Source organism: Pleurodeles waltl, chromosome 4_1 (genome assembly GCF_031143425.1).
Source record: "Pleurodeles waltl isolate 20211129_DDA chromosome 4_1, aPleWal1.hap1.20221129, whole genome shotgun sequence".
NCBI classification, from domain to species: domain Eukaryota; kingdom Metazoa; phylum Chordata; class Amphibia; order Caudata; family Salamandridae; genus Pleurodeles; species Pleurodeles waltl.
Genome location: NC_090442.1, coordinates 221328778 through 221400866, shown reverse-complemented (window position 1 = coordinate 221400866; position 72089 = coordinate 221328778). Strand labels below are relative to the sequence as shown.

The following is a 72089-nucleotide window of genomic DNA, read 5'->3' as shown; positions in this document are numbered from 1 at the left end:
GCTGCGGTGTTGCGGGCCAGCTACGGTGTTGGGAAGACCCGCAAACAGTACCTTGGATTTGCAGGGCGTCGTGATCCCCGCGGTGAGCTCTGGAGAGCGGTGTCACTGACACCGCTGTGTCGGTTCCGGAATCGGTGCAGGAGTTGTCTGGCTCTTGAGGTCACACGCGTTGCAGATCGAACTCCAGGCTGATGAAGTCAGGTGCGCCGGTGTGGATGGCGTCTGGGCTGCGATGCGAAGCGGGAAGATGCAACGTGAGGTGTCCACAGGTCACGGTGCAGGCAGCGGCTCGGTGACTGCGTCCAGCGGCGTCGGTGAGACTAGGGCTGCGGTGTGAAGTGGGGCGGTGCGGCGTGCGGTGTCCACAGGTCACGTTGCAGGCAGCGGTGTCGTTGTTGTTGAAGTGCTGTCATCGGTAGGCCCAAGCCAGTGGTGCGGGATGGGACGGTGCTTCGTGACCCTCACGAGCGGTGACCACAGGCCACGGTGCAGGATGCCTGGTGACGACACAGGAGTCAATGGTGCTGGTATCGGTGGACCGGGGCTGCGGTGCGGGACGGTGCTTTGTGTACCTCACGAGCGGTGTCCACAGGCCACGGTGCAGGCAGTGGCGCCGGTGTCAGCAGGAGTGGCGTCGACGGGGATGCCCAGGCTGCAGTGTAAGCAGGCAATGCTGGAGTGCGGGGCCCACAGGTCGCGGTGCGAGCAGCGGCTCAGTGAAGTCGCCCGAAGACGGCATCGGTGAGACCAGGGTCACTGTATGAAGCAGGGCAATGCGACTCCGTGTGGCGTTGGCAGGTCACGGTGCAGGCCAGCGGCGTCGTTGGCGGTGTCGCGGTGGGTTCTCCTCTTGAACAGCACAAAACACACAGTTCCCAGTGATGCAGATCGAGGAAACTGAAGTCTTTGGTGTCCCTGAGACTTCCAACAGGAGGCAAGCTCTACTCCAAGCCCTTGGAGAATTTTGTCAAGTATGATACACAGCAAAGTTCACCCTTTGCACTCTTTTCAGGCAGAAGCAGCAACTGTAGGCCGGTCCAGCAAAGCAACACAGCAAAGGGACAGTACTCCTCCTTCAGCTCTTCATCTCTTCTCCTGGGCAGAGGTTCCTCTTGATTCCAGAAAGATTCTAAAAGTCTGGGGTTTTGGGTCTTTTTCTGATACCCAGTTCTGCCTTTGAAGTTGGCAAACTTCAAAGCAAAGTCTTAAGTGTTTGCAAGACCCTTCCATGTCCAGGCCAGGCCCCAGACGCTCACCAGGGGGTCGGAGACGGCATTGTGTGAGGGCAGGCACAGTCCTTTCAGGTGTGAGTGACCACTCCTGCCCTCTCCTCCAGCACAGATGGCTAATCAAGATATGCAGGATACACCCCATCCCCCTTTGTGTCACTGTCTAGAGGAGAGGTGTGAACAGCCCAACTATCAAACTGAACCAGACAGACAATCCATAAACAGTCAGAGTCACCGAATGATATAAGCACAAAAATGCCCACTTTCTAAAAATTGCATTTTCAAACACACAATCTTAAAATCAACTTTACTAAAATATGTGTTTCTAAATTGTGAGCTCAGAGGCCCAAACTCCACGTCCATCCTGTCCCAAAGGGAATTTACACTTTAATCAGATTTAAAGGTAGCCCCCATGTTAACCAATGAGAGGGACAGGCCTTGCAACAGTGAAAAACTAATTTAGCAATATTTCACTGTTAGGACATATAAAACACATTACTATATGTCCTACCTTAACCACACACTGTACCCTGCCCTTGGAGCTACCTAGGGCCAACCTTAGGGGTGTCTGATATGTAAGAGAAGGGAAGGTTTAGGCCTGGTAAGTGGGTACATTTGCCAAGTCGAATTTACAGTTAAAACTGCACACACAGACACCACAGTGGCAGGTCTGAGATATGATTACAGAACTACTTATGTGGGTGGCACAACCAGTGCTGCAGGCCCTCTAGTAGCATTTGATTTACAGGCCCTGGCACCTCTAGTGCACTTTACTAGGGACTTACCAGTAAATCAAATATGCCAATCATGGATAAGCCAATTATATACACATTTTGTAAAGGAGCACTTCCACTTTAGCACTGGCTAGCAGTGGTAAAGTGCCCAGAGTAACAAAAACAGTAAAATTAGAGTCCAGCACATATCAACAACCTAGGGAACATAGGCAAAACATTAAGGGATACCACGCCAAGGATGAAAAGTCTAACACGTGTTCCCCCCAGCTGAAAGTAGGGAGCAACTACCCAACCTCATGGGAGTTCTCATCACGAAGGCGGAAGAACCTGGACAGACCGTCAGCATTGGCGTGCTCGGTACAGGACGGTGTTCCACCGTAAAGTCCATCCCCTGTATGGAAATGGACCACCTCAACAGTTTTGGATTCTCACCCCTCATCTGCATTAACCATCTGAGGGGCCTGTGGTCGGTCTGAACTTGGAAGTGAGTCCCAAACAAGTAGGGTCTCCGCTTCTTCAGTGACCAGACCACAGCAAACGCTTCACGTTCTATGGCACTCCACCTATGTTCCCTGTGTAGTAACCTCCTGCTAATGAAGGATACGGGTTGATCTAGGCCCTCTTAATTAAGCTGTGAGAGTACTGCTCCAATACTATGCTCTGAGGCATCTGTTTGCACAACAAACTCCTTGGAGGAGTCAGGTGCCTTTAGCACAGGTGCTGTGCACATGGCAGCCTTCATGGCATCAAAAATTTTCTGGCAAGCCTCTCCTCCAGATCACTTTCCTGGGTTGCTTCTTAGAAGTCAACTCAGTTAAGGGGTAACAATGGTACCATATCCCTGAACAAACCTCCTGTAATATCCTCTGAGACCTAAAAAGGCTCTCACTTCAGTCTGGGTCTTGGGGGGCTCAATTTTTGGCTGGAGGGGTGCCACCTGGCCACTCCCCACCTGGTGTCCTAAGTACACCACAGAACCTTGCCCAATTTGAACTTGCTTGCCTTAATAGTGAGGCCTGCCTTCTGCAGGACCTCTAACACTCTCCAGAGGTGTTGCAGGTGTTCCTCCCATGTGGAACTGAAAATAGCAATGTCATCCAGGTAGGCGGCACTGAACTCATCCAGCCCAGCCACCACCAGGTTGACTAACCTCTGAAAGGTGGCAAGGGCATTCTTCATCCCAAATGGCATCTCTTTTAATTGAAAGTGTCCATCTGGATAGAGAATGCTGACCTCTCCTTGGCCCCCTCAGTTAAGGCAATCTGCCAGTATCCAGATGTTAAATCAAACGTACTGAGGTACATGGCAGCGCCAAACCGGTCAATGAGCTCATCAGCTCGGGGGATGGGGTGTGCGTCAGTCTTGCTGACCGCATTGAGTCCCCAGTAGTCCACACAGAACCTGAGTTCTGGGGTGGCACCAGGTGCAGCAGCCTTTGGGACCAATACCACTGGGCTAGTCCAAGGACTGCTGGAGTGCTCAATAACCTCTAGGGTAAGCATTTTGGCTACCTCTTCCTTAATGCATACCCTGATCCTGTCAGTCACCCAGTAAACCTTCTGTTTAATAGGTGAACTGTCCCCAGTGCCACATCATGTGTGCACAAGAGTGTGACTCCTGGGATCAGGGAAAACAGTGAGAAAAACTGTCCCAACATGTGGTGACAGTCAACTTGCTGCTCCTCAGCCAGGGAGGGGGAGAGGATCACTCCCTCCACTGACCCATCTTTTTCTCCTGCAGACCGGAGGTCAGGAAGAGGCTCGCTCTCCTCCTCTACCCCATCATCTGTTGCAAGGAGCATTGTCAGCTCAGTCCGCTCAAAGTGTGGCTTGAGGCGGTTGACATGCAGGACACTTAAAACGTTCCTTGGAGACTGCAAGTCCACCAGGTAGGTGACTTCACTCATGCGCACCACCACCTCAAATGGCCCAGTCCACTTATCCTGAAGTGCCCTAGGCTCCACTGGCGCCATCACCCACACTTTCTGACCAGGTTGAAACTCGACCAGAGTGGCATTCCGGTCGTACCACTTTTTCATATCCTCCTGGCTTGGTTCCAGGTTCTCCGGAGTGGGACTCCAGAAGCGGGCAGTCTGGTTTCTTAAAGCCAGCATGTAGCTAAATACATCCTGGGGTGGTTTACTAGGAGCTTTCTCCAAAGCTTCCTTCACCAGACTCAAAGGTCCCCTCACAGGGTGACCATAGATGAGCTCAAAGGGGCTAAAGCCAAGTCACTTTTGAGGCTCCTGCCTGTAAGCGAATAGAAGGCATGGCAAGAGGATGTCCCACTTCCGCCTCAAGGCCTCTGGCAGGCCCTGGATCATGCCTTTCAAGGTGCGGTTGAATCTCTCAACCAGACCATTACCTTGGGGGTGGTAAGGGGTGGTGAACTTGTAGGTTACCCCACACACCTTCCACAGAGACTTCATATACGTAGATATGAAATTGGTACCCCTAACAGACACCACTTTCTTGGGGAACCCCATGCGGGTAAAAACTCCCATCAAGGCACGGCCCACCACAGGGGCAGTGACGGTCCTTAGAGGAATGGCTTCTGGGTACCGGGTGGCGTGGTCCACCAAGACCAGGATGAACATGCTGCCCATGGCTGTCTTGGGATCCAGAGGCCCCACAATGTCAATACCAACCCTTTCAAAGGGGGTACTAACTACAGGAAAAGGTTGGAGGGGCGCCTTACATTTCCCACCACTCTTGCCACTTGCCTGACAAGATTGGCAAGACCTACAGTAGGCATCAGAGTGCTTAAGCATTTGGGGCCAATGAAAGGGGGTGACAAGTCTGTCAAAGGTCTTGCCCTGCCACAAATGTCCAGCTAAAGGCACATCATGAGCCAGACCCAGTTGAAAGGCCCTAAAGCACTGGGGTGCCACCAGCACACGGGAAGACCCAGTCTCAGGAACCTTAGGCTCGCTATACAGGAGGCCATCCTCCCAGTAGATTAGGTGTGATCCCGGCTCCTCGCCAGCTGCTGCAGCCCCTCTAGAGTAGGGCATACCTTCTGTGTCTCACAGAATGCCTCTCTGGTGGGCCCCTCTTCCTGCTGCCACTGCGACAGCTCAGGGACCTCCCCCAGTTCAGCCACCTGTTCCTCTGTAGGCTCCGGGGTGTCACCCTCAGGCTCTGCCTCATCCCAGACTGTGGGAACTTCGGGGCCAGTTTCCCACGTCCCCTGCCCTTCCTCTTCTTGGTGTTCCCCTGGCCACTGTTTCAGGCTCCAGGGGCTCTTGACCACCCTGACGTGCTGCCATTGATCGGGTGGATACGCATACCCACCCAGGCAGACCCAACATCTCCAAGTGAGACCTATGTTCCACCTCCTTCCAAGTGGAATCGTCCAGGTCATTGCCTAGCAAACAATCAACAGGCATGGTTGGACTCACAGCTACCTTCAAGGAACCTGAGACCACCCCCATTCAAAGGGAACCTGTGCCACTCTGCACAGGTGCTCTGAGTTCTCCATTGCAACTACTTGGTGAAGTACCTGGCGATCAATCTGCTCTTCAGAAACCAGCTGACTCCTCACTGTAGTCATGCTGGCTCCTGTGTCTCTCAGGGCCTCCACCTTCTGTCCATTAATGGTCACCCACTGCCTGTACTTCTTAGTGTTTTCAGGCACTAGGGTTCTCTGGACCATCTCACTGTCCCCTAGTGAGACAAGGGTCACCTCAGCTGGTTCCCACCCACCTGAAACCAACTCCTCCCCAAGCGCAACACTGGCCAAACCCTGGGACGGCGCACCAGTGGGTGCCGGTGTACTTTTGGGGCAAGCTCTACTCCAAGCCCTTGGAGAATTTTCTCAAGCAGGACACACAGCAAAGTTCACCCTTTGCACTCTTTTCAGGCAGAAGCAGCAACTGCAGGCCAGTCCAGCAAAGCAACACAGCAAAGGGACAGTAGTCCTCCTTCAGCTCTTCTCCTGGGCAGAGGCTCCTCTTGATTCCAGAAAGATTCTAAAAGCCTGGGGTTTTGGGTCTTCTTCTTCTACCCAGTTCTGCCTTTGAAGTTGTCAAACTTCAAAGCAAAGTCTCAAGTGTTTGCAAGATCCTTCCTTGTCCAGGCCAGGCCCCAGACGCTCACCAGGGGGTCGGAGACGGCATTGTGTGAGAGCAAGCACAGTCCTTCAGGTGTGAGTGACCACTCCTCCCCTCCCCTCCAGCACAGATGGCTAATCAAGATATACAGGCTACACCCCAGCCCCTTTTGTGTCACTGTCTAGAGGAGAGGTGTGAACAGCCCAACTGTCAAACTGACCCAGACAGACAATCCACAAACAGCCAGAGTCACAGAATGGTATAAGCAAGAAAATGCCCACTTTCTAAAAGTGGCATTTTCAAACAGACAATTTAAAAAACAACTTCACTAAAAGATGTATTTTTAAATTGTGAGTTCAGAGACCATAAACTCCACATTTTGTATCTGCCTTCAAAGGGAATCTGCGCTTTAAGGATATTTAAAGGCAGCCCCCATGTTAACCTATGAGAGAGATAGGCCTTGCACAGTGAAAACCGAATTTGGCAGTATTTCACTGTTAGGACATATACAACACACTAGAATATGTCCTACCTTAAAAATACACTGCGCCATGCCCATGGGACTACCTAGGGCCTAACTTAGGGGTGCCTTACATGTAGTAAAAGGAAAGTTTGAGGCCTGGCAAGTGGGCACACTTGCCAGGTCGAATTGGCAGTTTAAAACTGCACACACAGACACTGCAGTGGCAGGTCTGAGCCATGTTTACAGGGCTACTAATGTGGGTGGCATAACCAGTGCTGCAAGCCCACTAGTAGCATTTGATGTACAGGCCTTGGGCACCTCTAGTGCACTTTACTAGTAAATCAAATATGCCAATCATGGATAAACCAATCAACAGTAAAAAGTCTATAGGGAGCACTTGCACTTTAGCACTGATTAGCTGTGGTAATGTGTGCAGAGACAATAAGCCAGCAAAAACAGACCTCAAACAATAGGAGGAAGAAGGCAAAAAGTTTGGGGATAACCCTGAAAAAAGGGCAATTTCCAACACTGGATAACAGCAATACAGCTAGTGTTGTACTGCATTGTAGTCAAAAGGCACTAATTGAGAATATCTTAAATTTTGCCACTTGTTTCAAAAGAATGTTGTGTATTTTACATGACGTGTTAGACCTGACACCCCTAATGTGGTATTCTCCCAAACTTTTTGCCTTCACTCCTCCTGTTTTGCTGAATTAGTTTTTGTTGGCATTAGGATTCTGTGCACTTTACCGCTGTTAAAGTGCTTGTGTTTTTACCTTCAAACAAGGTAAAATTGTCTTACACTTTCATTTAATATACTTGTAAGTCCTTAGTAAATGGCATTAAATGTACCCAGGGCCTGTAAGTTAAATCTTACTAGTGGGCCCACAGCACTCATTTGCCACAATCTAAAGTAGCCATGTTGTAGGCCTGTCCCTGCAGCCTGGAATGCAGTTTTAAACTCCCATCTCAACTTGGCAAACAAAGCTTTTGCCAGGCCTAAACCGAAACCTTCCACTTTATTAAGGCCCTAAAGGCTAATAGAGAGGGTGCACTGTATTGAAAAAGTAGGACATGTATATATATACTGGCCGCAAAAAACTCCTAAGTCGCTTTTCATTGTTGGAATGCCTATCTCTCCCATTGACTAACAATGGGTTACCTTTTTACAGTTAATAAGTGATAACTTTGGATTGGGAGCAAATAGGAATATACTGTTTACACTCAAATGAATTGCACTTTAAAATCCTCTTTAATGTTAAAGTTGGTTTTAAATTCCACAGTTCTGAAAATTACACTTTTAGAAAGTCAACATTTTCTTGTCCTAACCATGTGACTTTTTGGCAGTATCCTGGGTCACATGACTGTGAATGGCTTTGCTGTTGGTGTTTGTTTATTGCTTTCACACAATACCACAATGGGTCCTTAGGTGTGGACAGGATGGGCCATCCTGGCCGGATGACTTGGGTGGGGGGTGCTGTACTCAGCCCCACTTCCACTTCAAAGGGTTTTGTCTCCAGCACACACAAAGAAATCTGACACTCGGCCTGACCAGTCTTTTGTCATCCCAGGCAGTTTGGAGTCTTGACAGGGGAAGGGGGAGAACTTTCCAGAGCCAAATGTGAGGGTAGTAGAGGGAGTTTCCCCACCTCCCACATAAACGCTAGCACCATGTGTAAATATTGGACCTGCAGAACCACTCTTCAGAACACTCCTGGGCCTGTGGACATTACAAAAGAAGAACTGTCCTGCTGCCAGAGGACTGTCCTGCTGTCTGAGATGGAAGACGGGTCCTGTTTTCTTTTCCAAAACTAACCAAAGTGATTCTAAGGGTCACTTGGCTCACCTTCTGTGTGAACTACAGGGACATACCAAGATCCAGAGGCCTCCCTACAACTGCCCAGCTGACTACCTGCACTGTGCCTGCCTGAACCTGCAACTGGAACAGCTTGTGCACTGCTGGCCTACGTTGGAGTGGGTTCCTGATCCCCAAGAGGTGCCCCCAAGGTTCTGGACCTTTGACTGGCATCTGTTTGAGGTCCTCCAAAGAAGAGAAGGTGAAATCCTGAAGTTTGGGCTCTTCACAACCAAAAATAGGCCCCTTTGGGCAGAAGCTCTTTGGCCCGTGGTGACCACACATGTAAAGCTCTGGTGAGACCTGCTCTTTGTGCTACAGTGACCACCAGCAACAACTGGAAATGCGAGAGCTGCACTCTGTGTTACGACAGCCTGCAGCGACAAATTACATGAAACTCCTACAACCACCATCTGCAATGCCCAACCTGCTCTTTGAGCTACAGCAGTGACAGCCTTACACTAAAAGCTTTAAAAGTCAATATCTCCTGTTTTACTGACTGGATTTTGTTAGAAATGGGGTCTTTGGTTGGCAATCAGGTTACCCCCTGTTCAAGCAAGGACCCTCACTCTAGTCAGGGTAAAAGAAGATCACCCTCAGCTAACCCCTGCTTACCCCCTTGGTAGCTTGGCAGAGCAGTAGGCTTAACCTCAGAGTGCTAGGTGTAAAGTATGTGTACCAACACACACAGTAACTTAATGAAAACACTACAAAATGACACAACACCAGTTTAGAACAATAGGAAATATTTATCTAAACAAAACAGGACCAAAATGTTAAAATTCCACAATGCACAAGTCAAGTTATTAATAAAAGTGCAAAAAGTTAGCGTGAAAAAGTACCTTGGGTGCGTCAAAACAAACCCCGCACGGGCGAGTGTGCATCAAAAAGGGCTTGCGATGCGTCGATTCCACTCACGAGCAGGACCTTGTGTCGTTTCTCCTTTCGTCGGGCGCATCGTTTCTTCTCCACAGGAGAGCGATGCGTCTATCTGGTCAGCACTCTCGGGTCCGGGCAGGCCTTGCGTTGTTTTTTTTACACGCCCAGCGGTACTTGCGTCGGCAGTCCATCCGCTGATGATCTGAAAACCATGCAGCGCAGGTTGCGATCTCCCAGCCTCCGTCAGTGATGCTGTGCGTCGTTTCTCCTGCTCCGTGCGTCGATTCTTCGGTCGCGCTTCCGGCGAGCGTCGATTTTCAGCTGCTGACCCAGAGGCGCGTTGTTTCTTCAGCTGCAGATCAGAGTCACAGTGATCTTCTCCCCGCACGGCACTCTGTGCGTGGATTTCCTTTTCTTTAGGCTGCCAGCTTCTCCTTTCAGGGTCCCAGGAACTGAATGGGCACCACAGGGCAGAGTAGGAGTCTCTCCAGAGACTCCAGGCGCTGGCAGAGAGACATCTTTGCTGTCCCTGAGACTTCAAAAAACAGGAACCAAGCTCTAAATCATGCCCTTGGAGAGTTCTTCTCAAGATGGAAGGCACACAAAGTCCAGTCTTTGCCCTCTTACTCTGGCAGAAGCAGAAACTGCAGGATAGCTCCACAAAGCACCGTCACAGGCAGGGCAGCTCTTCTTCCTCAGCTCTTCAGCTCTCCTCCAGGCAGAGGTTCCTCTTGTTTCCAGAAGTGTTTCTAAAGTCTGTGTGTTTGGGTGCCCTTCTTATACCCAATTTCTCCTTTGAAGTGGGCCTACTTCAAAGTAAAGTCTCTTTTGAATGTGAAATCCTGCCTTGCCCAGGCCAGGACCCAGGCACTCACCAGGGGGTTGGAGACTGCATTGTGTGAGGGCAGGCACAGCCCTTTCAGGTGTGAGTGACCACTCCTCCCCTCCCTCCTAGCACAGATGGCTCATCAGGATATGCAGGCTACACCCCAGCTCCCTTTGTGTCACTGTCTAGTGTGAGGTGCAACCAGCCCAACTGTTAAACTGACCCAGACAGGGAATCCACAAACAGGCAGAATCACAGAAATGGAATAAGCAAGAAAATACCCACTTTCTAAAAGTGGCATTTTCAAACACACAATCTTAAAATCAACTTTACTAATAGATGTATTTCTAAATTGTGAGCTCAGAGACCCCAAACTCCACATGTCCATCCGCTCCCAAAGGGAATCTACACTTTAATCAGATTTAAAGGTAGCCCTCGTGTTAACCAATGAGAGGGACAGGCCTTGCAACAGTGAAAACAAATTTAGCAATATTTCAGTGTTAGGACATATAAAACACATTACTATATGTCCTACCTTAGCCATACACTGCACCCTGCCCTTGGGGCTACCTAGGGCCTACCTTAGGGGTGTCTGACATGTAAGAAAAAGGAAGGTTTAGGCCTGGCAAGTGGGTACACTTGCCAGGTCGAATTGGCAGTTTAAAACTGCACACACAGACACTGCAGGGGCAGGTCTGAGACATGTTTACTGGGCTACTAATGTGGGTGCATAACCAGTGCTGCAGGCCCACTAGTAGCATTTGATTTACAGGACCTGCACTTTACTAGGGACTTACTAGTGAATCAAATGTGCCAATCACGGATAAGCCAATTACATACACATTTTGTAAACGAGCACTTGCAGTTTAGCACTGGTTAGCAGTGGTAAAGTGCCCAGAGCAACACAAACAGTAAAGTCAGAGTCCAGCACACATCAACAACCTGGGGAACAGAGGCAAAAAGTTAGGGGAGACCACACCAAGGATGAAAAGTCTAACAGATTTGTGTTGTTCTGGTGTCATTTTACTGAATAAAATTTCTAAATTAGTTTGGGATTTTTCCTGCCTTTTGTTTTCACTTTATTATATTTCACACATGGCCTCTAAGTTTAGCCTGACTACTTTGTGCCAAGCTACCAGATGGTTAAGCACAGGTTTCTTTAGATACTTTTGTGGTTCACCCTGACAAGGGTTGTGGTTAGTGTCTGAATGTGGCTTCCACTCCCCTCAACTAATACCCCAATTTTCTAAAATGTGTGATGTGTTTAATTTAAAGTTTCGAAATCTGTTTATACAGTTTGGGGAAACATTTTAAGCAATTAATAAAATAAAATAAAAATAGAATAAACAATCTCATTCATGTGCACACTCATGCTTGCACAAATGCACAGATGCATGCACTGAAATACCATTGGCTTCCATTGAATGTGAATTTACTTTCTGCAGCTTGACCGCTTTTCTCACTCTATGTTTGTGAAAACTTTGCGAACTTGACCAGATTTTCTAGTTTTAAATAAAACTTTACAGAGTCATTTGCAGGACAAACATTTGCCTAATATTTACGTTTCTAGTCTGCAACTCCACTATAATTGCCATGTATGTTATATAATGAACCAAAGGAAAGGCCTCTGCACTTGAAAATTTGTGAGAGGCGCACTTTTAAGCACTTAAAATAATGTTAAAAAATTATGATGGCTGGTTCTCGTAGGAAAACTGTCCTCACAGTGCACCTGTCTTCACTTACAAAGGGCCCATTTCAAGCCATTCACGACCGGGAGCTTTCGGTTATACTTGAAAATGATCCATTTACACATGTCAGGAATCCACAAAAGGTTTCCCATCACAATATCATGTCAAAAATCCCATGCAGCAAAACTATGAGAGCAAAAATATATCATGAAAGTGTACATGCTTAGGTATTTCTAGATTTACTATACTTAACACCACATCTGTGAACCAACAAAATGTAAATGACTTCAATGTAGGACGATAGATGAAGAGTAAATTATACTCTTACAGCGAATAATTACCCAATTGGAAACCCTAAGCAAGCGGTGGGAAGTGGTCAGATGATGGCGTGGTGTGAATAGGGAGTTTCTAAACGCCAAAAACCCTGTGAGTTTTTTAACATTTACAAACTCTTGTCAGACCTTTTCCCATCCTAGAAAGGCTCAAAGATCTACTAAAGCAAATTATTAGAGTAGCCCCCTTTTCATGCTATGAAGGGGAACAGAACAACCCCTAAACTAAGATGCAGCGGAAGTGACTTCTCCACAGTGGAAAACGATTTCCCTGTGGAGAAATAAAACTGATTATTATTATTTTTTTAAACGTGCAGGGCGCTGAATTTCCCCAGTGCAGTTACACCCTACACAGCTTTGCTTTGATGAAAAAGAGATGTCACAAAACATTCCCCGTGGTAGGTCTGGAAAGCTGGCCCGGGTTTTGTGCAGTATTACTGCAGATGTGTGTGAGTTCCCGAAAGTCATGCATTTACATCTGTGCATAGGGGTATCTGTACAGGTGAATATGTGTAACTTTTTTTCTGCATAGTACCCATACTGTCTTCCAGATTCAGACATAAATCCAGTACTACCTGGACATAAACAGTCTGTATTGTGGTCTAAAAACACACACTCGTACACAACACACACATACAACTTTTCAACTCCCTCATGCTTGAGTAAAGCCAGGTCTGTTTTTTTGCTTTTTATGTTGAAAGAAAAAAAAAAGCGTGTGTTTTCAGTGTGTCTAGCAAACCGCATGCCCACTCCACTTCTTGGCAATTAAGTGATCTTATTGAAAACATAGTTTGGTTTTCAGAGAGACCTCCTTCCCATCACCCTGGTCTGTCAACACCCTCAGCTAAGGGCAGCGGATTTATATCTTTCGCGGTGCCTGGAAAGTGAGTTGTTGCAAGTCAAAACAGTGACTGGCAACTTTAGAATTATTCACAATTATATTTTCTGACATGTAACAAATAACAGAAACACTCAATAATTCCTTTGGTGGGTTTCTGTGACACTTCTCTTCTCCCACACTTTCTAGTTAACCAGTTGCTAATGGTTTGTAGAGGAACCAGCTACAGCCTATGAGTTTTTGCCCAATGGATTTTATGTGTCCTAAAGAAAAACACGACATTTCTACTAGTTCAAAAATATCAACTGAAACTGACAAATATGATAAGCACCAGTAACCCGTCCCAAGGCACAAACAGAATCTATAGGAGTTTTTCTTTTCAGTTTCACAGCATGCCTAAACAAACCCCTGATGCTTCCAGTTGGACCAAATAAAAAAAACATTTTCAGAAGGACAACTGGAATAGCCGACAATGTTAACAGCCTTCACTAAATCCACAGCTTTTCTAATTTTGTTTTATATTTTTTAACCAACCATAGCTTTAAGGTAGTATTTTGGAGGCAAAAAATCATCATTCTGTTTAAGCAGCAAAGGTGGGGGGCGATGCGGGGGGGCGGGGGGGGGTTGGGGGTGGGGGTGGTTTGTAGACATAGTAAGGGTGGACGTGATTTATTTTGTCACGAAGCCAGCAGAAAATGATATTCAGTATTCTCCAGTTAGGAAGCATCCGCACCAAGGGCTCACAGATGGGTTTTTGAAAAGTAGTTATTATACACGCAACAGGGCTTTCCCCATGCTCTTGAACTTCATTTTTGTTTCTTCTCAAAGTAACCTCAGTGGATTTCGCTCACCTGGTAACAGAAATTATATTTGCAATTTATTTTCAAAGGTTCAGAAAAAACAAACTCCATGAAACTCGCAGGGTTTCCGGTATAAATGCGCGGTAAACTCCTCGGTTGTCAGCCTGCTGTTGTGTACACTCGGCCACTTCCGGTTTGTGAAGGATATGCTGCTGAGAGCCATGGACGTCATTTAGGGGTCGCAACTGTGACCCAGTCTTGCCCCTTGCGACCCCTGGCACCGCATGTTCGACCCCTTGCCTCAGAGGTGGCAAAATCATTGCCAAAAACAGAGAAGCAGCCGGCCGGGGCTGCAATTTCCTTGATTTTAGTCACGTTTTATCACTAATGTGTAATAAAAATGGAGTACAGTTAGCTGGAACATGACACGCCCTAAGAGCGAGTTAAGTAAAAAATGCTTTTAAATGTATGTTGTGTTCATGATTGCAGGGGAGGGTGTGTTTATGTGAGAGAGTGTAAGTGTGATTGTGTCTGTATGTGTAAGCATGAGTGTGTGAGTGAATGTAAAGGTGAAATGGTGAGTGATGTCACTTTCGCTACCCCTGGCCTTTTGGTGAATTGGTTCATGCTGTGAGCCTCAGATGAGTGCAGGAGGTAGGTTGAGAAAGCCAGCCTGATAAGAGCATTCCCACCTCCTGCACACTTTCCTGCCTTCCACCCCTCATACATCAACAGGAGTGATCTTGCTAAAGTGGCTTTATCGCTTTGAACAGACAGGGTGTGTGTCTGGTGCTACAGGAAGAACCTTCCTAGGTATAAAGATGGGGTAAGGTGTGGTCATGGGCCTCCAGATGTGATGGGACTCATGAAAATCAACACCCAGAATATTGTTACAAGAATATTGAGGACAGAATATTGAAAGGGGAATGCAGACAGGGAAGTGTCTTCTTCCTAACTCTACATCCACATACCATGAAGGTATACGTATACCGTGTAAGTACATATATGTGAAGTTAGGTATGGAAAGTCTAGACTTACCTGTGGTTATTGGTTTTGATTATTTTCCTTGATATTGAGTCGCATCGATACTTTGGGCTCATTATTCAGGTTGCTCACCTTCTGCTGTCACTTGCAGTTGGGCAGAGGCAGTGCCCTGTAATGTACTCGTCTGAATGGATGCAAAGTAGTGTGGAATCGGAGGAGCTGTGCACAGCAGCGCTCATCTTAAAATATAATCAAATGTCCATTTCCTGATCACACTACCGGCTTTTATTATTGCAAGAGCGAGCAAATTAAGATTATAAAGTTCATTCAAAGACAGTACTGAAGTGATGGATAGGAGAACCTAAGTGACTGCCTTATAATTACTAGGAACTAAACTAGTTGGTACACTGCTCACCTCGAAAAATGTCACTGGTCCACAGTCGGACAGCGAAACACGTGCCATGCTGTTCACAATACTCGGGTTGAATCAGGATTAAATATAATACACAGTCTTTATACAGGTCATATAAGCTACATGTATTTTAGCGTTATGGCCAGAACTGCCCACTTTCGACCTGGGGACCAGCTTTGAGTCTCTGTGTGGCTCAGCATCCAGTGATTCTGGGCAAATGCCCCTAAAACAATCTGATCTTGTGTCATGTAAGTGGTGCCCATGTGAGAGCTCCATTGCCCTGGTGTTTTATATAAAACTGCAAACACTGAAGAAAAAAAACAACCCAGTCACCAATTGAAACTCTAACTATTATCTCATGTGAAGAGCACCGTTGTGCACATCACCTCTCATGCTACAAATACAACGTGTTTTCAGGATACTTGTGGACTAGCAGCAGTGAAGTTAATCACCAAGCGCTGTCTCTAGCTGCTTCTGAACACTAAAGACTCAAGGTAACTCCCATCTGTGTACAAACATAACTAGCCCCATCACCGGGATGCAAAGTAGGGTTGCTGTGTACAGTAGCCCTATGTGACAGGGGGTCACCCCAGACGTCTGTTCCTTTGAGCAGACCGAAAGCAGGGTAAGGTAACACATGCATCCTGAGCAAGCCCAAAAAAATTCTCAGCAGATAATTTCTGAAGAATCTAAGTAAACTACCCCTTAGAAAAGTGTGATTCTGGAATGAAAGCTTGAAGCATGTCTTAACTAATATCTTGAAATTATTCAAATTAAGTATTCTGTTCGCAAAGATGTGCAAGGGGGATATACCACTAGAGTTGGGCAGACTTACAAAGACTTATGATTCGTGGCTTCGTGACTGTTCTTTACCTGGTTTGTAAAAAGAGTTCCTATAGCAACCCTTTGTGGTGACAAGTACCTCACTACTCTATTCCTAGTTCCGCCTGTTCTCTCATTCTTTTCTGCACCAACCACTGATAGTACAGACCTTCCAGGTCACACGGCGGCCGTGTGTCACACGGCATAGACTTCCCTCATGTGGAGAGCAGATGTCAAGCAGTGTAAGAGACATTGGTTCAGCCAGGACTTCTTCATGAGAATTGAATATACTAAACCACAAAACTACTACTAGAACAATCAAATGTTGAAACACAGAAAAAATATTAAAACACAGAAAAGTGTCTCGCTGGCCTCTCTATGCACAAACGATGCTTTGCTTCTGTTTAGTTGCACAAAACGTAACAAGTAGTATTGAAAACACAGTGGCAAATGGAGGAAGAAAATGCTTTGTGGCTCCCGATATATTAATTATACCCAACAAAGAGAAATTATTACCACGAAGTGAGGTGTTTATGTACAAAAAGACACGAGGCTCGGAAAGCACAATTGTTTCAATTATCAGCGGTGCCTAAATATGCTTCGAGACCAACTTTGCCTGTCAAAAGTCATGATTTGATCTCTATGCAGACCTCAGTGATCCCATCAGGGCTAGACAAATAAGGGGCACGTGCTTTCATGGAAATGTTGCGAGCATACAGCATCTCAGTGTGAAACTGAGGGAATCATGTTGTGACATGACAACTTAGTATGTGCTGTTCTGAGTCCACTGTAAACGAACGACTGTTACATCTTACAGCCGCGATACAGACAGAGTCTGGGAAGGACATCATAAAAGCCAGCGTCATGTACCCTCACGCAAATATCCCATGCTGGCAGGAAAGACCTGAACACTCTTGCACATAGTATATTTCCAGCTCATCTTTGAAGGATCTAATAGAGATACAGGCCACATGTTCGCACATCTATGTAGAAGCCAAAGTAAGGGGGCATACTGATGAACAAATGCAATAACTGCCCATTACCCAGGGGCAGCTCCTTCGCAATGGCGACAGAGCATCGCCCCACCCACTGGCTGAGCCAGCAGCTGAAAAACAAAACAATATTATAATATTGTGTTATTTTTCAGCTGCTGGCTCAGTCAGCAGTTGCAGGGAGGGGTAGGGCTGGTCCATGTTAGAGGGGATGGGGGAGTGGAGTGAGTGCACTAAGTGCGCATGTCAGTTTGGCCTGCCATCTTAGGATGGCCAAACTGATGTGCACTTAGGTTTCTCCAACCTGGCTGTGTTGCGCAGCCAGGTTGGAGAAACTGCACAGATCCCAGTGCACTCTCTGAGCAACAGATCAGACCAGTGCTCAGTGACCAGTGCTCAGACCAATCCTGATGCAGCTCTCATGCTAGGTACAGCATGAGAGCAGCACCAAGATTGCACGGGGAGCCTGTGCTGGTGTCCCTGGGTATGCTTAGACAACACATGGAGGAAAGAGGACTGGGGCCGGCTGGGCAGCAGCAGAACAAACAGGTAAGTTTATTTTTTTATTTTAATTATTAATTTATCTCCCCCTTGCCCCCCCCCCTTACTCCCACCCCTCCCTTAAGATTTGTGGCGGCTGCTGCCATTACTTGGTGCTCACATGGTAAAGTCACTCTGCCACCAAGGGTAAAATACCTGTCCTGGAACAACTTCTGCAGAGCGGAAAACTTGTAAATAATAATACCAAAGCACAAATATAAGTAAATGCTGAATAAGATGCAAGTCCAAAGATAAGTTCTGGTACACTGAAGTGAACTTAGACTTTTTTCCTCGCAGAGCAATATGAGGAAGGGCACAACACGCCAGACTTATCATGGCCTCAGCAACAATTCGTACATACCGCATATCCCTGACAGCTGTGGGATTCCACTTGCGTCCAGCCATTAGCATTGGAAGGGCAACTTGGATTATTAGTTTGACGTAGTTACGCCATCCAATTCCTCTTAAGACTCACATCATGGTACGGACATGTTAGTTTATTTTCATAGACATTGGGCCAGATCTCATTGAAGTACATTCATTTCCATTGATATATCACAAAATATCAGCCTTGAAAAAGTCTAAGCGATGAAACACGTGTCGGCTGCCTTTTGCACCTAGAAGACATCCTTTCATCTGTATTATAAAGAATCGATGAACATCGGAAGACATTTGAAAAATAAAACAAATTTTAATCACTTCATTTTACAGGAACTTATCTTTGGACCTTCCTCTTATTCAGACTTTACTTACTTGTACTTCGGTATTATGAGTTACAATTTTGAAGGCTCTAAGTTGCTATATCCATTATGGGGAGTGGAAACCCCCCAGGATACCGGTGGTAGGCTCAGTGAGCGATGAGCTGCTGCTTCTTTTTTTGGAGAGGGAGTGGTTAGCAGGTGAGGGGCGGGGGGCAGCAGTACCTTTCAGCCACTTCTCAGCATGGAGCCTCGTCCCGCCAAAGCCCCGCCCCTTCCTCATATGGTGCCTTTTTTGATTTGGCAGTTCTGTTAATGCCTCTGGTGCACAGAGGTCTGTCGCTTGGCAGCTAGGTTCATGCGCACAACTTTCAGTCCGTAGGTGCTGTGTAGGTGGCAACAGTCAGACAGGAAAAAGGGTGCCTGACCTCTATTACATGGAGAAATAGGGAGCTGGGATGCTAATAAAAGGTCAAATGTGGCCTTGAAACCCAGGCTAGATCGGCTGGTCCGATGGCCCCAAGGAAGAGAAGCAAGTGAGAAGGACCCTCCTTAGAAGAGCTCCCTTCTCTCTTCCAAAGCATCTCACGATTCATCCTCTCACCCTTCCGCCTACCATTTCACCTTTACATTCTGTCATCCATTCATTCTTTCACCCACCATTCAGTCTTTCACCGTTCCATTTGCCGCCTATTAGCCATTCCATCCACTCTTTAACACATCCATTATCTATGCACGCATCCATTTATACATCTATCCATGTTTTGACTCACCCATCCATCAGTACATCTATCCACTCATCTACCTACCCACACTCAGATTTCCCTTGACTGCCATCCTTTCACCCGTCCATCCACTCATCCATCCCCCACTCATCCACCTACTATCTCCCTTCTTGCCTTTCATTGACCCCTGCTTCCACCCCTCCCTCCTTTCAGTCTTTCATTCTTCTCTCCCTTTTCTATGAACCCATGGTTCAGTCAGTCAATTAATCAATCATTTGTTAAGAGCCCTACTCACCCCATAGGGTCTCAAGGCGCTACTGCTCTAATAGCCAGATCTTGAAAGGCTTCCTGAAGGTCAGGAGGTCCTGGGTCAGAAGGGAGTTCCAGGTCTTCAATTGGCGTTAATTATGAGCTTTTGTCTGCCAAGTTGCAGAGAGAGGGTCCAGAACAAACCTCATCCTCGCGTTGAAGCAGGGGTCACTGCGCCCCAAGTCAGAAGCCTCGGGCACAGTCAGTCCGCTCCCTCGCGCACTGCAAGCTCCAGGGCGCGAGGGCTCTTCGTCGCCGTCAGTGTAGATTGAATCTTACAGCTGACTGGATGACAATCACCGATTCTTTTTGTCGGAGTCCCGCCTCGCCGGGAGCGGTGAAATGGAGCCCAGGTCGGACCTTTCGGCAAAATACAACAGAAACCAAAGGTTCGAGCAGGCATCCGTTCTCAGGCGAATAAGAAATCAAGAAAAATGTAAATGCGCTTCTAACACGAGCATTTAAAAGGTGTGCTTTTTAGGAATGTCAAGTGTCGGTGTGTAAAATACATGTCACACCGTGAAAATGAATGTTTATGACACTTAATCATTGTGTAACACTACTCAACCAACCCCACTGTAACAACCTAAAATAATGAAAGATTGTCTAACTAGCCGCAAGGGTGAATAACTTAAGCGATGCAGCCTCCGTGGAGATCTGTGGAGAGCACAGCACACTCCATGTCGACCTGATTATAACTTGAGATCTATCTGCAGGTTAAAGGGGGATGCGTGAAGTAGGAACATTGACCCATTGATCTATTTAAAGATTCAGAACTATGACTGGTGATTTCACACAGATGCAATAACCGCCTGAGTTTTGATGCATAGATCTCTGGAGCAGGTGCCTTGACTCCCCGAGCTATCTTAAAAAGCGGTCTCTTACCAAATAAGTAAGACGAGTAGTTTTACATCCAATCTTTCCGTGCTATGAATTCCTTTGAAGGTGGAGGTTGTAAACCCTATTGTATAGGCCGACTGTCTTCAAGCAGCTCCTCCGGGCCGCCTTCTTCCCTCTGCCCCACCTGTCTGCCACCGCCCTCGGGCCCCAGCTCCTGGGACGCCAGTTATTGGCTTTGCGCAGGTAGGGTTGCTGGATACAGGGAGGGCTGGGGCAGCAGGGTAGAGGGGAAAAAGTGGTTGTCAGTGAGAGTAGGTGACAGTATAAGTGAGTGAATGAGTGTATTAAATACGTAGGAGCTGAATGTGCGCGCATGTGTACGGTCTGTTCCAATCAAGGTACAAACAACCGCGTCTAGGCGCTGAGGAGTGGTCTGACAGGAGCAGTGCATGTGCAGAAGATGGGGCGGGGTCTGCAAAGCGGCCAGAAGACAGGGAGTGTCAATAAATGTCTTCAGGCCAACGGAGAGTTTGTGAACCCTTCAGGCTCCTGGTTCCAGCAGCACCCATGGGCGCGGATGAACGTCAGGCTCACTCCGTGTTGCCCATGGAGGGGTGCCTGGCGGGTGGGATGGGTGGGGCTACTCCTCGTTACACACAGTCCAGGAATCCCTTTGAACTGTCAGGCTCCTGGTATGCTTGCAGATGGGAGGGCATACTTCGCCAGACCTTTCTGGACAGAAACATACCTCAGATAAAGACGCAGCTCCGGCTCCCACCGCCTCCACCCGCCCCCCTCGCTGCCCATTCACCTCACACGAGAATACTGTAAATCACGGTGAGGAGAAAAAAAAACTGGAAACATCCAGCCCTTGCTGGCACATGTCCGCCACTCCAGGCGAAAGGAAAAAAAAGAGGGTTGAACAGTCATGTGCGCAGCATCATCGCAGAGCGGAGGTGACTGTCAGCCCGGGAAGGGAATGCAGATTATGATGTCAGAAAGTGCGCTCTTTATTAAGGGCAGCCCCACGAGGAAGCGCCTTATTTATTAGGGGAGAGGAGACGAGCGCGCGCTGTCCCAGGCGTACCTTATACCGCTTTTAGTTACTTCTTACAAACTAAGCAGCAGACAAAGTTTGCTGTTTTTTTCGCTCCAATATTCACTTTGAGGAGAGACGACAGCCTGTGAGGTGTCCGCTGAAGATAGCAGCACTGATTTTTTTTTTCACCTCAAGAAAGCCAAGTCCCAGGAAAGCAGATTGCAGAAAGTTGCAAATGTAAGTAAACTTGTCTATTGTTTGGGAAGTATTTAAGAACTTTTGTGCGGCTGCCTGTTGGTGTGGAGAAGGTGCGTAGGTATTTTACAGGGGCTTTTTAGCATGAAGAGTTCACACTGCATAGCTTGGGTATGTCCACCTGTGTCTTGCAGGAGAGATGCCTGGCACAGGGTTTAACTGGGTCTGTCTGTGGTCGGCCAGTCCCTCGTGTGTGCAGGTGCCAGGCGTGCACCGGATCGGGCTGGTGGTTGATTGTTGATTGCAATCTGAGCAGTGCCAAAAGTTTGTTTTTGTAACTTTGGTTAACAGTGTCATTGTTGCAGATGCATCTAGCGCGGAAACGGATTTTCATGGCAGCCAGCCATTGATGTGACGACCAGATGTGCTTATTATTGTCTATTATTAAAACACGTTATTAATGCTTTTCAGTCCGTGTGCGGGGGGGGGGGGGGGGGGGGGAGCAGTGGATGTGAATGGGCGTACGACTGATCGGCTCCAGCGCTGAGCCTACAACTTTTGTTTCGTTGTCCTGGGTAGCGCTGGCCGTCTCTGTTGTGCTACGCGAGACTCTCCCGGCTACCGCTGACGCTCTGTGTGATTTCATACAAGACACGCTAGAATCGAAGCACTGTAAGTCTCATTTAAGAAAGCGCTTTGACAGCCTACAAAATGTGTTCTAGAAGGCTGCTCCTTCGGGCCACAGGAGACGGATTTCTGGTAGCAGCGGTATAAACAGAACAGCAACACAGTGCATGCACCGCGCTTGTTCAAACGCTCGTATGGCTATTTACAACACTTACTGTGACGACCTCCTTGTGAATTGCACTGATATTTATAGATAAGTGAAAGAGTGAAGTGTCCATATCTGTTATCGGTCGAACTATATTAATATTCTGCAAACACGTACGTACAGACCCTCTGCTAGCCTTCCAGTAACAGGCAGTTGTGTTTTGGACCGGCTGAGGGCAACATGAATATCTTTTTGTACCAGGTGTCCTGCTCTCTTTTAGGCATTAGTAAACTCGCATCCTGAGGCAACACAGATGTGCAGCTCTCAATCTTAGCGCCTAGAGTTCCGGAGCGGGATATGGGAGCTATGAAAACATGTGCCTGTGCTTAAAGATGCCACCGGGGGTGCCTGCCCGGCAATCATTCGAGGGCAGGAAAACTTGTTCGCAGCCTTTTTTCTGTCCTCGAAAGTTCCCTAATTTTCCAGCATGTTCTGAATAATCAAAACGAAGAAATATCATCCTAGCTGGAGCGCCTTCTGTCCCACAAACAGAGCGTTAGAGCGAAGCCTTGCCAGCTCCCTCCCTCTAATGCAGACCAGCAATAACTTTTGATTTTATTTCCAATTTGATTGGAGGATGTCTTGCGATTTTAGCCAGCATTGGTGAATGGATTCTCAGCGTGGGGTAGCGCAGCGGGCGAAGGAGCGGCAATAACTTCATTTTGAAACGCATAAAAAGTTAGGGGCACTGTCATTGGCTCTTCTGGGCAACAGGTTTAGCGTGGCGCGTTCCGGAGGCGGCGCGCGCGCATGGGACAGGTACACGGCCACGGGATGACCGAGTGGCCCAAACATCACAAACACTTCAGTGGACAAGCGGTGCTAAAGCGCACGCGCTGTCTCGGGATCTCTCTGGTGCCTGAGGCTTGAGGAAGTCCCTGCGATGGAATAAGATGACCTAATTCCCATAATAGGGGAGGTGCTGGGGTTAGTGCCTGGAAGCGGGTAGCACTGAGTGTAGTGCACAAGACATGTGCAGAAGTGAGTGTAAAACACAAAGAGTGGGCCGGGGTGGGTGCTGCGTCCACCAGACAGGAGATGTGCAGGAGCAAAAGTGCTCAGTGGGGCTGGGGTGAGTCTAGTCCACAAGAGGAGCGGATTGAGTCAGTGCACAGAACTGGCCCTAGTGCAGAAGCAGGGTTGGCCCTACTGTACAAAAGGAGACTATTGAATCCAAGTCCTAAGAGGGAGCGATTGTGCTTAATGTACAGGATGGGGTATGGTTGAGGATAGTGAACCAGAGCGCGAGAATAGGGAGACAAGAGTGAGTCTAGTAAGCAAGTGGTGACCAGGATTGGCACGCGTGCACCCTCATAGGAAGCAGGACTGAATCTGGTGTACAACAGGTGGACAGCACTGAGTAAAGTGCACAGCAGGGCATACAAGAAGTTCTCGCACACAAGTGGGGCAGGGGTGTGTTTAGTGACCAGGAGGCGGTAGTAGAATGTTTTTTAGTGAACAGTAGTGGGTATGATTGAGTCTGATGGAGATGGGTTAGTATGCAGTGAGAGATTGAAGGGAATCTAGCACACAAGTGGGGCAGGGGTATGTCTGGTGACCAGGAGGTGGTATTAGAATGTTTTTAGTGACCACTCAGGGGGTATGATTGAGTTTGATGGAGACGGGATAGGATTGAGTGTAGTGCACAACAGGGATTGAAGAGATACTAGTGAGTAAGTGGGGAGGTTTCTGTTTATTGACCAAGAGCTGACAGTAGAGTGATCTCTAGTGAAGAGTAGGGGGTGTGATTGAGTCTGATGGAGATGGGGTAGGACCCAGTATAGTGTGCAGTGAGAGATTGAAGGGAAAGTAGCACACAAGTGGGTGCAGGTTGTGTTTAGTGACCAGGGGGTGGTAGTGGAATGTTTTTTAGTGAGTAGTGGGGGGGGTGATTGAGTCTGATATAGGAGAGGAGGGTAGGATTGAGTGTGGTGTGCAGTGAGAGATTGAAGGGAAAGTGGCACACAAGTGGGTGCGGGTTGCGTTTAGTGACCAGGGGGTGGTAGTGGAATGTTTTTTAGTGAGTAATAGGGGGTGTGATTGAGTCTGATGTAGGAGAGGAGGGTAGGATTGAGTGTGGTGTGCCATAAGAGTTTGAAGGGAAAATGGCACACAAGTGGGTGCGGGTTGCGTTTAGTGACCAGGGGGTGGTAGCGGAATGTTTTTAGTGAGTAGTAGGGGGTGTGATTGAGTCTGATGTAGCAGAGGAGGGTAGGATTGAGTGTAGTGTGCCATAAGAGTTTGATGGGAAAGTAGCACACAAGTGGGTGCGGGTTGTGTTTAGTGACCAGGGGGTGGTAGTAGAATGTTTCTAAGTGAGTAGTGGGGGGGGTGATTGCGTCTGATGTAGGAGAGGAGGGTAGGATTGAGGGTGGTGTGCCATAAGAGTTTGATGGGAAAGTAGCACACAAGTGGGTGCGGGCTGTGTTTAGTGACCGGGGGTGGTAGTAGAATGTTGTTTAGTGAACAATGTGGGGGGGGGGATTGAGCCGATGCAAGGGAGAGGCAGGACTGAATCTCGTGTACAGAGGGCAGTAGGATTGTGTGTTTTGCTTAAGAAGGGTGTTTTTGATCCAGTTTAGTGTGTGAGGGAATATGGCTGCATTCACTGCCAATGATGAATATGGATTACATGGATGTGGATAAATGGTACCAATCAGTTTAGTGTGAACACAAAAGACATAATTAAGCCTAGTGCATGAGAAGGTTGCGGGCTAGGTTTCGCTATAAAGAGGGGAAGTGTTCAGTTCACTGGTTTAGGTCTGAATGGGTTGAGTTTTGCACCTGAGAGGGGCGGGTGAGACCAAGTTTATTTTCCAGTAGGGCTTAGATTGGTGCCTGTGGTGGTAAACAAACATCTTTAGTGCTAGAGGAGGAATGTGCTTGAGATTAACATGTCACAGGGAATGTGACTGCGCCCTGGCTAGGAGATGGGATGCCTGGGTTTAGTGTCAGATTCCTCGAGTGTAATTTAGTGGGTTTATTGGAAATATGCACAAACTAATGTCCTTTAGGGTGTATCACTGGCTGCTGTGTAAGTGTCTCTAGTTCTGATTTTAGTTTATGATAGATCAAGGACTTAGTACAATTTAAATGGGACTACTTCTGAGTTTAGCCGATGAAAGTTCTAGGGCTCAACACAGCATAAGTGGATTTAATTCTGAATTTAGTTTATGAGAGTTCTAGGACTGAGTACAGCGTAAGTGGATGTTATTCTGAATTTATTTTATGAGAGTTCTAGGACTGAGTACAGCGTAAGTGGATGTAATTCTGAATTTAGCTTGAGAGAGTTCTAGGACGGAATACAGCAAAAATGGATGCAATTCTGCATTTAGCTAATGAAAGATTTACGATAGAGTACTATGTGGGTGGGACTAGTTTAAAGTTTATGATTGAGCTATGCCTAAATGGGACTTAGTCTGTGGAGATTCAGGACTGAGTACAGTTTAAGTGGGTGTAGTTCTGACTTTAGCTTATGACAAACCTAGCAATGAGTACAGTGTAATTGGGACTAGTTCTGACATTGGCTTCTGAGAGATTTAGACTAAACTGTGGTTATCAGTCTGAGTTTAGCTTATCAGTGATCTGGGACTGAGCTCAGTGCTAGTGGACTAGTTCTAGTTTAGATACTAATTGATTGAGGCCTAGGGATCTAAGACTGAGCACAATGAAAGATGGTCTAGTTGTGTGTTCAGTCTTTGAAACCTCTAAGAATTAGCTGAGTGCAAGTGGATCCAGTTCTGAGTTCAGCTAATTTGTGTTCTAAGAGTAAGTGTTTCTAGGTCTGAGTTTAGCTAATTAGTGTTCTAAGAGTAAGTGGATCTAGTTCTGAGTTCAACTAATGAGTGATCTAAGGCTGAGCTGAGTGCAAGTGGATCTAGTTCTGAGTTTATGAAATGAGTGATCTAACAGTAAGTGGATCTAGTTCTGGGATTAGCTAAGGAGTGATCTGAGAGTAGGTGGATCTAGTTCTGAGTTTAGCTAACAAGTGATCTGAGAGTAAGTGGATCTAGTTCTGTTTAGCTAATGAGTGATCTAAGAGCAAGTGGATCTAGTTCTGAGGTTAGTTAACAAGTGATCTGACAGTAAGTGGATCTAGTTCTGAGTTTAGCTAACAAGTGATCTGAGAGCAAGTGGATCTACTTCTGATTTTAGCTCATGAATGATCTAACATTAAGAGGATATGGTTCTGTGTTTAACCAATGAGTGATCTAAGAAAAAGTGGATCTAGTTCTGAGTTCATCTAATGAGTGATCTAAGGCTCAGCTCATTGAAAGGGGGCTAGTTCCAAGTTTACCTAATGAGTGATCTAACATTAAGTGGATATGGTTCCGAGTTTAGCTAATGAGTGACCTAAGAGCAAGAGGATCTAGTTCTGAGTTTAGCTAACGAGTGATCTAACAGTAAGTGGATCTAGTTCGGAGTGCAGCTAATGAGTGACCTGAGAGTAAGTGGATCTAGTTCTGATTTTAACTAATAAGTAACCTAACATTAAGCGGATATGGTTCTGTGTGTAGCTAATGAGTGATCTAAGAATAAGTGGATCTAGTTCTGAGCTCATCTAACTAGTGATTTAAGACTGAGCTCAGTGAAAGGGGGTCTAGTTCTAAGTTTAGCTAATGAGTGAACTATCATTAAGTGGACATGGTGCTGAGTTTAGCTAATGAGTGACCTAAGAGTAAGTGGATCTAGTTCGGTTTAATGAGTGATCTAACAGTAAGTGTATCTAGTTCTGAGTTTAGCTAATGAGTGATTGAAGAGCCACCAGATCTAGTTTAGCTAATGAGGGTACAAGAGTAAGTGGATCTAGTTCTGAGTTTATGAAATGAGTGATCTAACTGTAAGTGGATCTAGTTCTGAGATTAGCTACTGATTGATCTGAGAGTAAGTGGAGCTAGTTCTGAGTTTAGCTAACAAGTGATCTGATAGTAAGTGGATCTAGTTCTGAGTTTAGCTAATGAGTGATCTAAGAGCAAGTGGACCTAGTTCTGAGTTTAGTTAACAAGTGATCTGAGAGTGAGTGAATCTACTTCTGATTTTAGCTAATGAGTGATCTAACATTAAGTAGATATGGTTCTGTGTTTAGGTAATGAGTCATCTAAGAAAAAGTGGATCTAGTTCTGCGTCCATCTAATGAGTGATCTATGACTGAGCTCAGTGAAAGGGTGTCTAGTTCTGAGTTTATCTTATGAGTGATCTAACATTAAGTGGATATGGTTCTCAGTTTAGCTAATGAGTGATCTAACATTAAGTGGATAGGGTTCCGAGTTTAGCTAATGAGTGATCTGACATTGGGTGGGCATGGTTCTGAGTTTAGCTAATGAGTGACCTAAGAGCAAGTGGATCTAGTTCTGAGTTTAGCTAACGAATGATCTAACAATAAATTGATCTAGTTCTGAGTGTAACTAATGAGTGATCTCATAGTAAGTGGATCTAGTTCTGATTTTAACTAATGAGTGATCTAACATTAAGTGGATCTAGTTCTGAGTTTAGCTATTGAGTGACCTGAGAGAAAGTGGATCTAGTTCTGATTTTTCTGTAATGAGTGATCTAACATTAAGTGGATCTAGTTCGGAGTTTAGCTATTGAGTGACCTGAGAGAAAGTGGATCTAGTTCTGAGTTTATGTAATGAGTGATCTAACAGTAAGTGGATCTACTTCTGAGACTGGCTAACAAATGGTTTAACAGTAAGTGAGTATGGTTCTCTGTTTGGCTAATGAGTGATCTAAGAATAAGTGAAACTAGTTCTGAGTTCATCTAAGGAGTCATCTGAGCTCAGTGAAAGTGGGTCTAGTTCTGAGTTCCGCCTGTGAGAGGTCCACGACTGAGTGCGCGGTGAGAGGCTGTAACCTGTATCAATTGAGAGGGAAACAGGTAAGATGCGTGACTGAGTTCAGTGGAAAGGCTTTGGTGCTTGTGTCGGCAGTGCGCGGGGGATATGGGCTCGCTTACTGTAATGGGAAGGGGTGGAGTGAGGCTGGCGTCTGAGGGGGCAGAGTCCAGTGCCTGGGTGGCCGCAGCTTCAAGAACTGAGTCCACCCCGAGCCCCCCAAGTGGCCGTCTTCTTCTCACCCCCTGTGGGTCGTCCTCGCCCCCAGGGGTCTCTGTCCTGCTCCGATGACTCCACCCATTACACCAGCAGCAGGAGATACTGCCTCTCCCGCTGCTGGAGAGCGTGTGAAAACTTCCCAGACAGGCAGAGCCCCCCAGAAGGAGTGAAAAAAAAAACTGAAAAGAAAAGGCCAGCCCAGTCCAGCCCCAGAACCTCTGCTCCAACCTGCAGCCGGGCTGCCCTCCCCAGCGAAGCCTCGCACACCCCTCGCTCTTCCATCACCCTGCCCAGCGCGGGCTGCGGCCAGTGGTGGTCCAGACATCTAAGGGGGGACAGAGCCGAGCCCTGCGACAGAAGAGGTACAGCAGAGACGCATCTCCGCACCCCTCGCCCCACCCTCCCCAACCTCTGTCTCCACACCACCCCGCACCCCAAACTCCTCTGGGCAGCAGCGGGACGTATTAGAACTCCTAGCAAACTTTTTCTTTGTGTTTAGACGCTATTTTTTAAATTTTGCTGACTTCTTCCAACGTTTAAAAAGTTTTGCTAAAGTTTTTATGTGTTTGGACACTTTTACTGAAGGATGGATAGTTTCTTTTTTGTAGATTTAGAACTTTTCCTTAGTGGTGTTCAGATGCAAGGGAGTGCATTACACAGCGAGCCCCACTGAGGGCAATCACCAGCCAGATGTTGTGAATGTCCAGTCTCCTGCGCCACACGCATTTTAACCTGTTGCCCGTTCCGCTTTCTTGCAGCGTTTCGCGTATTTTCGCCTGCTATTCTGGTCTGAGGCAAGGACGGGCAGGAGGAGACTTGAGCCCTTGGCGCTTTCCGAGGCTGCCTGAAGCGAGTGCTGCGGCGGACCCGGCTGTAAGTGAGGGGGGCGAGAGCCGCCGGCCCGAGGAGCGCCCGGACGGACCGCAGTGCCTGGGCTTCGCTCCGTGCCTCCTGTGAAGGACAATGTTCTGGGTCTTCCTGCAGCGGTGGTGCCTCGCCGTGTTCCTGCTCGGCTACTCGGCGCCCTCCCACGGGAGAGCCGTGCCGGGGCTCAGCCGCAGAATGTAAGTCCCCAACTTTAAGAGGAACTTTTGCAGGCTGTTTTTTGCCAATGTGTGCGTGTGGTGGAGCTGCATGTGTGTGGTGGAGCTGTGTGGCTCGGCTTTTCTCGGGTTGTCCCGTCTCAGGTGTGAGTAGCTCGTGTGTTTTTCTTCTTTGAATTTGTGGAGTTGAAGTTTTGCTTTTCCCTTTATAGATGTAGTTGAGGGGCCGCCTGTCATGAACGCCTCCCAGCAAACCACGCCAGCCACAGCCGCAGCCCGCGGCTTGTACATTGGTGTGAAGTGGTTTGATGGTGGCAGCTGTGTTTCTGAATTTGAACTTGGAGTGTCCGTAGAGAGTTGGTCAGGGGCAGTCAGAGAGGGATTCCGCACACTCTTCGGAGGTGAATCAAATGTGGCTAAAACGTAAACTGGGCTGGGGCCAGTGTTTGAAATGGGCAGGTACTGTCAGGTACTCCGTACCAGTAGTTCTTTCTCCTGGCAGGGACTTTTCAGAAGAGCCTAAATGCCTTTAGTGGGAGGGTACCAGCGCGCCTCGGCAGCAAACGTGTACTCTGGGACAAGAGAGTACCTGCACGTCTATACTCCAAGCCCTGCTGGGGCATCTAAGTGCCTGGCGAGCCGCGGCGATGGTTCTCCGGGTGCCGATGGCACCTGCCCGGGCCTGGACGGAGGCAGCGTCTCTGCGGGGCGTCACTTGGCTTTGGGAAGTAACTGTGGGCCAGTGTGCTCTGCTCCCTGGCCAATCGTGTGGACACCTGTGTGTGGGCCTGGCAGTGAGGGGGGGGGGGCACAGACTGGAGTATGCAGAGAGGGCACTGAAGCTGTAAGGGCATGGATAACGAGACCTAGGTGGGCAGACAGTGACGTCATGAGATGCATATGGCGCACATATGTTGAAGGTGGAACTTGAGGTTTACAGATAAAACAAGAACTAGAGACTAGGAGTGTGTTAGAGGGAAGTGTCTACAATATTTAAACACATATAGATTTACACAATAATCTGTAGTCTTAAACGAGGCTACGTCATAGCCGAAAGGCATTGACTTGGTTGTAGGGGTGTTTACACCACAGAGTCTACTCCTTGAGTGCCAGCACCTTGCTTTTAAATATAAATTGAGTAGTTATTTGCATATATATGCAAATACACACACCAGTAGGTATATACATATAATTAATATGTATATACAACAGGAAAGGGTGCACGATCCCATTCTATTCAGTGAGGGTGACTTTTTACACGGGATATAGATAGCCACACACCCTCCGCTCCCTCTGAGCCCTCACGCACTCACAGCTGATAGGAGTGTAGAACGTATGACGCCAAGCTAGTAGCAGGCACATACATGACAACGAGTCAGTCTGCCTGCTTATCCATCCGGTGTCCATTTTCCCATACTCCGTGATTGAGTTGGAAAACAAAAAGTGCTTAATTTGTAAAACGATAGTGGAGGGGCCAAAAGCTTAGCCCAGAAGCTCGCCGGTGGTGCAACGAATATTACCACCACTAGGCACTCACTGCCCTGTATCCCTCCACTGCAGGATCTTTTTAATTCCCGCGCTCTCCCTTTGTCTCTGTTGTTACCTCTTTTAATCATTCCCACTCAGACCTTTTGTGTGTTTCTCTCTCTTCTTCTGACTGAAACTCTGATGGGGAGCAATAAGTGGCTGTCCCAAAAAATGAGCGCTGGTGTGCCGTACCTCGGCTCCATTTAAGCACTGCCAATACGTTTCTCTCCGTCTACAGAAAGAACAAGGGCTGAACTGATGGATACACGGAGACTGGAATAAAGAGGCTAGAAAAGGAATTTAGATATAGAACAATATGTGTACACACACACACACACACACATATATATATATATATATATATATGTATATATATATATATATATATATATGTGTATATATATATATGTACACACACACACACGGGACTGGGAGGTAGGGTGTCGGGCTAGGCCATTGATCCGTGCTGATTTGAGTGCAGTGTATCCGGTTGCCAGTGCACACAGTTCCACATTCCCACACCCGCGCTGGCACGAGCCCCTCTGCCATGAAGTGCTATGAAGACCCAGATCCCAGGGCCTACATTTGCACAAGCTCTCATCACCACAGCCCAGATTCCCGCATCCATGTTTTCAAGAGTCCCCCTCCAGGTACGAGAGCTCCCGTTCCCGTCGCCCCTTCTGCACGAGCCTCTGTAACGACAGCCTGTACGGCCGTACCCGCGTTTGTACGAGACCCCCCAGCTAGTCCACAATCCTGCATCTCCAGGCCCCTCCCCAAAACCGGCTGCGATAGCGCCCATGTGCACGAGCCCCCGTAACGAAGGTTCACATATTGACACCTACCACCTTTACTTTCGACAACCCACGTCCTCTTGCCCACATTTGCGCGAGACACCCTGGTACGACGGCCCACATTCCTACACGCAGGCTGGCACGAGCCCCCCGCGACCAGTGGCCTAACATAACACCCCCCCCCCCACCCCCCAGAATGTGAACAGCAGCCCCGAGCCTCCCATATGTCACAGAAGAGGCGCCCTGAACTATTGGGGACCACTGCAATACAAGGGCTTCGGGGGCACGTGTTGCGCCCCTGCCCATCACACATTCCTGTGCACGGGTGTCCTGTTACATCGGCCCCCGCGCCCCCTTGCCCAGGGCTGCACGAGCCCCCCCCCCCCCCCCCCCCCACCAGGGGGGAGAGGATAGGCTCGGATCAGGGCTCACTCCTCGCTGACACAGGTGAGGGCGCCGCGCGTCGGTGGTGGCAGCTTTAATGAGTGTTAAGTGAGCAGATTGGTTTTGGAGCGGGGCCGCTTTGCAAACACCGCACTCGTAAACTACAGGCCCTTATTTGATTTGGAGACAGAAGGGGTGTTATATTTTGTTGGCACCCGGCATCTGCTGGGCAAACGCGGTACATTGTTTACAGCGTGGGGGCGAGGGTAATGGCGGAGTGGGGGGCGGGTGGGGGCTAAAAGCCTCAGAAAGAGGAAGGGGTTTCCCACCTGCTCATAGGGAGTCTGGCCTATCTAGGGGGAAATATGGAGTCTCCTTCAATGGAGACAGAGGCAGCTGACAGGGGACCGGCCTAAAATAAGGTTGGGCGCTCTAGTCTTTAGGGGAAGTGAGATTCAACCAGATTTCGCAGCAACAAAATTGGAAGATATATCGAATAGAGATAAAGGCCAATCGGCCTGTAGGGAAATTGCAAGAGCTTCCAAATTGAGTCATAAAAGCACTGGCCTGCAGGGAACCTGGGAAACTCGCCAAACGGAGATCGAAGCAGACAGGGCTGGGAGAAAACAGGGCGGTTTCTGGAATGAGAACAAAGGCAAAGCCGCCCATAATGCAACTGGAGCGTTTCCTAAATAGAGAAACAGGTGGACTGGCCTCGAGTATGTGGAAACTGACATATTTCCGGGTTGGATATGCAGGTGAAATGGCTCTTGGTTAATCTGGGAGCTCTCGGGATCTGATGCACATGGGACCTCAGATCTTTCCTGATAATGCCTCCAGGAAAATCTCAGCCAGAGTCCAATGGGGTAAAGCAAAATTAAAATAAACCTTTTAAGGCGTGAGGAGGAGACATCAGTGGAGAAATGCCACTAAAAGCAAAACATAAAAGCTGAAAATTTACATAAAAAAGGCAACATTTGACTTGCTAGAAGAAATTGTGCTTTCTTGAAAATATACACTGTTAATCTAAATGCGTTTTGAAAAGGACTGCATTTAGGCTATCGTGTGGTAGGAAGTGGCCTTTTTTTATAACCATTCTAACACATCACTTAGGAAAATGTATTTTTTTTTCTTTTTTTGCACGTGCAAAATCCTGTGAAGGTTCCCAATGTACTTAAGGCAGGTTGGAAATAGCAGACATGGTGTAATATCTCTTTTAATGTTATTGCCTTTCTTCGGCCAGCTGTGTGGCAATATTGCCTGTTTCGTGCCAGTATCTTAAAATATTCTTGAGATAATACTGTCCCCTGTATTTATAAAACTTGTCCGAGTTCTGCATACATTGGGTAATCCTGGAGAACGTTTCCTCCATGAATCTCGTTTTTCTTCACTGTCCTGAGAGCGCCTGAGTGCATGATAGTCATTGGAAGAGGCGCTATATGAAATACTGTCTGCTCGCATGAAGTGAAATTATTTAGGCCAGGGCCACCTGTCGCCGAGTCTGGCCGGGGAATCCTGAAGCCAGTCCGACATAATTTCTAACTTAAAGCCGTCCTAGGAGAGAGAGAAAAATATATATTATCCAAAGATGACCTGACATGGAATTCAACTGTTGATGGGACTGTTGCAAAGTTTTAGAAAGAGGCCAGAGTGGCTGAGGCCCCGACTGACTATGTTGCTATAGTGAAAAATCTACACGAGGAAAAAAACTCTTTTTTTATCGAAAGAGAGACTGAGCTTCAAGCCATCTGCTCAGGATCACACATTACATCTGGTAGCAGAGCTAGGTGTGGTCTTTCACTGTTTAACGTTCCAGGTCCTAACCCTGGGGGCTCTTGAAAGCACTCCGAGACCTGATCACGCCACAGAGCCCCCCAGGGCGTCCACTGCCCGCTGCTTATACTGCCAGGACCGTCAATGCGACCATCAAGTGTTTCACTTTCTGATGCAGCCGAATGGGGCTTCAAGTGAAAAGTCTCCGATGAGTGCAGTTGTAGTCTCTTCTTTTTTCCTGGGCTTTGTGCAGCGCGGCAGGCCACACCGACTGCCCAAAGCACTAATTTCGTGAGCATGTCTCTCACACAAATGTGCAGAGATGATTTCTTTCTACGGTGTCCTTGTATGTTGATATAAGTACTTCCGTTCGATGTTCATTGGGTGTTCTGGTGCATTCGGTGAAGGTTTCACTCGAAAGGTCCATCGAACCGTCAGAGAACTTTGCAAAACCGGAGTGTTCGTGAACAACTGTGATTGGCGGGGGATCCCGTCGGTAACATCAACTGACCATACACAATAAAGGGCTGGGGGTGGATAACATCAACAGGTCATACACAAAGAGCTGGGGAAACATCATGAAACTGCAGAAGCGCCAACACACTTGGAAATGCAAGGACGCGCGTCTTTGTGATGTAAAAGCGCGGGACGGAGGGTTTGTGTAGGTTTGTGGTGTATGTGCAGAAGCCCACGCGTATAACGTCGTGTAAAACATGTCCCAACAGTTACTTCAGTCACGACAAGAAATCGCAGTAGCCACAGTGCTTGTGCTCTCTGTACACACTCGTTAATAACCGTTGCAGTGTATAGAGATGCTGCTTTGTTTCACTGTGTGCACGACACTTTGTTGAGTCTGATAGTAGCAGACATCTGTCCTGAACACTGCGAAGGGCTCTGTAGCTCAGCAATCTGGCACCAGGCAGTGTCCGCTGGCTCCCGCCAGGGGAGGTCCCGCAGCGAGGGGGCTTGGTGCGCCCGGGCCCGTTCTCGAGGAGGTGTGGCACTGCTGTGTCTTCAGTACACCGGCTTGGCGTGCTATGGGGGCGCACACTCAGGTGTCACTCTAGAGGTAATGGACTTGCTGTGGATCCATCCCAGTGGCCTACTGTGTCCTTGGCCACACACTGTGGCCTTAGTCTGGAGAAGGTGTGGCACTGCTGTGTCTTCAGTACACTGGCTTGGCGTGCTCTGGGGACGCACACTCAGGTGTCACTCTAGAGGTAATGGACCTGCTGTGGATCCATCCCAGTGGCCTACTGTGTCCTTGGCCACACACTGTGGCCTTAGTCTGGAGAAGGTGTGGCACTGCTGTTTCTTCAGTACACCGGCTTGGCGTGCTATGGGGGCGCACACTCAGGTGTCACTCTAGAGATAATGGACCTGCTGTGGATCCATCCCAGTGGCCTACTGTGTCCTCGGCCACACACTGTGGCCTTAGTCTGGAGAAGGTGTGGCACTGCTGTGTCTTCAGTACACCGGCTTGGCGTGCTCTGGGGGCGCACACTCAGGTGTCACTCTAGAGGTAATGGGCCTGCTGTGGATCCATCCCAGTGGCCTACTGTGTCCTTGGCCACACACTGTGGCCTTAGTCTGGAGAAGGTGTGGCACTGCTGTTTCTTCAGTACACCGGCTTGGCGTGCTATGGGGGCGCACACTCAGGTGTCACTCTAGAGATAATGGACCTGCTGTGGATCCATCCCAGTGGCCTACTGTGTCCTCGGCCACACACTGTGACCTTAGTCTGGAGAAGGTGTGGCACTGCTGTGTCTTCAGTACACTGGCTTGGCGTGCTCTGGGGACGCACACTCAGGTGTCACTCTAGAGGTAATGGACCTGCTGTGGATCCATCCCAGTGGCCTACTGTGTCCTTGGCCACACACTGTGGCCTTAGTCTGGAGAAGGTGTGGCACTGCTGTTTCTTCAGTACACCGGCTTGGCGTGCTATGGGGGCGCACACTCAGGTATCACTCTAGAGATAATGGACCTGCTGTGGATCCATCCCAGTGGCCTACTGTGTCCTCGGCCACACACTGTGGCCTTAGTCTGGAGAAGGTGTGGCACTGCTGTGTCTTCAGTACACCGGCTTGGCGTGCTCTGGGGGCGCACACTCAGGTGTCACTCTAGAGGTAATGGACCTGCTGTGGATCCATCCCAGTGGCCTACTGTGTCCTTGGCCACACACTGTGGCCTTAGTCTGGAGAAGGTGTGGCACTGCTGGGACTTGAGCTCTGTGGCTTCTTGTGCCCCTGGCTACACACTGTGGCCTCTGCTCACCCTGGAGAAGTAGCAGCACTGCTGTCTCTCTGAGCCCTGTGACTTGTGCTCCTGACTACACACTGTGACATCTGCTCACGCTTGAGAATGCGTGGCGCTGCTGTCGGCTTGAGCTTTGTGGCCTATTCTGGCCCTGCCTTCACACTCAGACCTCTACTCACTTTGGAGAAGGCGTGGCAATTCTGTGTCTTGAGCCTTGTGGTTTCTTGCGCCCCTGGTCACATGCTGTGGCCCTGCTCACTCGGAAGAAGGGTTGGCAATGCTGTGTCTTCAGCTCTGTGTCCTGTTCTGGCCAGAGTGGCCTCTGCTCACACTTGAGAAGACGTGGCGATGCTGTGTCTTGATCTATGTGTCCTGTTCTGGCCCTGCCTTCATACTCAGACCTCTGCTCACTTTGGAGAAGACGTGGCGATGCTGTGTCTTCAGCTCTGTGGTTTATTTCTCCCCTGGCCACACGCTGTGGCCTCTGCTCACTCTTGAGAAGGCGTGGCACTGCTGTGTCTTCAGCTCTGTGTCTGGCCCTGCCTTCACACTCAGACCTCTGCTCACTCTTGAGAAGGCGTGGCGATGCTGTGTCTTGAGCACTGTGGTTTATTTCGCCCCTGGCCACACGCTGTGGCCTCTGGTCACTCGGGAGAAGGTGTGGCACTGCTATGTGTTGAGCCCCGTGGTTTCTTGCGCCATTTCCGGTTTCTCTTCAAGGCTTTATTGCAGGGGTTGACGAGGGCCGGTGACTCGGGTCCCTTCTCCTCGTGCGCCTTGTGCAACGATTGTGAGGAGTCAGCCAGATGTCGCCGGCAGCACCCTGTGGCAGGGAGCAGGCACGAGGCATTGCAGAGCTGTCTGCCCTCTGCCCCACAGAGATTTGGAGTGCCTGCGCAGGACATATGATAATTGAAAGCACTGAAGTTGGCACACGTTATGGACTCGTGAGCTGCAACTCTCCGTCCAAGCTTTAGCCATTGAACACACCCTTGCATTCCAAAACTTGCTGATTGCACTCTGGTGTCTGCAACAAATGCGCTAACCGTGCGAGCTATCTTACCAGCTCTGACCCAAGCTAGGGCGTGACTGGAGAGATCGAGCTGCTGAACAAAGGGAAGCTGGCAAAGTTCAGGGCGCCCGTGGGAAAGAAGCTGTCCCATGAGCTACCCCCACAAAGACAGAAGAGCGCCACAGAGTGAATCCTGGAAGCTACATATGTGAAAAGGCGCCGTGGTCAGATGCTTGCTGTGCCACCAAAGTTCGAGAGATTACCTGTAGCTGTTTAACGTTACAGGCAATGAAGCGACGTCTCAGATGTTTCCTGTACCGTGTTATTATCCATTAAAAAGGATCCCTATTTCAGAAGATGTGAGACGCGCCAGAGCTCAGGCAAAAAGCTGAATGTGTCAGTGTGAAACCTTGGCACCTCTGTGTAGATCTTTGTTCGCAGATAATACCAGCGTCTTCGCCGGCGGAGCCTTTGTTTCCGGAGGTGACTCCAACGAAACTTGAAACTTGCTCCCTACAGATGAGTTGCTGCAGGGGAGACAGAAGAAGGGTGACGGGCGTGCCTCAGTGCTGAACCCATCGCAGAACCGAGGGGGGGGGGGGGGGGGGGGGGGGTATCCAATCTCAGCGGTGTCCAGCGCTGGTCCACGAGGACTGTATCCATGCCGGATTTTTTTTTAGAACGTCCACCAAAGATATATTTACATAAAGTGAATGTACGTTGGATTCATTCACTTGGCGAGTGTGCAAAACTGTGCCGGGGCATCGTCGTGGCTAAATACGTAACATCCCCAGCCCACAGTGGGGGATTTCCCAGGGGTCTGAAACCACCGAATGTCCCACTCGGCCAATCCGTTTGCGCCTCTCTCCAGCTGCAGAGCTTTGCCTTGGCACCGCTCCACCCTGTCAATGCAGCAGGCCTTCCAAATAAATATCTGTTTTCTCCATTGAGGGCTTTCAGGGCCTCGCTGCAACATTTATTATGTATGTCATGGGTGGATATCACTTTCCCTCGGTAAGGGCAGCCGCACATGGCGCCAAGACCCCTAGCAGTCGCAGTATGGGAGCAGCACACACGCCCCCAAAAACCGGGGACTGCAGCTATGGTGTGAATGAATGGCTATCTTTGTATATTTCATAATACCTTCAAGAGACGCAGAACAGAATCCCACACAACTACAGTTTGGGAGTCAAGGAACAGAGACAAATTGGTTAGCCCAAGATCAAACATTGCGTCAAGTTGCAGAATTAAGAGACCCTCACTCGCACACCAGGGGCTTTACAGAAAGCGAGATCGGAACAGCTACAGTGGAACTGAAAAGTTTCTAACTTTAAAAAGTCGCCCAGATTTCGGGTTGAAACGGCTGCTGGGCATCCAGGTAGAGAACATAGTTGTGTGTTCCCTGTGAGGTGGTCTTGTCGTTGCTAGCACTGTGTGCCGTGGTCTCTGTGGCCTACTGATGTATCTTTAGAGAGGAACGGTGTCTAGGTGAACACAGGGGGATTTACACACACACACGACTTTGAAAGGCCTGCCGGGCCAGTGAAACCGCCGGCACAGACTGACTCTGCCCCAGCCCCAGCTCTGTCATAGCTGGCTCTGTGAGGCCGTGTCCTTGTGTTCTGGGGCCCAGCCGTCCTGTGGGTGCGCACTGCACAGGCCCCTAAACAGATCTGATGCACATATTGGCCGAACAACAGCTACAGTGGGGGAAGTACACGTTTTGTTAGCTAACAATCTACAGGGCGTGGAGCCGTATGTCATCGAACACACCGGAAGACCAGGACAGAGTTTTGGATTAGGGCCTGGGGAAGTGATGCTGAATCCCAAAAAAAACCTACAAAAAACGCGCGTGCTCTTAAACGGCGTTTCCGGTATCCCACCTAAGAAAAAGCGCATTGAGGAAATCCGCCTGATTCTATCGCAGGCAGAACAATCCATTCTGAAGGCCCAAGGCCACCTGCGATAACAAGGCAAGTTTTCACTCGGTTCTCCGCCCTCTGTAAACGTGACCAAGAAGGGGTGTTACCTGGCAACACCCGGGGCTCAGGGACAGGGTTCGCCCCTGACTTACTTCTTCTTGTTATCTCTGACCCCGCAGCTTTAGATAGGAAGCAGAGCTGTGTAATAATGAACTTGTGTAAGTCATTGTATTGCAGCCTCTGCACTGCACAGAAGCCCGAAGCGGTCACCGCTCGGGCTAAGATTCTTTCAGTTGTGACGCGCGCCACCTTGTGGCCACAATTAACATTGTACGTTAGAAACAACTTACAAAACAGATACAACGTGCGCTGCTGGGCCACACACTGGGGCGTTTGCTGTGTTCAGGGGCATGCAAACAATATTGACGTTTTCATAGTGGCTTAGGCTCAAAGTCCGATGTCAAGCAGATATTAATTTATAGATTTCCTCTGCACTTAAGCTAGGAAAATCTCGATTAAGCACTGGGAGTGGTTGCCGTTTCTATGTGTCAGTGTCCTGTGATGGGAGTATTTTCCGTCTATGCGCCCACTCAGTGAATGCATTCAGTCTGAAAGTCCCAACTGCTGTTCTGTGCTGGCCTTCAATAAATCAACGAGAATCTCTTTGTGTAGGGCCAAGCCTGGCTCTTCTCGTTTCACCCCTTGCCATCACCAGAGGCTTGCTAACTCTGCTAGACGTGATAAATGTAATGGACGAGAAAGTTCTGCTGTCGAAGTCGATGCTTTTCATTTAACACACACTATCCATCCTGGTTTCGGTGCATTAAAAGGTTGACTCACACACTGTGTGACCTTGGGCATCTAGAAGCCAAGGTTTGGTTTTAAACTTTGACAACACCGTCTGCTTCGTTCCACTGTGTTAAGAAACACTGTGAAAACGACCTAGTCACAAACGCATACGATAAATGTTTTTTCCCTTACACACTGAACTGCTTGTAAATGAAACTCTACACATTTCGACTCAACGTGAATGTTTTCCAAGAGTAGGCTGTGAATACAATGACACACCCAGGGGCCTAGGCGTGATGTTTTATTTTTCAGTTCACTCTTGAGGCCCCAAAGGGCCTTTCCTCTTCTGATTTGTTTCTGATGCTTGGCAGCTTTTGATTGTCAGGTGGTATCAGTGAATGGGGACATTACGAGGCCTCTGTCAGGGGCAGGAGAAATCTCTTAGACACAACCAGGAAAGAAAGTGTGCCCCAAACATTATTACACGTGACAGAATTGTTGTAAACAACTCTGGGGTGTTCGTTTATCATAAAGTGGAAGTAAAAAATATATAAATCACACCCCACTCAAAAGCTACGCTATTATGTGTGGGTAGAAGCGGTGGTTTCAGTGCCACAGAGATGTAATCATTACACTATATAGTCAATTGTCAGAGAATCCTATGTATTTAACGACAGGCGCTAAGTGCAAAAGTACAAGTGCACAGAGTACTCACAAGTGCCTGACATGCTTGAGCCGGCTTCTCCTGTTCATCAAAGGAAGCTTACCATAATGAAATTTGAATCATTTTTTGAGCAAAAGCCATTTAACAATCACTCTCCAGTGCGTTTTTCATACTTTGCGTCAAGGTGGGCCCTTTTGGTGTCAGTGTGTGTTAGTGGCCCGTTCACTTCTCAATCCCATTTTTGGCCTAGTGATGTCTTTCTCCTCAGCTCAAACTCTCCATTCAACGCAGCTTATGAATATTGATAGGGTGCCTGCCAAGAGTCAGCCACCTTGCATGGATCTTTTATACTCCACCCACAACAAAGCGAATAGTTTCTTGGCGACATTATGCCTCGACTCAAGCGGTGGTCTTTTATCGCAGGGGCTTGGACGTGTGGCCTGTAGGTTACTCGGAGCTCTTGGCGGCGGGCACGCAGCCCACCAGCCCTCCTGCTCTCTCTCAGAGAGGGCACACAAAAGTGAATCTGTTTAGTGCCAGCCCTCAGAGAGAGCGCTTGTGTGCCTAGGTGCTCATCACTGGATTAAGGGGCTCTCATCTCCTGCCTGATACTAGCAATTACCGCCGATAACCAGCTGGCGGCCGACGGCGCGCGCTTTGCTCTTCCCCGGCGGCCTTCTATTTTAAACCCAGTCAAGCACCGGGGTTCCTGTCAGCTTTTTATAAACCCGGGGAATGGAACGATAACCTTATTTCCCATGAAGGCATCCTGAGAAGCCACTTCGAGCCAGGAATGTGCTCTGAGTCATGGGGCACCGGAGCCGATGGAGTGACGACCGTGATGGAAGGGTGCCACTGGCAGAGCGAGCGGGCGAGGCTGCTGTCACATTTGTAGTGCTGCATGAATGCAGCCCCCAGGAGCAAGCATAGTCTGAGCGCTATAATGAGTGTGTCAACAACAAGCAAAAGCTGAATGTTTTTACTTATGGCGGCCGGGGCGGTTGAATTCCGCATTTAACATAGGAACAGCCACAAAATGCTGCCATTAGTAGCACCATATGCATGTCAAGTAAAATGTAGCCAGGCCCAAGGAATTTTCATTCATGGTTAAACAGTCATTTTTTAATATTGCCTTGTGAAAACAAGACGAAAAACGACCACTTAATTTCGGTAACTCCTTTGTGTATTGCTAGCTCGGTAAAGCATCATCCATCACAATGTGAGATACCCCAGGCTTACACCCATTGCCATGCCTGAATGTGAAAAGACTGCCTAGTGCTTAAATAGTTGCTTCAGACTGGTCCTAGAAATTTGCCTGCACGTGTAATGGTGATGCTCACTGGAGCAACCTTAACTTGTGATAAATTGATGGGATGCAGATACTTTAATCTGATTGGTCAGAGAGACTGATCCCAAACCTTAGGCAGATACTGAAACCCCAGGGACAGACCAGTGAATGCTTTGTCAGTTTCTATAAACTAAGGCCTTAGAACATTTGAAATATGCTATTGGAGTGATGTGGCGCATCTTCATAGACACAGTGAGCATGCCCCAAAGCTCTCAGAAATATAACAGAATTAACCAATCTCTTCCTAAGTTTGTATTTTCATGTATTATTTATCGGTGCCATGCCTCCCTTCCACTGGGCTGGCTTCAGGAGTTGGGAATGTACATCCCGGCCTTCCTCTACATAAACCGTTATCGCACGCAAAGCATGGGACACCTATGTGATGTGACAGGAAGCTTCCCCTTGAGGGATGTTCGTTTCTTGCTTTCCCATTCTTCGTATCACGTCAAAGGCGTAGCCCATCCTTCTTTAATAGCCCTGCCAGGACCACGGAGATGGACTAGCATGTCGGAAGTGACATCACGGAAATAAGGAAGTAATTCAGAGTGCAGGCCAAGAAAAGGGACACTCTGCCTGTAACCTCGTAGGCGCATGATGTGCCTCCAGCATAATCTGCCCGCATCCTAGGAGACTGGGCACCCAAGCAGGATCTGTATCACTTTGACTCATCAGTTGTCAGAGCACAGCTCAGCTGAGAGCAGAATAAAACTAAATGAAAGTAACGCCTTCACCAAACCTTACCACAAACCAGGCAATTCAGGCTGTGGCACACCTTTTGCCTGGAAGGAAGCGGCAGGTTAGTCACTTCCTGTGAGTAAGATCTGCAGGTGGGAGGTACCGGTAATTTGCCAAGTCCCCAATGGAGGCTGGTGAAGGAAATCAGGGGGCTGAAGACTGGAAATTCCAGTGGCGGGATAAGGCCATGCTGCAGACAGGGAGGGCGTGACATGGAGTGATGGCACACATGTATTGAGCCTTAGGCCATGAAACAAAGGTGGGGACTGACTTTCTCCTCCCGCGTGCCCATTTCGGTGCCTCGACGCTTCTGAGGGAATATGACTTATAAGGCTGATGTCAGAAAGCGTGCTGGCTACTGCACAAAAGGGCCCCGCCCCTGGGCGTCTGCACAGCAGAATACAGCTTTTACAGTATGTCTGCTATTTTAACTACATTCATAATCAAACCGATGGAACCAGAAAAGGACTGCACTAACAGTCAGTGAAACCAGGTTTGCTTGTATCAAATACTGCTCATGGGAATATTGGCTATCACAATAAAATCCTGTCTTTACTGACTCCAGCTGAGCAGAACAGGTCACCACAGTAAGGTGTCTGTATTGCATTAAGGTTTCACTACACCATTCCTACACTTCTACACCAGATGAGTTAAGATATAAAATGAGAATAAATGGAGTGGCCTAAGCCAACCTAAGGAAACGAAGAGTCCAATCACAGTGATGGGAAAACTGACTGATAGGGAATAAAGTTCGAAAGACCCCGAAGGTTCCATGGCTTATGTTCTTTGCCTGTGATACAATGGCCACTGGTTCATCAAGAGACAGAAGACAGAATTTTGCTATTAAACTTGCACGTATAGTCGTTACCACAGTGGCTATTGGTTGTTACACCTTGTCAAATTTCAAGTGGCAGCCATCTTAGGGGCAGGCACGGAAATACCTAATGGCATTTACACAGAGGGAAAGTACCTGAGAACAATGGAACACTTTACATTAGAAGTGTTGGGGTAGACAGTGCTTAATTTGTGCTGGTGGTTTCCGGTGCTGGGCACCGGCACTTTTTTTTTAGGGCCGGCATTTATTTTTCTGCCTCAAGCATTTACTGTGAACAAGAGACACATATGGGAAAGATGAAGGAAGAGAAAAATGAAAAAGTGTCACAAGGGAGAAAGCAGAAAGGTGCAAGAGTGACCTGAATGGGCAAGGAGTGGCTGTAAATGGATTAAAGAGGCCTGACATGGCTTCAGGATTACGCTACCTCAGTAGTACGTGCTCGCACATTCAATTGCAGCAGCCGTGTGTTTCAGAGGAGAGTGTGGGCATCGGCACGTTTTTATTTACAAATTAAGCACTGGGTAGACATATGAAAGCTTTTGCATGAAGTAGGGAAGTGAGGGAGTTCTTTGTTGGGACACAGTTGGTGTTGGCCTAGTTTCTTTTTCATTTGGCACTAGCTACATATGGGTATTTTAGTAATTTGCGACCACAGGTTTGAAATATGTCGTAACTCAAGGTTCAGCCACTAGAAGCCAAAAATCTATGTGCAGCCTCTTCATTGTCTGCCACTGACCCATACGTTTCCAATAGAAATGAAGGACTTGCATGTAAATAAGTGCGTTAGGGTAGAATATCTGTTTTAAGAGTGTTTGTGTTGCATTAAAAACCGACAGAGAGCAGATGTTTTTCAAATTAAAATGGATGTCAACATACCATTGGATCTAGTGCTTTCTAGAGCAGTATTTAATCAATCCACTGTCTGTAATAGTACAACATCTTGTGAAACAGGAAGAAAGGAGTCAAGAAGGCGAGTTCACCAGTGGTGCAAAGTCTCTCAGACTGAGATTTAACTGTCTTATCCAAGATAAGGAGAGCAAATAAAGTTTATGTAGCCTACAAGTACTTTTTTCTGATTGAAGATGTGATTGTTTTGTGTTTCTGCTACGCACTGGACTCACAAGCTTTCCTTTCTTTCAGAAAAAGAGCAGTGTCGGAGCACCAGCTGCTTCATGACAAGGGGAGGTCGATCCAAGAGCTGCGGAGGAGAATCTTCCTGCAGAACCTGATCGAGGGGGTGAACACGGCCGAAATCCGGGCCACCTCGGAGGTGTCGCCGAACCCCAAGCCCTCCACCAACACCAAGAACTACAACAACCACGTGCGCTGCGGCAACTGCGACGAGGGGGGTTACCTGACGCAGGAGACCAACAAGGCCCAGCCCTACAAGGAGCCCGCGCTGAAGACACCCGGGAAGAAGAAGAAGGTGAAGCCCGGGAAGCGCAAGGAGCAGGAGAAAAAGAAGAGGCGGACCCGCTCGGCCTGGCCTCACTCCACGGAGTCTGCCAGCGGCGCAGAGGACCTGCCCTTCTCGGACTTCTTGGACACGTGGCAAGACTTGCATTTAAGGTAACACTGCCTCCCCAAAGCTCTGCTCGAGGGTGTAGGGTTTGGGGACACATTGCTGTTGATGGTTGTCATAGAAAAGGTACAAGTCCTCACTTCCCGACAGAAACAATGCAAGGTTGAGAAGTCGTGTACTGTCCCTTTAAAAACATGGCTGCTCTGGTAGGGCGTGTCAGCGGGCCACCTGGAAACAATTGCAGGTAATGCAGGTGCTACGGATCTAACTAACTTTGTCTGCTCTTTAAAACCCTGACTGCAGGGTTGAACCCAGAGGTCGGTCACTATTAATCACGGCATTCACAGGCCCAGTGTCACGAGGGTGACCTCCAGTCATCCCTGGTGGTTTTTCAGCTAAAGTCCATGGAATATATGTATTTAAAACTAGAAAAGCTAGGCCTAGCGTGCTTATTGCTTAACGCTGAAAAATACGACTGATTGAGGGTCTTCCTCCTGACTTGTTCTTAGTTGACAGGTATGCTTTGTGTCAATGTTACTATTTCAAATTGCTCTGATCTATAATGACAAGCCTTTTTTGCCCCGAAGACCCGTATGATTCACATGAAACAAGTGGACTAAGTGTTTGAGAACAATAAATTGCACAATGGAAGGCAAGGTCAAGAGCGATTCTGTAACTCCATTTACACAACTGGCAAATGGAGCACTGGCTTACATTTAACATAGTGCATTCTGGGAGTTGTAGTCTTAGATCTGTTTAATTGACCCAATCGGACCACCACACCTTATAACATATACATGTAAATGAAAGCGTAGGATAGGAATAATGGTGCCCTTATGACCTCGAACTTCAAAACAAATGCTAGATGGTCATTGATGTGCAACAAATAGTTAAACGGAGGCACCCTCCAACATGTAAATTAATTGGTAGAAATTCCAGGTGAATAATTGCACGTTTTCTAATGGATCTAGATGAAGCAGTTTATCTACACTGAACTTCATATGTCCACCAGAAAAAACAAGGAAAATTCAATGGTTAAATAAAAACACCACCTGTAACCAAGAGACACTATTAGACACAATGATCGGGTGCCACCCAGCATGGAACTGGAATCACGTGCTCTACGCAGTCGTCAGTAGATGTAAAAAAGTCCCCAAGGTTACCTGTCCAGCCAGAGTATGTTTTCGTGACCCTGTTCTTCGAGTCTAGTGACAAATAACCTTTTGTAAAGGAAGCTGGTCTTTTTGGACCCACTGCAGCGGATCCCAAGCCCAGCTGACAAAGTGACCCTGAGTTAATCTGGTGGGTGAAAGGAAGGAAGCTGGGCGAGGCTGTTTTAATATATACTTTAAGATTTTCCCATAAGACACGCTACAATGAGCTGTCAGAGAATATCAGAACATCTTGTGACAATGAATTTCCTCGTTTGTTCCCAAACTCCCGATGTAATGCCCCGATATCAACACTTTTATAAAAGTTGCTGAAAAATTCCATGATTATAATATGAATACTTAACAATAACCAACACCAGAAACACATTCGCCTCTTGTGTGCTTAAATATAGTGTACTTTTCTACCAATTTAAACAACTTTAGAAAGAAGAGTGTGATTTGTTCGGATTGAAACATGGGCCCTGTAAATAACACGCAATCTGTGCAGCAGCAGCTCAACCCACTGAGCTAGTTTTCTGGCGCATATCTCCTTGTTTATCACGGAAAGTGTTCGTCTAGACTGCTCCTCCAATCAGGAAGTTCACGTTTTTGAAAACGCATCTGTTTGCTAATTCCACCCGAAATCCGAGGTGTCTGGATGGAAGCGCTGACACAACTCCTTCGTTTCCTTGCCGACTTCCGGGCCACCAGCACTGGGGTGTACCAATATTTCGCGCTTCATCCCGAAAGGGGGGTTTCCTTTCTGCTGAGGACGCTGTCGCTCTGACAGGGCGCAGAAGGCGCGCGGTTTCACGGTGTCTGGCTCGGTAGCCCCGACAGGGCCTGTTCCAGGCCATCTGTCATCACATGCTTCAGACCTCTAGCGGCGGCGGGGATTGCCACAAAGCACTTCGGCGTCTGACCGACAACTCACATCTTCAGAGTATTTTAGGAGATGTATTTATATACATTGCATGTTCACACACACATTCAAGAAAACGAGGCCTCCTTTCCATGGCTTTGGACTGCTCTGGTTTCATTATAATCCTTCTGCGCGCTACGGTTCCATTCAGACAGCTCACTGATATGAATTTAGAACATTTTGAGACAGTCCTTTGCCTTCGCAGAGTACGTTTTATGGTAATGGTGAGGAGGACTTTCATTCATAAACTAATAACCTTCTCCTTGGTTCAAGTGTAGTTATTATAACATGACTGTAATTCTCTTGTATGGAGGTTTCTTCATATATATCAATTAGGATGTCCTTTGATTTACCTTAAGTGATGAACTAAGGCACACTGTAAGGGGTGTTCCCATTTTAATCTATATGGTGAGCCTAACCATGGCGATAGTTATTTTTCCATACCACCTATACTATCATTTATATATTCTTATGATCGTGTTGTTAATATAAACACCTATTTTGGTTTCCCAGATTGGATGACCACCTCCTCCTGGGTCATTATGGACATTGTTTCCAGTCTTGGACTGTTGAGGTACAGCCTAACGCTTTCTGGGCGTTGTAGTCTCCTTTTGCTTCTTTAAACTAATTAGACTGACAAACCTGAAATCATTAATTTATACGAAAAGTTTAGAACTAGAACCAGTATATGTAAAGGCCTGGAGTGAGGTGGTCACCCTAATTCCAAAACACAAGGTTATAATGCCCTTTCATGGGCTTCTCTCAAGTCCTGATACACACTCATGTGGGGCCCCAGATCCAAGTATTCCAAAATTTTGTCCCTGAGCTGTCACTCCATTCCGCTATAAGGGTCTTCTAAAATTTCAGCTCTCGATATGTCACCATAACTATTAGTCACCATTTTCCAGCATTTGCCTGTCCTCGTGTGCCCATGCTCATCTTATATAGTCTGCTAAATTTGGCCCTAGTGGTGTCTCCAGACGCAGCATTGATGCTCTTCTAAAATAAATCCTTTCAAGTGTCAGCATGCTTGGCTATCATGGTCGCCCAACATTTGTCTCTAGTGGTGTAGCCATGGTTCCCTCTCATTGTAGTCAATTGTGTTCCAGTATTTGACTCTTGTGGTGTTGCCATTCTGAGTTTTTATGGTGCTCCGGTTTTTGACGCTTATGGTGCTGCAGTACTCAGTTTTCATGGTGCTCCAGTATTTGACTGTTGTGGTGCTGCCATACTCCACTTCACTTTCATATTGTTCTACTATTTGTGTCTTGTGGTGCTGCTATCCTCCCTTTTCCTAGTGTTTCAGTATTTAACTGTTGTGGTGCTACCATGCTCAGTTTTGATGGTGTTCCAGTATTTCATCCTTCTGGTGTTCCAGTATTGAATCTTGGGTGTTGCCATAATCCACTTTCATGGTATTCTAGTATTGGAATTTTGTGGTGCTGCTTTCCTCAGATTTGATGGTGTTCCTATGCTTGATTCTTGTGGTGCTGTCCTACTTGGTTTTCATTGTGTTGCACCTGATTGTGCTACCATACTCAGGGCCTCATTTATGAGGCCCTAGCAGCACACTGCACCACTGGAGTGGCATTTTGTTTTTTACACTCCAGTGCTGCAGTGTGCCAGTCCATATTTGCAAGGCCATGCAAAGCCATCTTGCATGACACTGTGTGAAAGGGGCGCTTCATGGGTGTTGCTTGGGGTGTTCCAACGGAACACCCATGCAACCCGAAGGAATCTGCCACATTCCCAGATTTACAAGTCTGGGAATGTGTTAGATTCCTAGGCCACCTCTCGGGTGGCATAAAAGTGACTCAATGGGGAGGAATATATTTATTTCTATCCATTTTCCCTCTTTCTTTGTGTGGTGCTGCATCCTGCAGCACACATAGAAAGAGGAAAACACCTCATGTGATTGTTTTTGTGCAGGAAGGTGTCCTTTCCTGCACAAAAAACCATCCTCCTCACAATGCAGGCACCCTTGCACCATTGCGCAAGGGTGCCTGCGTTTGAGCATGGTTGCAATTTGTGTGCCAGCGCAGAGGAAGAGGACAAACATGTGCTGTATCTTGTAGCTACAGTGCATTTCTACCCTTTCCCGGTGGCGCAGGGCTGTGCAGCAAGGCTCTTGCTGTGCCTCCCTGCAACATTGGCCTTGTAAATGAGGCCCTCAACTTTCATGGTGTTCCAGTATTTGACTCTTATGGTGCTACCATACCCAGTTTATATGGGGTTCTTTATTTGACTCTGGTGGTGCCGCCACACTCAGTGTATATGGTGTTCCTTTGACTCTTGTGGTGCTGCCATACTCGGTTTCATGATGTTCCTGTATTTAACCCTTGTGGTGCTGCCCTACTAAGATTTCATGATGTCCTAAAACTCTCTTGCTGTAATCCTGTTCCTCTACTGCAGGAGTTTGACAACTTGTTGTATTTTCACTATCGAAGACATGATTTATGTCTAGAACCACATATATCTATAGTACCTTCTACAAGCTCTCTTCCCGCCCCTTGCACTTGGAAAAAGTAACTTTGTGCTGTTCCTCATTGGTTAAGTTTTCGCCCAAGGAAACAAATGCTGTAAACACCATTCAGAGCCCACTTGGTTTAATGCCATTGCTAGTGATTAGCTGGGGCTTTGACTCTGGTTGTTTATTGGCCTCATCAGCTGGTGTGAAGGACCGGTTCTTCCCACTGTTCCATGCAGTGGTGTTATGTTGATGTTAAAATGGCTGGAATAGTGCCAAAACCTCAGGATAATCATCACTCCCCCAAGAGTTTAGATGGAACCGTCCAAGCCAATGTTCCTGCCAAAAGAACATTAGACACTTTTTTTCTCTTTTTGAACTGTAACCAAATGGTTGACACTTCCAGCAGGATGTGTGTGAAATGAATTATGTGCAGTTCCTCTTTTATCTCTCCTGCAAGTCAGGGCAGAGGATGCGCCTCTGGTTTAGCAGACTGAGAAAGAGAGTGCTCCGGTGCCAATCAAGTGCAGCTGAGGTTCCTTGCTTCTGTTGTTGGCATCCGGATCTCCTTCATGCTAGTGCTTTGAAGTCTTGAGAATCTGGGCGGAGCTGCACGTTGCGCTGTTTCTCTGGCAGCAGGTGTCCATTCAGCCGCTTTACAATGGCCTTAAGCAGTGGTTGAACCTAAGAGTTGGAGCCCTTCAGCACCAATGGTGGAAAACAAGAAACTGCAAAATTCGTGCACCCCCCACCAAAAAATGAAATGTATTAATCAAATAGCAGGTGCTCTTTGGTCCACTGAGGGCCCGATTCACCACCATTTTTCCAGGTATAAGTTAGACTTTGTGCCAGGAAATTCAAAATAAAAACAGATGCAATATGAATATTGTTTTCTTCAACCCAACATGCAAATCTCTCATTTCCCCTATGTGCGAGAGATTGAAGAAACAAGGAGATTTAGCACTGAAGATGAAAAAGAGCTAGAAAACAGGATTAGTCAAATAGGTTTTGAACTACCACCAATCCAAATTAGTCATCTGCTCTGCAGCTTGTAAATAGAAAGTAGTCCCTCAAGGAAACATGCTATGTAGGTCAAGTGGTTGCACACAATTCAGAAAAAAGCAATTAATTGGCTCACATGCATTGGTTGTTGTAGGCAATGCAGGCCAACATTACCCAAATGCAAAAGGTGGTGTAACCAAGCACGCTCCAGAGCAAGAACAAGAAATGCAAAATTAGATTATTCCCCTAGAGAAGTACCTTTTTGGGTATCCACATAGGCTTGACAATGCGTACATTACAATTTGTTAAGCAGCCAACACACACCTAGTTGACCTTATAAATGTGGTACAGGAAGCTGACTGAATGGAAGGAATCTCTGTAGTACTTAAAGGATGTCTGTGGGCAGGAAAACCTGTGAGGGAAAAATAATAATTAATCAAGAAACAGAGATATAAAGTAAAAATTATTTTAAAAACTGTTGTGTTTTCCTAGCCTTTGCAGTGTCTCATATTTCCACTACCATGAATTGAATTATCTAACACTTAAGAAAATGGTTATGCACAAACACTATGGGGGTCATTACGACCCTGGTGGTCCTCAGACCACCAGGGTCACAGTGGCAGTCTCCCTGCCACCAAAGCGGTTGTCCGACCACTTTGGCGGATGTCTAACTGCCACATTATGACCGTGGCGGTCGTGCCGCAGTGGGACCGCCAGCACCGCCAGTTCTCCTCCACAGAAGGGACTGGCAATCCTGGTGGTCCTATTCCGTCAGGGCAGCGCTGCAAGCAGCACAGCCCTGGGGATTACAACTCCCCTCTCCACCAGCTTTTACATGGCCGTAGCACCGCCATGTAAAGGCTGGTGGAGATGGTGTGCAGGGTGCCCCAGGAGGGCGTGCATGGGCAGTGCAGGGGGCCCCCTGGCCAGCCCCATTGCAATGTTCACTCTCTGCTTTGCAGAGAGTGAACATCGCGACGGGTGCTGGTGCACCCTACGCACTACAGCATTGCCACCGCCTCTATTATGAGCCAGCATCAATGTTGTAGGCTATTTCCTACTGGGCCAGCAGACGGAAACACCATTTCCGCCCGCTGACCCAGCGGGGAACTCCTAATGTGGCCCGCGGGAAGGCACTGCACTGGCCGCGGGACTTCGGCAGACAGTGTAAACCGTCCGCCAAAGTCATAATGACCCCCTATATCTGATTACCAGAGCTTCTTATAAGTAACATATATAATTCACACACTTTTGCTCAAATTGGACTTTTATGTTTCTTTGCAAAATATTGCTTTGTGCAAGTTGCTCTTATTGCCCAGAAATTGATGAATGTCTTTAGTTTAATTCACTGAATATTTTCACCAAGGTTAGGGTTTAAACCCCATCCAGGCTGTTCCTCCTGTGTCTATCTGTCGATGCACGTAGAGTAGGTGTTTACTAGTGGTTAGGTGCCCTTTTCAAGGGCTCATCTACTTTACTGATAGGTGGTCACTTACTGACAAGAAGTTGGGGTGAATTACCGCACTCGCCTTTGGCGCGCTACAAGTTCCCTCACTTAGAAAGGTATATCTCAGCCTCAGAGACAATGGATGGACTAGACATATGTTCATCACATCCCTTTCGCGGATCCATGAATTTCACGGTTGGGACACGGCTGTGCCTTGAAATCCCATTACATCTTCCATCTACTAACAAAGTGCTTCACTTCCTCACCAACACACACGATGCATCCTCCCTTCGGCTTCCAGTCTAGTCGCCACTGTGTGAAAGAGAATATCCTTCTCATTAAGACAAAGTGGTTTTAATACAATGAGGGAGAGTAATGCAGTAATTGTTAATCATTCTTTTCACCCAAAACAACTCAAGCAGCTGTTGCAGTGGGAGTCTTGGATTATATGTGGTCACCAAACACTGAGGTAATGATTGAGCCCTGGGTTTCTCTATAAGGCCCTAGTACTATTTCTCAGTTTCATATATTCCATGACTGCTGGTATTTTTTGTCAGCTGGCCACATTTTTTTTTTACTCTGGTGCTATTATTAAATTGGTGTAATTAAAGAAAACGTGCCTCGTGTGGCATATTTTCACTGCCCACTTTTATTAAAACTGGAAGTGTTTCCATAGCACAGGGTGTAACCATTCATTAGCCTGAACTGAAGACAGACCAACATTTCTTAAAGACCTACTCGATACACAAGACTTTGATCGCAGCTATTAGGAGCTAAACAGTACAACTTTTAGGAGTCTGTGAAGAAGTTATTGTAATCCTGAAAACATCCACTCTCTTGACCTTGTCTTGTCTTCTCATGTGCCTTTCTTTTACAGTAATCAATATCCATAACAACATCTGGAAAGGGGTCATATAGGAAATAGATGTTGTTATCCATTTATGCATTACAAACAATCAACAGCGAACTTCAGAATGTCTTTTCTTTGGATGATTTTTGGTTGGGCTTTATGACGTCATTTAGACACTGGGAGAAATGTACAAATGGCATTGTCTGTCTCAGAAAGGCCTTCTGGAACTACATGGGCTGCAAGTTGTTTTCAGCTGTCTTCAAATGCTTTAATTTAATTTCGAAACATCACAACAGAAAGAAAGTGAAGTGAGTGAAATGTACTGAAATGCAACCGAACTCCAAGACTACAAGTATTAATGTTTTTCTCCATCTTTTCCTTTCTCGTTCCAGAAGGCGTTGATACTTCTCAGCCAAGACTTGGCAAAACACTTCTTGCAATATTCTGGAATGGTGAACATATGGAAAAGTATTAGAAATATTTATTGTCTGTAAATATTGTAAACGCAATAGAATGAAACCTGTTCCCCAACCCCAGCTCTCATCCCCTATCGCCCCATTCCGGTACCCGTAAATTGCTCTATGAAACTGCACATTGGTCATTGTGAATATTTTTTTCCTAAAGGCTAAGCCAATTATTATTGTTGCATTTTACCATAATTTATTTTGTTGGATGGTGTATTTATTTTGTAAATGTATCTTGGTGCTGCTGACTTGTCTGTATTTTTATTTTTGTTAATTTGTTGTAAAATAATGCACTTTAGATATACATATCAATCAAGTACCTTTTGACAGATGACAGAATACCTTGTTCTTATTTTGTGGTTTTTAATGAATACATCAGTGCAACTGAATTTCTCTCTGTGCATGTACAAATGGCAGTATTTTAATTTTTTGTAAAGAATTGTTCAGATAAGTATAATCTTGTTAGATGACATCTCCCCGTACGAGAAATTTGTCTTCAGGATTTCATGGAGGTGGAACGCTATGTATTTTTTGTTACTGCATTTGGAAAAAAAAAGTTGATAAATTAAAAAAAAATGTTAATATTGGTCAGGACTATAACATGATCAACTGAGCTTTCTATTAAAAGTCCTTTAGAATACATACGTTGTCTGTTGTACTTATTTCATTTTTAGCACATCTGGGCTGAATATATCTAAGGACTATCTTATAGGTTCTGTGCCATTTTGTAAGACATTTTGTAACATTCTTGTAATGTTATGGATAAGGCCATGGGTTGCATTGTTGGCTGGGAAGGAGGAAGTGTGGGTTCGGGTACATGTCAAATTGTGGTCAAATTATGAACATAAATACAGTGGCATTAATAATAATGGACACCCCACTTCTCAACAAAAATTCAAATTATGCCATGATGCTCGGGAAACCAATGCCCCCTCTGTTAAATAACAATCTAAATTGTGACAAACAAGTGTAAAAAAAGACAGCAGGCCCCTTCCACCTAGGCGCCTAAGATATATAGCAGCATCCCTTTATCCATCAGGACCACACCTATACGGCTTCAGGTTAGGAAAGATTTGAAGTCTCACCTCTTTAAACAACTCTGTATTATGATGCAGTAACATGCACTTCTGCTCACAGAAACCAACATCCTATCCAGTCCCCCGTTGACTGTATCATAGCCTTAGGCTCTGCACAGCTACACTGCCTTTGGTTAGTTTCGTGCAGCACAAATAACACAAGCGTACATGTAACAGCATTATTTTCCCTAGATAAACATACGTCCTCTCTAGGATGGTCTGTACATGTTTAACTTAGTTTATTAAGGTTCGTTTTGAGCACTACTGCACATCAGCAGCCGTGCAGCGTCGGGATGCCACCCAAAAGAGGAATACATGTGCACGTGACATTATTAAAGTGTTGCCAAGGGTGAATGTTGTCCCTTTGCAACTTGTGTGATCTGACTACTAAACTGGAATTACCTAACAATATATTTGCCTATCCATGCGTACTCATGACATCCCAGTGGTTCCAGACAGAGAGGAGGTAAAGACCCCAATCTATCTCCTCTTCAGCGAGCACGAGTATGGGTGTGGTGGGCAGTTCTACTCGCCATGTGATGTTCACCTAGGGCTCCAGTGGAATGAAAACAACTTCATTAAATAGATGGAGGTTGTGTGGAACCTTTTTTATTCTCTGGAGAAGGGACCTCTCAGGCTCCCTCCACGAGCGTGGGCAGGGGCATGCCCAGGACTTTCTCATATACAAGCGAGTCACTAAGGGCCAGATTTATCAAACTTTAACGCAGCGCTACACAGCAAAACAACTTGCTGTGCTGCATCAAATGGAGAGGGCAGGAATGCGCCATGTATATTCATGCTCTCTCCCTGCACTGGCACACCCAATGTAACCTGGCTCCAATGCAGGCACCCTTGCGTCCTAGTGCAAGGGAGCCTGCATTTCAGGCACAATTGGTTTTGTGTAGGAAGGGACACTTCCCTGCACAATTTTTTTTTTTCCTCATTCTAAGTGTGCTTGCTGTGCCTGTATCATGAAGGCATAGCATTTTGATGCATTCCCAGGTTTACCAGCCTTGGCAAACCTTGAAACGCACCAAAATCTATGTTTGGATGCATGGAAACACCAACACTTCACCTATGGAATGCATTCCCACTGCAGAGTAATGCAAGAGAGTGACCTTCGCTGCCCTGCATCACTCTGGATTTACCAAGCCACTCAGGGCCATGCAAAGTGGCCTTGCATGGCTTGGTAAATCTCACTTAAGCATTGCGTTGTCCTTGCTACACTATGCGTGACACAAGGCCAACACAATCAAATGATAAATCTGGCCCTCAGAGACCCACCACGGCCCACCATCAACTCTGTCCAATATACTGGTGTATGTATAAACAGTGCTTGTACAGTACTACTGCATGAAAACCAAACAAATACTATACATTATCCCTTGGTATTTTAATTTTATTTGTGAAGACATAAAGAATTAAAGATTGTAATGTAAATGGCCAACACTATCTCACTTGTGGTTTTCGAAAGATCATGCCAATAAAGATGTCCTTTCACTGCAGGTTCCATCGTTGGCCCCAGAGATTGCATGGAATTAAGATTTCTACTTGGACCTTTAGACTGGACCTCGTTCTTTAAGGACCATCTTTAAAAGGGAGTTGCATTGCTCTTGCACCACACAACTTGGTTTTTGCAGCACACATAGAAAGAGGAAAATGCCTCAGGGGATTGTTTTTGTGCAGGAAGCTACAAGGGAGCCTGCGTTGGCTCTAGGCAGCCAAAACGGCACCTAAACGGGTAAAAGGTAGGAATGGGCAATAATACTTTAAATACAGCACATTCCTGCCCTTTCCCTGTCATGCAGCTCAGCACAGCATGGTGACTTGCGCTGCACTGCGTGGCTTTCTTATAAATATGCTCCTAAATATTGTGGACCCACACGCCAAATAGCCATATCCATTTAAAAACAAAGATCTCTGAATTAAGTCAGTTGTCACCTATATAAGGCTATATTTAAAAAAACATTTCATTGTGCAACATATATTGCACCTTTGTAATTGTTTTGTTAAGAAAACACATACTTGTATATACCATAGGTTAAATATATTCAGTGTAGTGTTAATGTATTTGTGACTGGTATAGCTCATTCTAAGCTACTAATGACAAGTCCATGTTAAAATATTCTATGAATGTTGTAATTCTCAAATGGATGTGTATATTCGCAAATTCTTCTCTGTAAACAGTGCCAAAATGTCCGAAGAATTCTTAAGGAGAGTAGGCCAACCTTCTATAGTATGTCAGATCGTGCAGGAATTGTGAAATGCATGCATATAGAATCAAGAATGAAATGCGTAGGTCTGGAAACGTGTTCTCACTGTCAAAGGATGCAAACTCGGAGGTCGAAAGTAATGCCATGCCAATGTCATGAATGCATCCAGAAAATCAGACCCTCTTCTTCTACAGCACAGATTCCGGTGTAAAATTGCGGATGAGTTAGTGATTGTTTTTCACATTGGTTGAGGGGCATGTTGCAAATAAAAACTTTGGGATACAATATGAGGCCAAAGAAAAGAGTGGAGAAATACCATGGCTCACGCAATAACCAAAGAGTTGGATTACCATAGGGTATAGTCTGTAGCCAGGCTAAGCAAAATGTAGGCTAAAACTCCATAATAAGGGCCTGATTATGACGTGATCACTGTAGTCCAACCCATGAATAAACATCGTTAGTACACAGTCTGGAATTACAAGTTTAAAGGTCTTGAATGTATCAGATAATTATCGAATGCATTAAATACCTCAAGGCTCGTTAAACTTCGACAAGTCAAAACTGACAAAATTTAACAGGGGAAGAACAGATTTTGGTGCATTAACCACCAACATTTGCATGTTATTCCCAAAAACGTGGAAAAGGTGCTATTTATCGTGTAGGAACCTGGTTATATAGACAAGGGGCTATCAGCCAACACTTCAGCCACTATTATCCCTGCCTGTATATGAGCACTTCTGGACACACCAAAGGGGGAAGTAGACACTTTCTTAGCACTATTACTTCTCCCGACTCTTACAACTGATGAGGCTAAGGGCTTAGGAGGGGACATTAGCCTGCAGGAGATCCGGGTCGCAATAAAGAGCTTGGCATGAGGCTAAATGCCTGGAATGGATGGATTACCCGTTGAGTTCTATGCTGCATATGTCAATGAGCTAGCACCCAAGCTGGTAGACCTACACAAAGCACTAGAGACAGGATATCTATTGACTTCCACTTAGGAGCACTCACTGGTAATGTCGCTGCTGAAGCCCAGGAAACCTCCCCACGACTGTAGAGCTTATCGACCATTCCCGATGCTCAATATCTACTACAAAATGCTTTGTTGGGTTTTAGCTACCAGATTCCTCCCACTCATGACCAAACTTGTCCACCCTGATCAAGCAGAGTTTATCCCAGGCCGTAACACCACGCTTAATATCAGGCGCCTCTTGACTTTACTAGAGACTGATAATATGACTGTGGGGATGCGGCGGTGTGTGCAGTCGATAGAGAAAAAGCCTTCGACAGTTTGGAGTGTGACTTTCTCTATGCTGTGATGGGGCGCTTACAATTAGGGCATGGATTTTTGGCCTGGACTAGATTGTTATACACAGACCCCACGGCCAAAGTCTGCACTGCCCGGGTAATATCTGAGAGTTATAGGGTGGGCCATGAGACCAGACAGGGGAGCCCGTTGTCAGCTATGCCAGAACAGGAACCGGTATGAGGGCATAGCGATTGGTGACCAACACCATCATATTGCATCATATGTAGACCCTCTCTTTGAAATATGACAACGGGTTTGGAGAGTGTTAGGGCCCTGCTAGAGAAGTTTGGATTATTGTCTGGGTTGAGGGTCAATTGCAGAAGTCTAGACTGTTTCCCGATGATTGCAAATCATGCCCCCCGGGGAACTAGAGTTATTGCAGTGGGAGCCATGAGCAGGATAGTAGGGATGGCTATTAGGGCACTTAGAACGAGCACTGACTTCTGGAAGATGCCCCCTATCAGTAGCAGGGCATGTAGCCCTGGTTAAAATGATCAGGCTCCCCTGACTGTTGTAGTTCTTCGTAGTGCTACCGGTGCGGGTCCCCGGGTGCTGTTCCAAGAGCTTGACTTGCTTATCTCTGCTTTCATGTGGGGATCGGGTCACAGAAGAGTGGCTCTGTCCACAATACAGTGTCCAAGGAATGAGGGAGGAATGGCTCTCCCTGAGTTCGAGTCATTTTACCTTGTGTTGCAACTTCAATGGCTCACACAGAGGCTCTTGGACAAACTAACCCCAGACCACGTGATGGGCAGTTTGTCCCAGAGTTTCATCAACTCTCAGGGGTATTGCGGGGGACGGGACACTCTTTAGATAATGACACCAATGAATTCTGAGTCCTGCTGCGCTGCTGGACTAGATGCCTACAAAAAAACGCAAGGGCAAGTTCCGTATTTGCTCCATGGTGGTGACTGGAGGGGACTGGCCTATTGGATGGCAGCAAGGGAATCGAGATGAGGGGACTTATTCTGCGCTGAGGAATTCCTCCCAAATGAAGGCTTTTGACCAGAATTCAACTAACCTCGAGGCATCTTTCTACACCACAGGGCAATAACGGCCCTGATCCGCAAACACTGGGGTGCCAGCAAGTCAGAGCCACAGACTCATAAAAGCTGTCAATACAATGTTTCAACATTGAACACTTTCAAAGCTGTCACATGCCTATATTGGGTGACTAGGAAGGACATGCTACAGCCCCTAGAATCCCCGCGGACGCAATGGGAAGAGTACGTGGGGGATCCCATTCCCAAAGGTGAATGGGCAACCCTACTGGAGAGAGTACCCAGGGTATCCAGGCACACCAGATTCAAATTAATCAACTTCTATATTCTACACAGGGCGTACCTCACACCATATAGATACTTCAACACAGTCGGAGCAGCATGCCCGAGGTGTGGGGAGATGGGTGCGGAGCTCCTGCACATGCTGAAGAATTGCCAATTTCTGACTTCTTTCTCGGGAAAAGACAACAACCATAGTTGCTTACGTCACCACGAGGGAGGTTCTCTGCTCCCTGGGACATTGCTTGTTGAGATGGTTTCCACACAACACCAAGACCAAGGTCACAAGCAGATTTCAGGACTTGGCCTTTATTTTAGCAAAGAGGGAGATCATAGGACATTGGAAGGCTCCGTAGAACCCAGTATTACAACTTAGCCTAGAAAAGTCAAACGGTGGGAGGGACATTAGGGGGATGTGCTGCTAAGGGAAGCTAGTCAGGGACGTGTCTCGCTGGACCTGGCCTAGGCCTGGGAGGCGTTAGTGGATTGTTTAAGGGACCCAGATCCCCCATCACAGATAACATCCCCAGGGGGATCCTTGGCCTTGATCAGGACTGTTGATATAATCACAACCCTACTCCTTGCAGCTCGCACCCCAATGACCAGCTGTGCAGTTTGGGATCCTCCTGTTATCTGCAAGTCACACTGGGACGCTTATTGATGAGACAAAACTATCTGCTGTATGGATTTCTCTTGGGCATGATTTGGCGAGGGGATGGGTAGTTTTGTGAATTATGGTTGGTGTTAGACCTGACAGCCTTAGTTAGGGTGGTCACTCCTAACTTTTTGCCTGCCTCCTTCCACTTTTTAGATACTGTTTTTGCTGGTTTTAAGACTCTGCACACTTTACCACTGCTAACCAGTGCTAAAGTGCACATGCTCTCTCCCTTTAAACATGGTAACATTGGATCATACCCAATTGGACTATTTAATTTACTTATAAGTCCCTAGTAGAGTGCACTATGTGTGCCCAGGGCCTGCAGATTAAATGCTACTAGTGGGCCTGCAGCACTGATTGTGCCACCCACTTAAGTAGCCCCTTAACCTTGTCTCAGGCCTGCCATTGCAAGGCCTGCGTGTGCAGTTTCACTGCCAATTCAACTTGGCATTTAAAAGTACTTGCCAAGCCTAAAACTCCCCCTTTTCTACATATAAGACACCCCTAAGGTATGCCCTAGGTAACCCAGAGGGCAGGGTGCTGTGTAGGCAAAAGGCAGGAAATGTACCTGGACATGATAGATAGCCACTTTACCACACCGACTGCCAGGGCGCAAACAACAGGCACCACGGCGGTAGGCGCCTACAGCCAGGCGGAAGTCAATGTACCGCCCACCATATTAAGAGACACGAATCTGCCACCTTTTCCGGGGCGGTACCAACGACATCAAAAGCCTGGCGGAAACAGAACACAGAAGGGAAAGGACTCACCATTGGAGACACAGGGAAGAACCACACCACCATGGAGCCTGAACTTTAGATCTTCCCAATGATTTTCTATATCCTGCTCCACCACGAACACCAATGACGGCGAAGACGATGAGTACAGCCGCCTAGCACACAGGGAAGGGAGGGAGGGAAAAGAGAGTGACACACACACACGCACAACCCTCCTCCCCACCCCCAACACCATACACACAATCAGATGCAGTAATAAAACATATTTACCCCGTAACCCTCAGGAATAATGCAAGGACTACAGGAATTGATGAAAGTGAGTTTAATAATATAAATACAGTAGAAATATGAAAATTCAATCTAATGTTATATACATATGTACAGTTCAAGGGACACTGCCCAGTCCTCAATGTGCGTGGGCGACAGGCCAAAGTCCAAGGCCCCACGTGTCACCTGCAGCAACAGAGAGACAACATTGCAGGGGCATCAGTTGGAAAATAGGCAGGCACCTCAGGGGGATGGGGAACGGGGGGCACCTCAGCCGGCAGATGGAACAACACCACTGGTCCTGGAGGGGGCAACATGCCCTGTGCTTGGTCCTGGGGAATGCAAAGCCACAGTCTCTCAAGTGGGTGACTTGCCCACTGGCTCTGGAGGGGCAACATGCCCTGTGCTTGGTCCTGGGGAGTGCACAGTCTCTCAAATGGGTGACTTGTCCACTGGTTCTGGAGGGGGCATCGTGCCCTGTGCTTCTGATCCTTTGGAGGATGGGGTGAGTGGGTGTCATACCCACTGGTTCTGGAGGGGGCATTGTGTTCTGTGCTTTTGATCCTGGGGAGTGCAAGGTCACAGTCTCTCAGCTGGGTGTCATTCCCACAGGATTTGCAGGGGGCAGGCTGCACAGCAGCCCATGGAGCAGCCAGCGATGACGGCTGCTCAGTGGTGGTGGTGTGCTGCTGCTGGTGGTGGTGGGGGGAGGATCCAGCCCATCCCCTGCGGCCTCGGACGGCTGCCCACTGCTGGTGGTAGGGGTGGTGCTGCTGCAGGTAGTGGGGGGAGGCCCCAGCCCATCTTCTGCAGCCTCGGACAGCTGCCCACTGCTGGTGGTGAGGCTCCAGCCCATCCCGTGCATCCAAGGATGGATGCCCACTGCTAGTGGTTTTGCTGTTGATTGTGGTGGGGGGAGGCCCCAGCCCATCCCCTGCAGCCTTGGATGGCTGCCCACTGCTGGTGGTGAGGCTCCAGCCCATCCCGTGCAGCCTTGGACAGCTGTCCACTGCTGGTGGTGGTGGTGTTGCTGCTGCTGGTGGGGGGGAGGCTCCAGCCCATCCCCTGCAGCCTCAGAAGGTTGCACAACCATGGTTGGTGGTGGAGGCTCCGACTGAGTCCCTGCACCAGGCCTCTTACCCTCTCTGTCTGCTGGTGCTGGCTCCTTACCCTTCCTGGCAGCAGCTGGTGCCCTTTCTGGCAGCAGCTGGGGATGGCTCCTTGCCCTTCCGGCCAGCACTTGGGGCAGGCACCCTTTCCTTGAGGCTGCCAGGTGCTCTGGATCCTTTCCCACCACGAGTGGGTATGGAGACTACAGGGCCCGTGGACTGGGTGGCTGAGGTGCTTGCCTGGGTTTTTGTCACCCTGGCCAGACATGGAGTGCAGGGGGAGGGGTAGGGAAGAGGTCAATGGTGGGGAGAAAAAGCTTCTTAGGGACATTGGGGCGGGAAGAGGGAGAAGGTTTGGGAGTGGAGGAAGAAGGAGTAGTTGTGGGAGGTGTCTGTCTGCTGTTTTTGGGTTCAGGCGCATAGGCTGGATGCTGTTGTGAGGTGGAAGGCTGTTGGGTCTCTGAGTGCTTGCGTTTGTGTACCTTGGGAGGGGGGGACAGACACAGTGGGAGAGGACACAGGGGACGTGTGCATGTCTGTTGTGGTGGTGTCTGCCAGTGAGGTGTGTGTTCTGCTAGGTGTGGTGGTGATGGCGGTAGTGGATGAGGATGTAGTGCATGCAGGTGTGAGTGTAGGCACAAATGGGAGGGAGGTGGAGGAGGAGGAGGGGGACTCAGTGGAGGCAGTGGATGTTGGCATATCTGCATCTGGATGGTGTTTGTGTGAGTGCCTGTGGGATGATGTGTGGTGCTTGTGTTTGCCTGTGCCACTCTTGTTTGTTGTCCTGTGTGCATGCTCGTCTGCTTGTGTGCTTGGGATAGGTTGGGGTTGAGGGGAATGGGATTGGGAATAGGAAATTGGAGGAGGGAGGGTGGAAACAGAGACAATGGCTGCCATCAGAGAGGAGGCCAGAGCCTGGATTGATCTCTGTTGGGCCGCCAAGCCAGTGTGAATGCCCTCCACAAATGCATTTGTCTGTTTCATATGGGCTGCCAGCCCTGGATGGCATTCACAATGATTGACTGCCCTACAGGGATAGATCGCAGGAGGTCAATAGCCTCCTCACTCAGGGCAGCAGGGCTAACTAGGGCAGGACCTGAGGTGTCTGGGGCGAAGGAGATGCCCACCCTCCTGGGTGAGCGGGCACCGGCAACTCACTTAAGGGCTGCTGGAAGGGCGGTGCTGGTACGGGGGTGGTGGCTGTACCTGTAGCTGGGGTGGTCACTGAAGTGTCCGCCACCACCAGGGAGCTTCTATCGGAGGAGGTATCTGTGTCAGAACTGTCCCCTCCTGTCTCTGCCCTAGTGCTCCCCTCGCCTTCTGTCCCACTGGTGCCCTCACCGTCCATGGACTCTGCCTCCTGGGTCCTGTGGGATGCAGCTCGCTCTGATGCCGGTGCCTCTGCTCCTCCGCCAGATGATGCTCATGCACATAAAGACAGGATGACAAAACAAAAAGGGGAGAAAGAGACAAAGGATACACTGGGTCAATGGCTGCACCAACACCACCGTTGGTGTACACACCACCGTCACACACAGCGTACAGCCCTACGCACTATGCAATGCACTACCAGTAATAATGCTAGCCACCAGGGCATGGGCAGGGGCACATACTGCCAATTGCAGCACACCTGGGACCCACACACTGACCAGTAGTGGATGCCTACAAGCTAGGTGGCAGGATTATCACTTCAGAACCCTGCCCACCATGGGACCTACTCTGCAATGTCAGGCCTGGCCTAGGGGCACCCACTGACACACATCCCCCACCCGGGTACCCCCCTACCATGCATAGGTTGTAATGATAGGAACTGTACTCACCCCCTTGTGGCTGCTGTGATGCCCTCAAGCGCCCATCCAGCCCTGGGTATGCCACCGCCAGTATGCGGGCCATCAGGGGGTCAGGGTTCGGCGGGCACCCCTTCCTCGTTGGGAGGCCATCCCCAGCTGGGCCTCCGGCGTCTTCCGTGCCCAACGTCTCAGGTCCTCCCATCGTTTCCGACAGTGGGTGCTCCGCCTGCAGTAGACACCCAGGGTCCGCACATCCTTGGCGATGGCACGCCATATACCCTTCTTTTGATGGGCACTGACTTGCAGATAAATACACACAGGAAAAGGAATCAGTCAGACCGTCCTGACTGTTACACTTATGGCCCACCATACCCCTTCACATCACCATTTGCATACACAGGGCCCAGCACACAAGCTGCACGTTGCCCAGGGGACATCCACCAACTCCCCTACACGAGGCCTTCACACATACCACTCCATGCATTCATGCCCCATGCATTGTGCTCACAGTGTACTCACCTGTTGGTCTGGAGGCCCATACAGCAGTCCGTACTGGGGTAGGACCCCATCCACCAGTCACTCCAACTCCACCGAGTTGAAGGCAGGGGCCCTTTCCCCAGTCACATGAGCCATGGTAGGTTCCAGACACAGGTCATAGCAGCACATGCTGTTTAGGTACTCTCCTGTGAAGGTCAGGTAGCAAGTGAGTGATCAGAGAGAAAATGGTGGTTACGTCCGCGGCGGTGCATACCGTCACTGTTGGCGTACATCACCATTGGCCACTGTACCCCATAGGGCCCAATAATAACCAATGAGAAGTTGCACAGCAGTTTCTGACCGCCTACCGCAACGGCGCACAACGTCAGCATAATTACCTCACTTCCACCTGTCCTTCCACACAGAACAGGTGGACTTCATTTCGGAGGGGGGGGCAGGCCCTTGATAATAACTGCGTCTCAGTTAAAAATTGAACATACAGGACAAATGCCACTTATACATTAAAAATTAAATTCATGCATTGTACTGTTGTGGCTACGATGTACAGTTTGTGCCCGGCTCCTCACTCATATGGGATAGTGTGTGGCTAAATCTTGTCCCTCGATATTTGCAGGTGACTCTGGTTACCCAAACCTTTCGTGGCTACTGACCCCTGTGAGGAATCCCAGGACAAGGGCAGAAGAACGTTACAATGAGGCACATGGACGAACAAGAAGGACTATCAAACGTACCTTTGGCCTCCTGAAGGCCAAGTTTTGGTGCCTCCATCTAACAGATGGATCCCTGTGCTACTCACCCAAGAAGGTCTGCCAGATAATCGTGGCATGCTGCATGTTGCACAACCTGGCTGGAGATGGCCGTGTGGCAGCAGTGGACCCGGTGGACAGTGAGGATGAGGAGGCAGAGAATGAGGATGAGGACAACAAAACTGCAGTGATTCAACAATACTTCCAATGGCACACAGGTAAGAAAGTGTTACTTCCTATTTCATTGTCAGTTTATGGTTTATCTTTGTCACTTGTATGCTGTTATTTCCCACGTCTATGCCCACTCACTGTACCCTTTGGCAACTCATTTTGCAGATGTTGGTGCCCCACTATCATTCCCGATGTGATCACTGCAGCCAACTTCAGGTCTTTCATATGTGAACATTACTGTACAGTTGAATTGCAATTTTTTAACCTGGTTAAACAAATAGATACTTAAATCATTTGACATACTCCATACTTTTATTTATTCAAATGGTATTTATTGAAGTGCTAAGAAGGAGATTGGCAAGTGCATTGGGATGGGGTGATGATGGAGGAAATTCCAGGGTATTGTTCCAGTCTATTTGGTGCACAGGTGCATTGTCCAAGGGGACATAGGAAGGGGAGCAGTGGAGTTCAAGGGGGACAGGGTGACGGAGTGGGACACAAGGGTGACAATCAGGAGAGTCTCATGTCCTGGCAGGGGTCTTGGCAATAGTCTCTGGCTTCTGCCTGGATCGCAGGGAACATTTGCGGGGTGGTTCTCCTTCTGCAGGGGGAGCGGTGCTGGTGGCCTGTTGGTCCTGTGGCGGGGCCTCGTGTCCACTAGCGGCAGCAGAGGTGGAAGGCAGTTCAGATGTCTGGCCAGTGGCAGGGGCCCACTGTTGTGACACTGCCTCCCTCATAATGTTGGCCACGTCTGCCAGCACCCCTGCTATGGAGACCAGGGTGATATTAATGGCCTGCAAGTCTTCCCTGATCCCCTGATACTGTCCCTCCAGCAGCCACCTGTTCTCCTGCACGTTGGCCATGATCTGGCTCAGCATATCCTGGGAATGTTGGTATGCTCCTAGGATCTTGTTGAGTGCCTCCTGGAGAGTTGGTTCCCTGGGCCTGTCCTCCCCCTGGCGCACAGCAGTCCTTCCAGTGTCCCTGTTGTCCTGTGCCTCTGTCCCCTGAACCGTGTGCTCACTGCCACTGACCCCAGGTCCCTGATTGTCTTGGGGGCGAGGTGTGCCCTGGGGTCCCTGTGATGGTGGACACACTGCTGATTGACGTGTCCTGGGGACAGAGGTCTGGGTGCACTGGGTGGGTGCTGTGGTGGTGTTTGCTGTGGTGGTGTGTGACTGTGCCTAGGTAACCGAATGTCCAGAGATCCCTGATGGGCCAGGTTGGTCATTCAGATCCAGGCAACCAGAGTTGCTGTCATCACTGTGGGCCTCTTCTCTTAGGGTACTGGATAGGGCTGGCACCTCTTTGCCACTGACATTGGCTGAGGTACTTGTGGGGATGTAAATGCAGTGTTATTGTTTCTGTGTTTTTCTGCATCAGTGGCTTGCCCTCTTTGGTTGTATTTGCCCTGGCAGCTTTCACTTGTGTATGTTGGTATGTGGTGGGCTAGCTGATTCTCTCTAGTGTGCATGCTTTGGTGATAGGTGTTCATGCAGGTCTGTGAGTGGTGTCCATGCATTGGTGGTGCATGCAGGGCTTGGCATTGGGATGAGTGATATGTGATGGTTGGGTGTGTGAAGAGTGGTGGAGTGATGGGAGTGAGGGTATGTGATGGCATGCAGGTAGGGGGTGATAGTAATAGTGAGTTGACTTACTAGAGTCCAGTCCTCCTGCTACTCCGGCCAGGCCCTCAGGATGCATGATTGCCAAGACTTGCTCCTCCCATGTTATTAGTTGTGGGGGAGGAGATGGGGGTCCACTGCCAGTCCTCTGTTCAGCGAGTTGGTGTCTTGCTGCAATGGAACGTACCTTCCCCCGTAGGTCGTTCCACCTCTTACTGATGTCATCCCTGGTTCTTGGGTGCTGTCCCACGGCGTTGACCCTGTCCACTATCCTCCGCCATAGCTCCATCTTCCTTGCAATGGATATCTGCTGCACCTGTGCTCCAAATAACTGTGGCTCTACCCTGATAATTTCCTCCACCATGACCCTTGGCTCCTCCTCTGAGAATCGGGGGTGTCTTTGTGGTGCCATGGATGTTGTGTGAGTTGTGTGGGTGAGGGTGTGTAGTGTGATGTGTTGGGGTGTGTGATGTGGGGTGCATGGGTGGTGTATAAATGATGGTGGTGTGTGGCTCTGGTCTTGTCTGTGGTCGTGGTGTCTGTCTCGTGCCAATGGTTTGTAGTCATAAAGGGTTGTGGGTAATATGGGTGGGTGTTATATAGTGGTGTGGGTGTGTGGGTGTGGTGTGTGTATGGGTGTCAGGTGTGTGTAGTTTGAATTGTGCAATGTGGTGTTGTTTTGTATGTGTGTGTATTTTGAGCGCAGCGGTATGTACCGCCAATGGTTTAACGCCCTTGAATGTCTGCCGTGGTGATTCGTGGGTCATAATGTGATGGGCGTTGTTCTGTTGGAGTAACGGTGTGGGTTTTGATACCGCCAGTTTATCACTGACCTTTGGTGTGGCGGAATTGTGTATGTGGCTGAATAGTGACGGATTGGTGTGTGTGTGTCATAATATGGTGAACGGATGTCCGCGGCGGCGGTATGTTGGCCGCAGTCAGCATGGCAGTAAGTGGGATTTACTGCCAATGTCAAAATGAGGGCCTATATATTTTAAAGTTACTGTCTGATAGTTAAACATTAACTTACTTACCTATATTTGATGATGTTCTGGTCTTTGTATTGTTGATAGTTTCATTATTGTCAGTGATTCTTTGCTATACAACCATCACAGAAAGCCAAGTTGGTGTAGGGCAAGGAGCAAAGAAGGAATTGGAAGGCGAGGTAAAAGATGGTTATATTGTAACAGATGGGGGAGAACTAGACATAGAAGAACTGGTCAGGATGGATTAAGGATAGTGATGGCAAAGATGCACCAAGACACTCAAAACTATTATATTACTGCTAAACAGCTGTTATGATTGATAGCATTAAAATATGTGATCGACATTATTTAATCTGTGTCCTCAGTATTCTTCTGATGTTCTTGTTCCTATGCTTTTAAAAAAAGATTATGCACAATTTTTTTTATTAAGGGGATTGTTTGATGGAAATCACTTTTATGTGTCTTCATACACTCTTGATACCTTGAGAAGATTTCAGATTTTTAGGCCCTGATTAAAAGAGTTAGACCTCAATTTAGGTATTGGCAGAGGGAATACTCTGTAACAAATGTGACAGATATCCCGTCCACCTTATTACGATCTCCATAGGATATCTTGGGATCATAATAAGCCGTACGAGATATCTGGCACGTTTGTGATGGAGTGTTCCCTTCCGTCAAGACCTATATCAGACCCTTAGTGCTTTTTAGCACACCTGATGAATAACAATACCACGGGGTACGTTATTTATCATTATAATTATATTTATAATATTTTTTTTAAACCAGATTTGACTGAATTTCATGGTACCATCAAATGATTGGCACATTTGCGATATCATGTAAAGTGCAGTAATTCAAGCCCATCTTCCATTTCTCATAATATCCGGACTGTTAGAATGGGGTCTTTGGTTGGCAGTCAGGTTACCCCCGTCCAAGCAAGGACCCTCACTCTAGTCAGGGTAAGTCACACACAATCCAAATTATCCTGTGCCTACCCTCTGGTAGCTTGGCACTGAGCAATCAGGCTTAACTTAGAAGGCAATGTGTAAAATATTTCTACAATAAATCATAAAATACCACCATATAGCACCACAAAGGTACACCACACAGTGTTTAGAAAAATTTATAATATTTATCTGGATAAATGCAGGTCAAAACGATCAAATATGCAATAAGTAAATGTAGAGATATCACTGAAAAGTGATATAAAGTGTCTTAAGTCTTTTTAAAGCAAACAAAGTCTCTTTCAAGCACAAAGTACCTGGTTCACATGAAAAATCTCCGCAAAGGGCCGCAAAGGAGGGGAAGCGTGGAAACAAAGGGGTGTGGATTTCTCAGGATGCACACGACGATGCGTTGTTTAGTTTCCACGCAGGGACGGCTGTGCATCGATTTCCGGCGCTCAGTTGTGGATCCTCTTCGGGTTGTGGGGTTTTCAGACGCCCTGGGGACGGTGCTTGGATTTCCTGCACTGGCAGGACGAAGTCACAGGAGCTGCGTCGATCCGGTGGGCGTTGCGTTGCATTTTCTATTGCACGGCTGGCGCTGCGTAGATTCCACTCTGGAAGTCGGGCTGCGTCGTTCCGGCTCGGCTATGTGCCGATCCAGTGGGCCGCGCGTCGAATTTCCGGTCGCTACACTGGCGCTGCGTCGACCTTCTCATTGTGAAGTCAGGCTGCGTTGTTCCGGTTTGGTGTGTGGTAAAACTTTCACCGCGAGGCAAGTTGTGCGTCGAATTTCAACTGCACAAGGAGTCCTTCTTGAAGAGACAAAGGGGGTCATTCCAACCTTGGCGGTTGGTGTTAAAGCGGCGGCTAAACCGCCAACAGTCTGGCGGTAAAAAAAATGGAATTCCGACCCTGGCGGAAACCGCCAACAGAGACCGCCACTTCAACAAACCACCCGCCATGGCGGGACAAACAAACAGCGCGGCGGTCACCTCCAACAGACAGGCGAGAGTCAATGTACCGCCCACCCCATCACAACCTAGCAATCCGCCACCTTTTCCGGGGCTACCGGGTGTTTGCCGATAAAAACACGACGGAAACAGCCATTTCGAATGGAAAACGCTCACCTCCATACACCCCACGAGGAATCTGGACAGCATGGAACCCGAACTCCACATCCTCCCAGCGATTGTCTACCTGCTCCTCTACCAGGAGCACGAACGCCGGCGCAGAAGACAACGGTGAGTACTGCACCTACGACACAGGGGAGGGGGAGGGAAAAAATTACGGGGACACACATACGCGACACACCCACCCCCACCCTCACCCAATACAACACACACATCAAGGCATAGCAATACATCACAGTTACCCCCCCCCCAGCCCCCCGGAAGAATGCAAAGACGAAAGGAAATGATTATAAACATTGGAATATATTGTATCACTGGCTTAAAAATATATCACACATCTAAAACCTTTATATACATACATTTTAAAGTCCGATCATTGTAGCAGGCATTGTCCGTGGACCACTGGGCCCAAATCACATGGGCAAAGCCCACACAGGATACCTGACTCCAACAGAGAGAACACTGCAGGGGCATCAGATAGCAAAACTACAGGCAACTCAGGGCGAAGGGAAGGGGGGGCACCTCAGCCAGATGAGTCCACGACTCCAGATCCACGATGGGCCTCCATGGCCACTGTTCTATCCTGGGGAGTGCAAAGCCACAGTCTCTCAAGTCTCTACAGTGGGTGGGTTGCCCACTGTTACATCCTGGGGAGTGCAAAGCCACAGTCTCTCAAGTCTCTACAGTGGGTGATTTGCCCACTGTTCCATCCTGGGGAGTGCAAAGCCACAGTCTCTCAAGTCTCACAAGTGGGTGGCCTGCCCACTGTTACATCCTGGGGAGGGCAAAGCCACAGTCTCTCAAGTCTCTACAGTGGGTGATTTGCTCACTGTTCCATCCTGGGGAGTGCAAAGCCACAGTCTCTCAAGTCTCTACAGTGGGTGATTTGCCCACTGTTCCATCCTGGGGAGTGCAAAGCCACAGTCTCTCAAGTCTCTACAGTGGGTGATTTGCCCACTGTTCCATCCTGGGGAGTGCAAAGCCACAGTCTCTCAAGTCTCACAAGTGGGTGGCTAGCCCACTGTTACATCCTGGGGAGTGCAAAGCCACAGTCTCTCAAGTCTCTACAGTGTGTGGGTTGCCCACTGTACCATCTTGGGGAGTGCAAAGCCACAGTCTCTCAAGTTTCTACAGTGGGTGGCTTGCCCACTGTACCATCCTGGGGAGTGCAAAGCCACAGTCTCACAAGTGGATAACAGTCTCCACTGGTTCTGGAGGGGGACTGGTGCCCAGAGTGCTTCGTGCAGCCCGGCCCGACTCAGAGGTGGGCCTGCCCCTTCCGCCAATGGGCCAGCGGTGCTTGAGACGGCGGTTCCCAGTGCAGCGGTGCTTGAGATGAAGGGCCCTGTTCAGCGGTGCTTGAGACGGCGGTGCACAGTGCAGCGGTGCTTGAGATGAAGGGCCCTGTTCAGCGGTGCTTGAGACGGCGGTGCCCTGTTCAGCGGTGCTTGAGACGGCGGTGCCCTGTTCAGCGGTGCTTGAGACGGCGGTGCCCTGTTCAGCGGTGCTTGAGATGAAGGGCCCTGTTCAGCGGTGCTTGAGACGGCGGTGCACAGTGCAGCGGTGCTTGAGATGAAGGGCCCTGTTCAGCGGTGCTTGAGAAGGCGGTGCACAGTGCAGCGGTGCTTGAGATGAAGGGCCCTGTTTAGCGGTGCTTGAGACGGCGGTGCCCTGTTCAGCGGTGCTTGAGACGGCGGTGCCCTGTTCATCGGTGCTTGAGATGAAGGGCCCTGTTCAGCGGTGCTTGAGACGGCGGTGCACAGTGCAGCGGTGCTTGAGACGGCGGTGCCCTGTTCAGCGGTGCTTGAGATGAAGGGCCCTGTTCAGCGGTGCTTGAGACGGCGGTGCCCTGTTCAGCGGTGCTTGAGATGAAGGGCCCTGTTCAGCGGTGCTTGAGACGGCGGTGCACAGTGCAGCGGTGCTTGAGATGAAGGGCCCTGTTCAGCGGTGCTTGAGACGGCGGTGCCCTGTTCAGCGGTGCTTGAGATGAAGGGCCCTGTACAGCGGTGCTTGAGATGAAGGACCCTGTTCAGCGGTGCTTGAGACGGCGGTGCACAGTGCAGCGGTGCTTGAGATGAAGGGCCCTGTTCAGCGGTGCTTGAGACGGCGGTGCACAGTGCAGCGGTGCTTGAGATGAAGGGCCCTGTTCAGCGGTGCTTGAGACGGCGGTGCCCTGTTCAGCGGTGCTTGAGACGGCGGTGCCCTGTTCAGCGGTGCTTGAGATGAAGGGCCCTGTTCAGCGATGCTTGAGACGGCGGTGCACAGTGTAGCGGTGCTTGAGACAGCGGTGCCCTGTTCAGCGGTGCTTGAGATGAAGGGCCCTGTTCAGCGGTGCTTGAGATGGCGGTGCCCTGTTCAGCGGTGCTTGAGAGGAAGGGCCCTGTTCAGCGGTGCTTGAGACGGCGGTGCACAGTGCAGTGGTGCTTGAGATGAAGGGCCCTGTTCAGCGGTGCTTGAGACGGCGGTGCCCTGTTCAGCGGTGCTTGAGATGAAGGGCCCTGTTCAGC

At 48.2% G+C, this 72089-nt stretch overlaps 1 protein-coding gene across 2 annotated transcripts; it reads left to right on the top strand.

Annotated features, from left to right (window-relative positions):
• Positions 1-20980: 20980 nt before the first annotated feature.
• On the top strand, positions 20981-53680 carry PTHLH (parathyroid hormone like hormone). Of its 2 annotated transcripts, none has more exons than XM_069228179.1 (4): positions 20981-21293; positions 28892-29197; positions 44356-44784; positions 52969-53680. In XM_069228179.1, exons 2-4 carry the CDS (start codon positions 29097-29099, stop codon positions 52976-52978), a joined length of 540 nt encoding a protein of 179 aa, XP_069084280.1. In that variant the 5' UTR covers positions 20981-21293; positions 28892-29096; the 3' UTR covers positions 52979-53680. The 2 variants fall into 2 exon arrangements, with proteins under 2 accessions (XP_069084280.1, XP_069084281.1); XM_069228180.1 differs by lacking the exon at positions 20981-21293 and adding an exon at positions 28298-28495.
• The last annotated feature ends 18409 nt before the right edge of the window (positions 53681-72089 follow it).

Coding starts and splice junctions, on each gene's coding strand:
- PTHLH (XM_069228179.1), top strand. CDS start 29,097: ATGTTCTGGGTCTTCCTGCAGCGGTGGTGCCTCGCCGTGTTCCTGCTC. Junction 29,198..44,355: donor CCGGGGCTCAGCCGCAGAAT/GTAAGTCCCCAA, acceptor CCTTTCTTTCAG/AAAAAGAGCAGTGTCGGAGC.